General features: G+C 38.3%; 3 protein-coding genes and 1 long non-coding RNA gene across 4 annotated transcripts; 2 read left to right on the plus strand and 2 right to left on the minus strand.

Annotated features, from left to right (window-relative positions):
- Nucleotides 1–33,083: 33,083 nt before the first annotated feature.
- Nucleotides 33,084–37,027, minus strand: LOC121952806 (cornifelin homolog B-like). The gene is made up of 4 exons (XM_042499644.1): nucleotides 36,969–37,027; nucleotides 35,059–35,169; nucleotides 34,127–34,284; nucleotides 33,084–33,533 (listed from the first exon to the last, which is right to left on the minus strand). The coding sequence occupies exons 2-4, from the start codon at nucleotides 35,159–35,161 to the stop codon at nucleotides 33,411–33,413; spliced, it is 384 nt and encodes a 127-aa protein (XP_042355578.1). The 5' UTR covers nucleotides 35,162–35,169; nucleotides 36,969–37,027; the 3' UTR covers nucleotides 33,084–33,410.
- A 6,536-nt stretch (nucleotides 37,028–43,563) lies between these two features.
- On the plus strand, nucleotides 43,564–46,086 carry LOC121953060. Its single transcript, XR_006106476.1, has 3 exons — nucleotides 43,564–43,628; nucleotides 43,988–44,112; nucleotides 45,152–46,086. It is a non-coding gene; the product is annotated as an uncharacterized LOC121953060 (long non-coding RNA).
- Nucleotides 46,087–47,473: 1,387 nt separating this feature from the next.
- LOC121952738 (15-hydroxyprostaglandin dehydrogenase [NAD(+)]-like) lies at nucleotides 47,474–51,655 on the plus strand. The gene is made up of 8 exons (XM_042499557.1): nucleotides 47,474–47,488; nucleotides 47,606–47,659; nucleotides 47,941–48,064; nucleotides 49,113–49,223; nucleotides 49,299–49,391; nucleotides 49,941–50,018; nucleotides 50,185–50,338; nucleotides 51,538–51,655. The coding sequence occupies exons 1-8, from the start codon at nucleotides 47,474–47,476 to the stop codon at nucleotides 51,653–51,655; spliced, it is 747 nt and encodes a 248-aa protein (XP_042355491.1).
- Nucleotides 51,656–53,522: 1,867 nt separating this feature from the next.
- zgc:56585 (uncharacterized protein LOC393297 homolog) lies at nucleotides 53,523–59,680 on the minus strand. Its single transcript, XM_042499071.1, has 7 exons — nucleotides 59,519–59,680; nucleotides 57,723–57,846; nucleotides 56,096–56,202; nucleotides 55,658–55,754; nucleotides 55,044–55,120; nucleotides 53,957–54,114; nucleotides 53,523–53,756 (listed from the first exon to the last, which is right to left on the minus strand). Exons 1-7 carry the CDS (start codon nucleotides 59,609–59,611, stop codon nucleotides 53,636–53,638), a joined length of 777 nt encoding a protein of 258 aa, XP_042355005.1. The 5' UTR covers nucleotides 59,612–59,680; the 3' UTR covers nucleotides 53,523–53,635.
- Nucleotides 59,681–64,527: the final 4,847 nt, after the last annotated feature.

Below are 64,527 nucleotides of genomic sequence, written 5' to 3' on the forward strand. Positions count from 1 at the left end.
GCTGCATCACTTAGTTTCTTTAAGACCTCTGACCATTTCATGAGACGGCCACTTGACAGAGGTTTGAGAGGGAATTCGGAGCTTGTGCTCTTCAGGTGAAACATTGAAAAACCTGTTGCAAATCCTGAGCTGATGGAGTCAACCCAAACACAACTGATCAGAACAGAACTTAACAGAGCTGAGTCTAGTAAAACCAAGTGTGGGGTTTAGGAGCTCGGCTCAGGCGTGATCACGTCGCTCTCTGCTCCATTTTCCCATTCCCCGGCTTTTCCACGTCTACTTCGCTCTGCAGCCGAGCTCCTGAGGAAAAACAGACGCCTCCTCTGCCACCGCCCTCCCCCTCCTACCCCGCTTCCTCCTCCTCTGCCGGCTTTCTTCTCTCCCCCCTTTGCCCCTTGGGCTTTTTTTATGGCAGGGCTTCTAACACATGACCTCTGCCATGCATTAGACTGCATGTACACGTCCATACACAACAAAATAAAACAAGAACAGTATGTGATAAAGTATGAGAATGAGCTTTTGAATGTGAATATTGTTACTCAGATCCATCTGTGAGGTGAGTCCAGCTCCCCAAATCCTCATCTCTGCCAGTTTTCGGCAGTGATAACAGCATTTTGATTTATCCCCTGCAAAACACATTTGTACCGTAATCCAATCAAAACGCAGCCTCAGAGAGTAAGAAATCATCTTTGCCTCGTGGAGATTTTCATTCAGCTCTTTTCTTATTCCACCCGTGCTGCCTTGTCTGGACAATCGCTCCTGTGAATCGTCCAGCTAGCCGCTGCGTTATGCAGGATGACAAGCTGTAATTTGGTGTACACATTTACCTCATTTGCATGCGAAGCATTTGTGTTGCCTGCCACTGAGTTGAACGAATTACGCCGGCGGTTATTCTCAATCTAAATAACGGAGGCTAAATTATGAGCAATGCTGGGAAGTGAGGGAGTTGCTTATTACGACAGAGCAGCTTTTTGTGAAGTTATGGCCTCTGCTGTCTCTCTGCCCATGACTTGCAGGTGAGCGACATGAGTGTTTTGCTGATGCTGCCATTTTGACTCCTAAATGGTCCTGTTAACATACCCACTGACCAGGTGACAAATGACTTTGAACCAGAAGAAGTTTCATTCAACTGAGAGAAAGACAGAAGTCCTGTGAGGAAGTCATGTTTCCCTTTGACCTCATACATCATCTGCAGAAAAACTCCCTTATTTGATCCTCAGGACAGAACTATGGCATCTTTAAAACTAAGAAACATAAAAGCAAATAAAATTAAAACTCAGCAAGCTTTTTTATTTCTGTGTATCTTCAAAACATCTCTTGAAGCTATAGATCGATGATTGATGCAGCTTGATGTTTTACTTCAAGATGGTCAAGTTGATTTTATTTATAAAGCGCAGCCCAAAATCACAAATTTGCAACAAATTAGGAAATTTGCCATTCCAGTCTGTACGACATATGAGGCTCTTTATCCTTAGCCCCTCAATTTAGAGAAGGAAACACACACAAAAAAGTCTTTAACGGAAATGACTAAAACCAGCAGACCTTAAGATTACAGTCCTGAAAAGATTAAAAAACAAACCAAAAAAAGTGTGGTGATAAAAATAAACTTTACTAAAGTTACATGTAATAAATTAGCAAAGATCATAGTTGATTTGATATTGGAATCAAGGACTTACTTTAGCATTATGCAACATGTAAAAAACAATAATACAGATCACTCAGTCATGGCCGTGGATGCTAAAAAGCATCATTATTTCATTAATGGCCTTATTTGTTTAGAATAAAGCAAATATTTTATTTGATTAATTATTTTTGGAAAGGACTGTCCCAGCTCTTTGCAGCAGCAATAGAGTCAGCTTACAAGATTCAAAGGCTGCATGTATCAAAAAAACATTAGTACAAAGTCAATTCTTTTTGGCAGATGATCTTTTGATTTATGTAGCAAACTAGCAAAAATCAGAACCACCTCTGCTTTTTTTCAGAATATCCAGCAGGTTAAATATGAAGGAAGAGCAACAGAGGAGGGGTCCCACTTCCAGGACAAACAGACATGCAATAGCTGTAACTGTGTCAGTGTGAAGAGATCTTTCCTGAAACAGAGTGTTTCTCTCAGCAGAGTTTACCTCTATAAGTAAAAAGATTTAAGATTTTATCCAAAAATAAAATAATGTATATAAATTTATAAACTTGTTGCTATTACATCCCATCTCTCTTAATCTTGTACAGTTAAAAGTTCCTCTTGGAAAGACAGAAGTCTGGCAAAAAATACTGTTAAAAAATGGAAACAGCTCTTGTTTTCAGCTTTGTCTGATACTAACAACTTCTCTGAGGCATAATTTTATTGTTTGAAATTATAACAACGGTCAGCTGTGTCTCCGGTCCATTTCTAACCAAATTTTGCACTTGAATTTCTCCAGACCTCCGTGAGCTTGAAAACAGAAAACTGCACGCAAGATTACATTTAGAAATCAAATCCTTCCTCCATCCTGAGATTATGGTTACAAGCAACTACACAACATATGACAGGTAGTTTATTTGGCACTCAGTGAAGTGTGTTTTTAATGGAGTAGCAGTTTGGGGCATATTTTACCATGAACTGAATGATGAGTCAAGTGGGTGTCAGTCATGGTGGCATTGAGACAACAAAATACAAAATATCCAGATGCCACTGATGGGATGTCTCTGGTAAATGAAGCAGATCTGGTCTGGTTTAAACACTGTTTTTATCCTCCTGAACATAGTTTTCACTTTCACTGAGTAAAAATGTGAGACAAAGCATCAGTAACACTGCAGTCCACTTCAATAATTCCATATTCTGTGTTGTCTGTACTTTAAAATTTAAAAAAACAACAACATATAATGCTCAGCTGCTTTTGGGTAGAAACCCTTCATCATCATCCAAACCATGGGACCTCCCGTGTCAGTGTAAAGACTTGTACAGATCTGTGATAATATCTTGTACCAGAGGGCACACACGAAACACAGCAATGTGATAAATGTTCAAGTCTCGACATTTTTGAACCTCAAACATGCGTGTGCCTGGTACACTTTAAAATACAAACTCAACTTTGCCCCTGTCAGTTCGTCTAGTTTAACTCTTTTGTAAATAAAAAACCATGGCTCGCCTCAGCCAGTCTCTCTACGGGCTTCTGTGACAAGAAGGTCTTTAAAAAGTAAAATGAATCCAGTCACAGGACACTAAACTTATAAGACTATGATGCTTGAAAATAAAACAAAAATAACAGGTATGAAATCTGATTGTGGGATATTTTCAAATGTGTTGTTATTTTTAAGTTGTAACAGTCATTAACCATCTATGCACTAACAATACCCATGTATTTATTTGCATAAAATGTCTGTGACTAAAAATGCTGTACAATCAAACAGTGTGGAGAAAACTTTGAAACCATAGGTAGTCCATAATGTAGCACAATAAAATGTATATACAATATAATCAAGTAGTTAAAAAAAAAAAAAAAAAAAACCTTGTTAGGGTTTATTTTGTTTTGTTTTTTGTTTTTTGTTTTTTTTGTTTGTTTTTTTGCTTGTTTGTTTTTTCAGAATATTTCACAGAATTTCTTAGCTGGGTGAAGTTCTGCTGGGGATGATTTGGGGATGATCACACAGTCGCCAGTTGTAAAAATAATGGTAGAATCTCTATAAAAAGTAATGTTGGTGGGAGATCTCATGTCACATTTGAGTGACCATTACTGCTCTTGTTGTCTTTGAGTTTTGTTTTCCAATTTGCCAAAAGGCTTCTGCATCAAGACTAACCTTTAATCAATTGAGATGTTGAAGACAGGTTTTTTAACTCCTTAAATGTAGAAGAAGTCTGGCGTTTTCATTGGGTTGTTTGGTTTAGGATTAAGGTTAAGTCACTGTTTCTTAAACATTCTTGTGGAGACATAACTGTGATCTGTGCATGACGTCTGCACGTGTGTTTCTCTTCTATCAGTCAGAAAGAAAGTTTTACCTTATTTCTTATGTTTATGAAGTTGAAATCAGCTTTTAGTGATTACTGGGAAATTTTCTTTCTGTGTTGAGCTTATCTAACTCTCCTTTTTCAGAGCAGTGATGAATCTATACACTCTCCCACCTTTTGATTTCTCCCACTCTTCCATGCTTTTAAATTTGATTAACTGTGATTCAGGATGCTGATGGATGTGAAAGCGGTAAGCTGCTCTGCTTCCTTACATCATGCTGTCAATATTTCTCCTCAATATCTCTCCTGTGTCTTATTTCACTCTGGATTATGATTTTTTTCTCAGATAACAAGTAGTGTTTTTTTACTGGCTCAGATTTAGAGCAGGGACCTCTTCTCTGGTCTCCTCTGCACTTTCTGAGGTATGTTCATACATGTGTGCAAATGTGAAAGTTTGCCTGCCTGCATGCAAAGGTGTCTCCTCCCTAAGCCCACTCGTGAGAGTTGTGCGTAATGTATCGTTTATTTGTGAGGAGGATTACAGCATTCTGGAACCTATAATCCATTCTCAGTTTTAAACACGTCTCCCCTCCAACTCAAATCTACAGCCTGTCGCTAAGACCCGAACTCTGAACCTGTGGACTATCCTTCGCCTATGAGAACTAACCAACAATCCACCCGCCCACCCCCCCCCAAACAACTTGACCCCCCCCGCCAGGCTGCGGTGGAGATGGGGTGCGTTGTTTTACGGCACAATCTGTCTTGTATGTCTCAGGCCAAATCCTATTTTTACAGCTTGCTTATACATTCCTGCTGCAAATGGTTTACATACCGAGGCAGGGAGCCGTCCTAAATCAGCTGGCAGCTCCGTGCAGCTGGGACAAGGTGGAAACCTTGTCATCAGCCCGCTTCACCGGCGATTAATGAACCCCAAATTAAGATAATAACATCTTGGTCTGACCCGGGCCAGCGGATTACATCACTTCCACGGAAATTCAATTTTGACTCTTGTCGCTCTCAGTTAACTGCTGGGACCAGCAGTATTTGCCCACCTTGTTTTCTCTCTCCGATTTATTTTCAGAGGGGACCTGTGCCCATTCATGAAATTGGTGGCGTGTTTTCTCATTCTCGTAGGGTCCTTCAGTGCTGTTCAAACACTGCTGAGTGAAGCTGGAGAGGCTGTATAATGAGCAGAGGAGTTAAAGGGTGATGACTCTGCCATTCAGAGCCCGGGCACAATCTGTACTAGTGTTTCAAGCAAAGGCCCTCACACAAATCCTCTGTTACCTACTCTGTTTTAAAACCTTGTTTCATTCATGTTAGCAGCTCATAAATGGCCGCCCACCGCCTCAGCAAAAACAAGCAGAGGCCCTTCAGTTTTATAGAATGCAATCTGCTGCGGGCCCTAATCACCCCTCTGGATTTTTTTAATAGTGGAGGCTTTGGTGTGATAAGAGGTGATACTGAGGGCAGGGATTTATTCATTTATTATCACAGCTTCAGGAGAAAACAGCAAAGACCTTCAACAAAAACAGTGGATTTTGCTAAATTTTTGCTACAACATGTCGTCCAGCAAGGTGCTGCGTTAGCCAGTCAATACATGCACATTCCAGTTGTTGGCCAATACTGATATTTGATTTTAAAGCCAATATCTGCTGATACTGATGATGTGCTGATATTATTGTGCATCTCTATTAAGATCCAGATACTATCTGGAGGCAAATAATCCATAGAGATCTGTTTCTATCCAAAACAACTGGACTGGTGATTTAAACAAGTAAAAAACAGTTTCATATTAACAAAAGTTAATAGTAACTAGTAGTAACTACTGTGGCTGCAAAAAAACAAGCAAACAAGTAAAATCTACACACTAGATAATGCTCCCATAAACATTTATTACCTCCACACTATTGTGGCTGACACAAAAATGCAAAATGCCCTGTCTGGAGCCAGTGTTTGATTTGTCCATTACAGGCTACTCTAGAAACATGGCGGTGCAACATGGCGGACTCCATGATGAGGACCCTTACCTATATACATATAAACATCTCATTCTACACTAACAAAACTACAAGGATTCTTGTTTTCAGGTGATCATACACTAAAGAAATCATACTTATTATATTATATTCCATTTTTGCCAATGGATCCCTCTACATCAGACCAGATTTTTAAGTTTTGGTTGTTTTTTTTTTTTTCAATTTTATAACACATTCTGAAAGGTAATCTATTATTTTGCAATTGTCCCACCGACTACAAAGATTAAAGCTGAAAAAAATCTCACATAAGAGTAAAAGGCACTGTAGATCATATTGTGCTGTTTATGTTGCTGTTAAAGTATTAGCCTGTTTTTTCATCCTCCCTCTCACTCCCAGAACTCCCCTCTGTAGCAGCTGCTTCAGCGACGTAACAAGAAAAATAAGACGAATTTTGCGTTTGCAGTAGTAGTTTTGTCCCCTCCCCTGCTCTTTCCCCTGTGCATCCTCGCCTTACTTCCAGAGGAATTGCTTTTTCTTGCATGTTGGTGAAAAAAAAGTTCTTAAAGTCTTATGAGAAAAAGGATGTTACCTCATTAAAGAAGAGGCCATAAATATGTCTCCCTCCTCAGCAGCACCACTCCACATCTGGCCGTTTGCTCCAGCCACTCACTGCTGCTCATTCTCGCTGAGCCCCAGATGGGATTTATGGTTCGTTCTGCTCGTGTCACATGTTGTTTAGTCCTGTTTCCCTATCAGAGATGTCATGCTGGTATCGTCCCGTCTGATCTTTGAGATCTTTGCCCGAGTGTAATGCTGTCTGCATTAAGTCACTTGTGAAATGTGCTTACGGTAGCTGAAGGTGTTAACTGCTGCTGTCTTGGATGGTTCTGCCATGGAGATAACCAGGAAGCAATTTGGATGAATGTTCAGATGATAAATAAAATTGATTCCTGGTGTCTTCTGAGGCCCTAACTTTAGGAAAACATGTATGTACATAAGACATACATTCAAAATACAACTGTGTGCATTTCACCCTAATAGCACATTGTGAGTGTTATTTATCAGCAACTCCAGCATTTACATTGCTTATTATGTTCATACATCATCATATATTTATTGTCAATATTTGTCCGAAGGTGTGTGCCCTTATCCCCGTTATACATAAATTGTGTCAAGAAAACAAAGTCATGCAAAAGACTTCTTGTAAAGAGATCAGGGAGGGATACAGCCAAAAGGGGTTTTTGATTTTTTTCACTCTGCCATTGGTGTGTTTTCAATAGGTATAAATGAGTATACAAATTTTAAGAGCCCTTTTTAATTGTAGTAGCACCTTGTACCCTAAATTCGTCACAAGTCCTACAAATTAGTGCCTCATGAATTATGTTATGTAACTAACATAAAGTTACTTAGGTTAAGTTTAGGAAAGGAAACATGCTGACAATCTTATCTTAACATCTTAAAATGACTCAAAGTCCATGGATCTAGTCTGCTGGTGAAAGTCCTGTGTTTTGTGACCAGTCCGCCACCAGTTTGTAATGTGGCTGGGCGGAACCTGTCATGGCTGTATGATATGCTGTTGGATGATTTCACATTGAAACACTGCAGGTAATGACAAAATATAAGGAGCTGGAAGTTCCCTATAGGGTGGACAGATCTAACCAGGTCTAACAAGCCTCTGACTTTGACCCATGAGACTGGTGTTGTGTGCGAGTCTCCTCCATGAAAGTAGAGCTAAACCATTATGTTTTTGTTTGCCTAATCCTAACCATGTGCTTTTGTTGACATCAGTGTTGTTTGACGGCATCCCGCAATGGCAAAAGCAAACACAGGTGGATACCTAGAGCGTAGGCTAATATGTAGATGCAAAGCCAACTGACAAAGCAGCGATATGTGATAACATGGGATGATAAGGTGTTGTGCCTTCTTACAGAAACCCACATATCTGCAGAAATGCAGATATGTGGGTTATACACAAATTACTGGCTCATGATTATGTGTATTCATTTTGGTGCATTACTTTTCATAGGAAAACATCCAATGTCCAAACGGTACATGATAACAGCCTAAATGGAGGGAGTTTCTGTATAGATGTATATATGTCTTATGATTTTCTGGACAACAATTCATCCGTTTAACATCACAGTTGGAGGGTGTTTTGCTGAGAAACCAAGGAAATGCAGTGTTGAGTGTGAGCTCTTGAAATCTATGGGACATATTTATTAGTAGTGCCTTACTACAATCAGAATAACACACTTTGTAGTGTATTCAAAGGGGACCCCTATTAACCATTACCAAAAAAAAGCAGACTCTCCATTGCTTACTACAATACTAACTGTCACACTGCTGAACAATATCAGCAATATCAGAGGCCAAGCATTTGTCCTGTTCCCATTAGGCACCATATCAAATGGGCACTGCCCTAGTTTCTCCAAGTGTGCAAAGATCTTGTTGTGAATTATGACTCTCCATTGGAAACAAAGGGAGGAAGAGGAAGACAAGTCCACAGATGGACAAGGTTGCGGAAGATAGTTTGGATAAATAAAATATTGGACTTTGTTATGGGAGACCACTGTTCATTTTCTGTTTCCAATCAGGATCATGATCTTTTCCATAGCCTATTAAAGTAGTATTTTTTTACCCATAGTCGGATGTGTTTCTTACCCTGAAGTGCTTATTTTAACCCAAACCATGATATTTTCCTAACCCTAACCAAACCTTTTTCCTGTCAAAGCTAACCAAACCATAGCATTATCACATCTTAAAACAGATTTATTATTATTATTAACAGTGATTTGTGACAGTTTAGTATGGCACAGACAAATGATGTCGCCCTGCCACTTGGGACTTCAAATCAGAAAAGTCTTGTTCTGGAAGGCAGGTACAAACAACGTACTTAATGTAATTTGGTGGACGTTTTTTTTTTTTGTCTTTCTGAGAAGCATTGTCATATGTGGTGTTAAGTAGAGTAGTAGTTATACAATCACATATGTAGATTTCAGTAAAAACTTCCCCCTTCAAATGCTATTGAAAATATTTTGTGTTCCTAAAAAAACTGTAAAGACTCTTTTTAAATCTTTTTACATCTTCTTTTCATATCTTCTCTGTTGCACAAATAATTAAATTTTATAAAACCACCACAAACACAGTGATTGTCTTCCTCCTGGTTTTGTTTGGCTCCTGAATCACCTCACGGTTACCCTTTTTCTCTCTCTCTCTTTTACTACTTCTTAACCAAATGTGGCTGAGCCTTCTGAGCAGACAGGCATCCACTCCCTTCTCCCACGGTCTCTCACAGCCAATAGATCAGTGTAAAAGCAAACCTGTGACGTCGGGTCATGATATACTGTGACTTGACTTTAAATGTGTGTACAGGTCGGAATCTCTCTGTACGTGTAGACAGAAGCACTGAGGTTGTAGGCTAACACACAATGCCAGACGCTTCCAATTACATCTCTGTATCTGTCAGGGGGCCTCCGAGCTTTGCCCTTTATGAAAACAATGAGCGGCACAAGAGCATGCGAGGCCGCTGTAGTCAGACCACAGATCCACTCGGCAGCTTTTCACACTCGTCCAAGGAGCTAATCACGTCTCTCTGTCTTAAATTATATTCAGAATTATTATGTAGCAGTGCAAGGAATCTTTGGAAATTTACTTTGTGATCTGGCCAGATGAGGATCAAGGTTGTCTGTTAGATATGATCTCATAGTTCCATGCTTTTCTTATTGTTGTCTGTGTTATCAAAAAACCATGTTCAAACAGGATAGTGCTCACATAATTAATGCATGCACACTAAGATTATTTTGAAAAGATTGGTGCTCAGGGCCACACCTAGTACTGAGGACGCAGAGGTCATGTCCTCAACGTTGTCTCTGGGGGGGTTTAATGACTGGGGAGCCTACTTTCTCTCTTCATCTTTTCGGCCAAACTTGCAATTGAAACTAAATTAAAAAATAAATCAATTAAAAGAACTACATTTTGTATGTCTACACCATATTCTTGGGGGAGTGTTTGAACATCAGTATCGTTAAAATCATAGCTGCAACCCTGGCTGTTCTTCTGACAAACCGAATAAAACATTTAACTAAAAGCTCCCCAACTCTGTAACCATCACTGATTTTACTTACTGCTGTTTGCAATATACAAGGAAAGAAAGAAAGAAAATTAGACAGTAATTTTTATTATCAGAAAATATACAACTGCTACTACCACTACAACTACTACTAATAATGATAATAATACTAATTATTATTATCATTGTCATTACTATTATTATTATTAGCAGTGGTAGTGTAGTAGTCTTGTTAAAAGCAGTGTGCTGTTGTCATTGTGTGTTTAAATTGTGATCTGCTCAGGGATCCCAGCTGAAAAATAGCTCTCAATTTACATAAAATTATTTATGTTAAATTTTGTCAGAAATAAATCTTATCAAATAAAAGTTACATTTGACATGACATTTGCTGAAGAGATTTTAAATTTAGCTGTTTGTGATTTTGGAAATGTATTAATAACCTACAGGGGGAGTTATAAGGCAGTAAGAAAAACAGCAATGATCCACAAGAGATACACATTTTACCTGTGGGAGAAGAAGAAGTAAATTCATCTGAAATTACAGAGATTGTTTTGTATGGTATATATGATATTACACATTTTGGCCCCAGTTTCCTGCCTTTTTCCATTTCAAACATGTTTATTTTTTCATCTGATTCACACAACTCACCATTGCTTCTGTTTTGTAAGAAAAACATACATATTTTTTATCATATATGTACATCCCTAAATGACGTTTTCTGTGAAGGCAATTAACATCTTTGGTGTTTTTCCTTTTTTATGTGTTCCCAAAACATCAGGGTAAGCTCCATAAGCAGCTGCCGACAGGTTTAAACTATTGCAGCTTTGACACATTTTAGCTGAAATATGAGTCACTTTGCAAGTTAGGAAGGTTTATAAAATGCTTTTACTCTTCGTCCTAAATGAAGAACCAACCTTTTGCCACAACCTTTGTCCAGTTCACACTGATTTCCTCCTCTGATGTTTTGATGAGTTAAGGCTCTAGTCAGGTGTGTGTGTCTTTATCAAACAGACTGATTCGTTAGGCTCATTCAAGACCAGCTTTTCACAATAAGGGACACCTTAATGAAATAAACCTATGAGAGTTGACAGAATGAATACACAAAATCATAACTGCACTTTCTTTACTGAATGATTTGAACCACTTCTGTGACAGAATTCTCTGACACATCTTTAACTTTTTTAGGTTAAGCATACATTCAGGTGGTTGCTCCACATTTGCCAGTATTTACAAAAAGTTTAAGGTTACTTCCAGTAACTTCCAGACAAAAAGACAAGTTCTCTTCCAACTAAAGTATCTGGATTGTTTATGAAGAGGAGACTCACACACAAGTTAGAGTTAAAAAAAAATGCACTTCATACTGAAATAACCAAACGTGTTTCACAACTTTTGTCCAGTTTGAACTCACATCCAAGCTCTGATCAGGTCTGATTGTTTTCATGAATAGTTTGTTACACTCATTCAAGTCAGGCTTTTCACAATAAAAGATGCCTTTGGGGGTGTGAGAAGGAAAATACAACACATACAAATAAGACTTGAACTCACAACATTCAGAATATGGAGCAGATACTCTTTTACCACCTGCACCTCATCCCCTCTTCAGTCTAGTTTGTATTTAAGCCCAAGTTTTCAGTTCAGTGTCCGCTGGATCCTTGTTTTGGTCATGTGGTTTTCTGTTTGCTGTTTCCATGCTTCGACCTGGAATCAAGACTTATCAGATTCAAGTCATTTGCCTTCTCCTACATTTAGTGTCCACCTGCTCCAAATCTCATAACACAATGAATGCATTCTTGTCAAACTCAGTTGTAATTTGTAGTTGTAAACTGCACAAATGTTCTTCCATGGCTGATGCTACATCATATCACCAAGTTTTATGAAAATCACGGCAGTAGTTCTTTCCATAATCTTGCTGAGAAATAATTAACCAAATGAACCGAAAACAGCTTCCTTGGTGGAGGTTAATATGCTAAAAATGCCAACGCACTAACATGCATTAAAAAAACAAAAGTTTAATCAGAGATGTGCTAAAATGGCCTCCCAACTAAGTAACTATAGTTTCTTCTAGCCGCACATTTTGGACAAACATATCTTTTTTTTTGCCCTATGAGTGTTAAAAATCTAACATTGGCAAAGTTCTTAATTTTCTATACTTCCAACTTTTTTTTCAGCTGTGGCTGATATGTAACTATAGACTCAGGCTACTCTTGTTAGTAAATTAGCAAAATGTGCATGAACTCCGGCATTGGCCCTTAATCACCTGTAATAGAGCCTTTTACTTCAGTATGACAGAAGAATAAGCTCCGTACTACGATGTAGCTTTAATTACATCACACAGCGAGCAGCACCTCCAGTTCAAACAGGCCACACTCGTCCTGTCAGCTGCACGGCTCTGACATCAGCTGAGCCTCGGCTGCTGCGACACACCGCAGCTTCAAAGCTGCTGCTCGTCTGGCTCACGCCAAAACCAGTTACAGTGGTGCAGAACAGATCACCGCCACACAAAGGAAGCTTTGCTTTAATGTTATCAGAGACTGATCCACGTCTGTACTGAGCTGTAATGATGCTGTATTTCCCTGCCTGTCTGACAATGGCCTTATGGCTTTTATAAACGGACCCTAATACAACTATACACCATTAGAGAGCCACTTTTATTGCATTTCCAGGCCTAGAGAAGCCCATTCATCTTCAGCGAGATGGATTGCTCTTGTTTTTTTGTCATCATCAAGATGGATGAGTTTATGTTTCCCTCTGGCATTGAAGGGTTGGTAAACGGTGCCTGTGTAGAGATGAGCATCTCTGAGCAGAATCAGGAGGGCACAAAACATAGAATGCATTTATCTGTTTTGTTTAAATAGAACCAAAAACACCCATATCCAAAAAAGGGGATTGATTTTTATCTGTTTCTGTTACAATTATTTTTTCATGATGAATTTTTAAATTTAATTTTATTTTTTCATTTTTTTATTTATTTGCTGCTGTATCTGAGGACCTATTGTGAAAATTTTTCGGCTCAAACTATTAATTTCCTGCATTCTGGTGATTTTTTTTAATCAATTTATTTTTTTTTTTTGGCAACAATTTGTGCCTTTTCAGCATTATTGGTGTAAATGGTTTTGGTCGAAATTGCACAGCTTATATTTTTTTATGGTTGCATTATTGCATCAAATGGAAAGATGTTGATATCTTGTGTATTATTTTTGTAAACGTTCAAACCTAATTCAACTTGACATATTTGTTATCACTGAAGTTTTTTCCGCTGCATAATTTGGTGACCTTACAGATGAGATTTTTATTAATTTGAGTAAATAACTAATAAAGACAAGGACATAACATCCTCATCTTCAGTCCACGCTATGATAGTGAAAGTGTTTCCAGTCTGTGTAACGCTCCCTCAGACATCTGAGGACACACTGACAGTTATGGCATCCAGCTCTTTATCCGCAGCAGTAAGCAGCAGCTCCGACCATAAACCTGTTATCAGGACCAAAGCAGCCAGTTTGGACATTCTTCTTTTCAGTCTTTGTGTTGTTGACTGTGTTTTGTTTATTTGAAACTGAGTTGTAAAAGATGTTCTGAGCAAGGCTTCACCATCATCACCATCATCATCACCATCACCATGATCATCTCCATCACCCCCACCACCACCCCCACCACCCCCACCACCCCTCATCCCTGCCCATGCACCCCCCAGCCACCCAAAACCCTAAATCTAAATGGGGGGCTTTGATGTGGCTGGATGGTGCCTGTTGTTATTGTTTGTATCAGGGCTTATCACTGCTGACCCCCCCACCTTACCCCCACCCTGATTCCTGACTACACACACATGCACACACACACCTCTTTGTGCATCATAAAGGCTGTTTAAGGTAGGGGTGTGACTTTAGCGCTTCTTTTGGTTGTTATTACATCTGCTAATAAAAATACAGACTTGTCTTTTCATTCTAAAGCTGATCTTTTCTTCTTTTTTTCTTCCCCTCTTCTCCTATACAGCCAGACTCTCCCTGATAAGGATGATGGATGGGGCAGAACTCTGGCTCCAGCCAAGCCCAGCAGCTTCCTGGGAGCTGAGAGATACTGAGGGGATAGCGGAGGAGAGGTGGAAAAAAAGAAGAAAAGATCAGCGGTGGAGTGATTGATGGAGGCGGTTGTTTGCCCCAAAAGACTGCCAAATAAAATAAGATAATAAAGGCTGTGTCACTCCACTTGTTGCAGATCATAGCTGTAGGTAAGGTGAAAGCAACTGGTGGGACTGACTGAATTTTCAGTGGGACAAACCAAACATGGCTTCAGTTTTTTTTTTTTTTTTACTATATCCTGGGGAGGGTTTAACCCTATGGAACCTGCAGCAACATCACTTTTCTTGTGCTGCTTTAAGATTCCTTTCACAAGTTTGTAAACCTTGGAAACCTGAGGGGAAAAAAGGCAATGAACAGAAAACAGACAATGAGCACTTTGGTAATAAGTGTTTCCCAATTGCAAGAAATCAGTAGATTTAGAAAATAACTAAAAGCTGGGGAAAATGTCTACGGAAAAAGGCAAAAAGCAGAGGAAAAACTATATAATCATCACAGTATCTCTTTCTAGTTTGTGTCTCTTTTTGGTTATTTTTTCCATTTCTGTTGTTATTTTTGTTGCCTTTGCAGCTCCTTCACATCTCTCTGTGGTGTTTTTGTGTCTTTGTTTGGTCACTTGGTTGGCATTGCTGAGTGGCATTTTGTAGGTAAAAGCCAAGGGGCATGTCTCGCACTTCGGGCCCCTGAAAGGAAACTAAAGCAGTCATGTGTGAATCAAAAAAAACAAAACAAAAATGGCTGACACTTAGGAATCAGCTCTCCTATAGGCGACATGCTCTCAGTCATACATGTATGCCTGATGGAAGTCTCTGACTTAAATAATGTATATATTTATACTTACTGCTGGTTTGAACACTATGACAGAGAATTAGAGCCACTGTGAGGGGAAAAAATGAAATTTTGACAAAAGAGTTCAAATGTTTGGGGACAAACATTTGAACTAGTTTTATTTCAGCATCCTAAAATCTCAGCTAGTGAAACTGTATTAACATATTATGAGACAATGGGCCCCTGGGCACAGAAATGCAGAAGGACACACAGACTTTGTTGTGGTTTGCCCTGTTTTTATTATTGTATAATTTATCTTTAGATAGATATTTATTTGTCCTTTTGAAATTCGTTGTGTGCTGTACAGCAATCATCAGATAGACAACTTTCATAACACTAACAACAACACCAAAAGAAAAAAAACATCTGCACATTAAAGAGTTTTGCGTTCTTTATGCATATTTTCTGGTTTTGTCTCTTTTTAAAACCATTTTGTGTCTGTTTGTCTTTTTGTAGTCATGTTATCACAATTCCCGTGAGTAATTCTGAGTCTCTCTTGAGTCTCTTTGTGGTCAGTATGTGTCATTTTGAGTGACATTTTGCAGGTGACGGTCAGTGGGGCCCCTGACGCTTTGGGCCCCTAGGTTTGTGCCGGGTAAGGCCTGTTTGATAATCCAGACATGGTGAAACTTTTAACTTCAGTCCATCTACCTTTCTCATTTGATGCAAATGCTCTCACCTGTTTTGATAAAAACATAATAGAATATTATGACTTTTTGTCTGGTGCAGAAGTGTCTATTTGAGTGAATTTCTATCAGTTAACATTGCTCTTTCTTCACTAGTCAAATCATAAATCCACGCAGGCAACACATGAAAATAAAGTCTTAATGTACAGTCTCAAAAAGCCTCTTTTGCTCCCAGGACACAAAGGGCAGAGGTGATGGCTCCCCCTCTCTACTGCACGTCACTGCACCTCATTAAAAACACAATTTTAATGCTTTACATTCTCTAGAGCTGCTTATTCATCTGAATATTTCTTTAATCTAACTGAGACTTTCCCTATGGGTCATTAAGTCAGGCTTCAATATGTGAAAATAGATAAAAGATTCTTAAATTCAACATTATTTGTCTCATCAGCAGTGTCTTCCCTTTTTTTTGTGTATAAATGATGTTTTGTTTACTGTGACCTACAGAAGCACCATTAGGTCACAGCCCTTGTTTGTGGAAAATTCAGCTGTATCTCTTACTGTAACTGTGGCGTGTGACCTCCCTGCCACACAGCGCCTTCCTGCTGGAAAACTGCGATTACGTTAATGATTTGTTTGGGTTTCAGGAAGACAGAGGGGGAAAGTCAAGCAAATATATTGTTAAATGAAAAGCCTAATCCGTGTTTATATCCCTGGCAAAGACAGGCATTTGCTTTCATTATGAATCAGACAAGATAATGTTTCCCACAGACAGACTTTGTTAAAATGAATTTCAACCAATTTTCTTCAGCTTTATCTGTGCCGCCAGGATCAAGGGTGCAAAGTCTGTGAGTTTAAAGACGTGTTGACCTGCTGTTGTATCTTGGCATGATCAGAAACATCGCCGAGGATGGTGGCCAGGAGGCTGGCAACTGCAACCTTAAACAAAATCTGTTTTAAAGAGTGTGTCCTCTTTTGTATGACTTTAACCCTTTAAAACCTTAGCAAAGTGGCTTGATTTCTTTAAAAACATGGCAGGAAGGCAATGAGCATTGAAAGAAAAAATGACCCAAAAATGATCAAGAAATTAGTAAAAATTCCAAGAAAATTACCCCAAAATTGGTTTAAAAAAAAGATAAAATAAAAATATTAATAAATAAATAAAATGACTTGGAAAAAGCACTTTGAAAATCTAATTATTTGTAACATAATTTCAAATATGTCAATGATAATTATAAAGATAGGTTTTTTTTCCCTCGCTTTTTCTTCCCTAAACATTTTTCCCTAGCTTTTTAAAAAGTAATTTTCTAAATCTACAAATTTCTTGCAATTTGAGAAACATTTCTTGCCAAGTTGCCTTTTTTCCCATGTTGTTGAAAGAAATTGCAAGTGGCATTTGAAAGCAGCCAAAGAATAGTGATGTCGATCCAGATTTCAAAGAGTTAAATTCTTTCCATACAAACGTCTGCTCTGTCATACTTCTGATACACCCAGAGATACAGCCAAGGGACAACTTTTATTTCCCAGAATTCCTCCATTCCCCCATAAGGTGTGCGCTCACAGCTCACGGTGATGATTTAGGGGTGTTTATTCCCATTCGCTTAAACATTTACTTTTCAGCAGGTGAAGCTGAGAAGACAAATGTTTCTCTGCGGGGTTCAACCTCTGGAGGATTTAACACCACCTCTCCCCTCTCCACACAACTGACATTTACAAGATGAGCAACTTATGATGGCACCCGAGGAATCATGGGATACATATGAGTGGTCGGCTGGCTGTAAAGCGTCCGAGGGCATGCGTGTATGTTTTGTACTCACGGAAGTACACTGCGTTTCGGTGTGATTGCTACATCGCGTCTGGGAGGCGTCTCCATTTTTCATTGCAGCACATTGTTTTGATCCAGTTCCTCTTTTTAATGACCCATAATCTTTTACTGTAAAACGGTTGGAAGGAGATCCAAAGGCCCCTGCTGAGTGACTTATTATCAGTTTATGCATGAGGATGGAGAGTAAATAAATGAACATATCTCTGCACGCCCTGAGCTTTCACCTTCTAATGTTCTTTTTCAAAAATTCTTCACTCTCCTTCTTGGCTGTTTTATTGCTTCATTCGTCCCTATTTTAAATTGTTCCCCTTGTGTGTCTCTCCCCCCTTTCCTCTCGTTTTGTTCCACTCCACCTCCTGCGTTAAGCCTTGATAATACGCAACACCTTGAGCTTTTTAAGAGGCTGCAGTTTTGGAGAAACTATTCCAGAAACACTGCTGGATGTTAAGTACAGAGGTGTGTTTCTGGGTGAGGGGACACTCGCCTTTCTGCAACAAGTTAGGATGAGGACATGGGGGTTACTGGAGGGGACAGGGTCTTAAGTAGAGCCAGGTCAGGGTCAAAACTGTAATTGAGACTGAGTGATTGTTTTAAATCACTTGTAATATCTGAGGTTTTGGTTTAATGAAGTAAAAAGTAAAGTTGATATTTTCAGTTACAGAAATCTGAAATAATTTCCAGTTTTTAATTCATGTTGTGGGTGTAGGGTGTGTGTGTGTGTGTGTGTGTGTGTGTGTGTGTGTGTGTGTGTGTGTGTGTGTGTGTTTGGGGGTTGGGGTCCCTCTAATGGGAGGTTTAGCTGAGACACATTAAGACATGGAGGAAAAGGGTCGAGTATGATTAGTGACCACCTTAATGGTATAATGTCGCCTCTATTTCAGGTTTCCTGGAAACAGAGGGTTTGTGTGTGTGTGTGTGTGTGTGTGTGTGTGTGTGTGTGTGTGAGTGCATGCATATCCAGGGGGAATACATACATGGACAAGAAAATGTTTGCTTACCAACTCCTAGCTCCAAATCATACATACCTTTTAAAATTTCGTATGCTGTATGAAAATGAATGGCTCTTTTTTTTTTTTTTTTTGTAGCTGTGCAAATTTCTGTTTGGTGAAATAAGTTGCTTTTAAGGGTTATGGTTATTTAGGTAACTTTATGTTTGTTTCATGAAAAGAAAAAGAGGAAATCAATAGTATTCATGCCAGCAGCTCTATGAGACTGTCATGCTTATTGTGAGGAAAACAAAAATTTAAGATGGACAAACTTGTGACCCAAAGTTGGTAAAGTAAATGTAAAAACGATTCGTGTTGTGCACATTCACACTTCACAACAACTTACCCTATGTACACTAAACCTTCAATCAATGGTTGCATATGAGTATTTTCTTTAAAATATGCTCTTAAAGACATAAGACAGAAGAGCTGCCTGCTGACTCAGTTTCCCAGTTGGATATACTGGAGACACATCATTTTTACGGTTTGCAGATAATATGGTTAAGAGTGGTTTGGACAATCAGACTACAGTCCTTTCTAAGTGCATCTTGAGGGCATTTTCAGCCATACTGGTAAGATATATCTCATTACACTCCAATCAAAAGGTCAATATTGGACCCATAATTGACGAAGTGATGTATTACCCAACCCTTCCACCTTAACTATCAGTGCCACGTTTTCTGTGTGTGTGTGTGTGTGTGTGTGTGTGTGTGTGTGTGTGTGTGTGTGAACAGTGACAGACATGGCGTCCACTGACAGCCTGGCTCGGTCTTATCTGCACAGCAGGAGTGACGTTAGAGAACCAGGAGGGGGGTTGGTGGGAGGAGAGGGGAGAGATAGAGAGGAAGGGCTATGTGTGATTTTGCTTTCTCTCCAACACACACTTGTTATAGTAGGTTGGTTTCCATTAATCCTCAAATTGAAATTTGAAACACATCAATTTAGGGAAAAAAACTCCAGTTTTTACGCTCCTATGAGGTGGTATTTCAGGCAATTCAAAAAAGCCACATTACACAAAACTGCAGTGGAAACACTTTCGCTTTTGTAAGTCACATGATGCTATGGCTATGCACTTGTTCATAGAAACTGGCTCCATCAGGCATGATGCAGCAGGCGCTAAAAGACGTGTTATTGCATTGCATAACTCTTCAAAAGTTAAGTTTGGAATCCACTATTCCTCTGTGAAATCATGGACTATAACCTCCCAGAAATGCCTCAAAATTGGCTGCTCCCTCATTTGCCTTAGGTTGATCTTATAGAAACCATACATTTTCCACTTTGGTTAAAGGGTATTTATTATGCTTTCGCTCATTTTGGGTCAATGAGTTAGGTTAATGATGTTATAGTGTTGGATTTTTACATTAAACATGGCCTCAAAATATAAGGTATGTTAAAGCAAAAACCTAACGCTTTAGGACGTTTAGAATACTTTGGCGACATATCAGCTTGTTCAGGATTTCTTGAATGGTCATCTGCTCCAGGCAAACTTCTGCAAGTATTTGCATGCTAATGTCAGATAAACATGTTTTCTTGGTTGCCAAGATATTACCATCTACCCATTTCAGATCAGATTCCTGCTGGAACGGTCCGGTTGTGTAGTTTTGGTTTAGAAGCATTTATTGTACACAAGACTCCCACATGAAAGTGCAGGGTTATTTTGACCTACCCACTGCCTCTCCTAACCACCCTACAGATGCCCCCGGGCTCCTTGCTTGTGCATTGTCACAAACTTACACTAAAAGCACTGTCAAAGTGACAGTATTTTTCAAGTTTAGAATGACAACAGGCTGGACTGACTTCACTTCAAGTCCATCCACCACCCAAACTTCCACACCCTTATTTCTGTCTTTCTACATGCACACCACATCCCTCCAAGGTTACCTGGCTGTATGATTGTTCATGTCATGTAGTGTTGCTACACCTTTTGCTCCCAATTTTACTAACGTTCATTATCAAGCCAGTTGGACACAAACAACAGGAAAAAAAAGTCAACCACAAAAAAATTAAAAAAAAAACAAAACATGAAGGCCCTTGTCACCTGTTTACTTTTTGCCTTTTCATCAAATATGTCACTAATTAAAAAAGAAAAATGTTGTCCTCATGGTTACGAGGACAATAGTTAAAGTGAATACCAGGAGAGAGCAGAGATGATGGAGAGGCTGAATGGGATGAGGGTTAGAAGAGGTGATTTCGGACGGAGAGATGACAAGGGCTGAAGGGAGAAGGAGGGGCCAGAGTGAGGAGAGAGGATGAGGTAGGAAAGTCGTGGGAAAGAGATGAGAGAGTGACAGAGGAAAAGAGTGATGAGAGAGAGGGAGAAATTTCACTACTCTGTACATGTGTGACCTCTGTAAGTCTTTACATGTGACCGGGTAGAAGTACAACAACATGTCGTGCCCTTCCCTTCTGCACACTGTCGAACTACATACAATGGCTGAAATCAGAGGATAGGAAGCACAGGCCATGTATCACACTGTGTTCATTCATCAATTATTTCTGTGTTGAGATGCCTTTCACAAACATTTATACCTTAAAACCTCAGCAAATTGGTTTGCCTTCTTTCAAAAAGAATGTGAGCAACCTCACAAGAAATGTCCCACAAACTGCAAGAAGTTAGTAGATTTAGAGAATTAAAAAAGTATATTTCTAATGACAGCATTATTAGAATTTTTAAGCACTCTTTTTAGTTTTTTTTTTCTTGTTTTTCTGGTTTGTTTGGTTCTTTGGGTTTTGGGGGTTGTGTGTTTGGGGGTGGGTGTGGGGTGGGGGGGGGGGGGGTTGTTTGTTTGTCTTTTTTTTACTTTATCATTGTTTGTGTGTTTATTGGTTTATTTGTTTCAGGATGGTGGGTGGGTTTGGCTAATTTTCTGGTAATTTTCTGTTACTTTTAACTTGTTTCTTTGCTAATTTGGGGGGTAATTTCTTCTTAAGTTGCTCTTTGTCTTCTTCCCATGTTTTTGAAAGATATCAAGCCAATTCACCCAGGTTTCAAAAGGGTTAACTGTTTGTTTGGGCTTTGTCAGCTCCTTTCCTGCAGGTGTGTGTAATTGGTGGGCAGGCCATTCACTCAGGCTGACTGGCAGCACCTGGGCCCAGTGCTCCCAGGCACCACTTAAGTCACCACCTAAGTCCTTTATAGGGTGACTTTATACATGTGCTTTGTTTGACTCCTTTGCCATTTTTTTCACAACACCTGCACACCAAACTGCCCACACGTCTGTTCACTGATACTGCTGACTTTACTGAAGTCCACATTTCTTCCTTTTAATAATGTCAGTTTATTCAACTATACTTTTTTCTGTTTCCTCTTTCATTTGCCAGTGTTTTATTCAGTTTTGAACATTTACTGAGCTGTTTGCTGCACAATATATCATTGTCATGGACTGGATCCATGATGATACCGTGTTCTTGTTTAGAGGAAATCATTAGACATAAAGGAGTGAGATGTCAGGACCAAAAAGAGTTGTGAAAGAATAAGAAAAACAGTGAGTCAAGACAAGCTCAGAGAGAGATAAGTCAGAAGGAAAAAAACCTCTGCTGTCATGGCTCAGAGCCATTTTCCCAAAAAAAAGTCATTGGCAAAAAAAAAGACCAAATTAATGGATGTATTCATCTTTTTGGGAAAGCAAAAATCTGAATTGGGAAATCTCAGAAAGAGAGACAGACAATTACACCCCTGAACTTCTGAAAAACTGATTCATTAAGACAGATATCACAAAGGTAGAATGTAAAATAAATTCCTGATTAGATCTCATCCATGACACACAGTAGCCAAATTAATCAGAGCTCACATTTTCATGCCAAGCCAAGCTCATTAAAGTGTGCAGAGGAAGTCTGTTAATAGACTGAGTTGAACCCAAGTGCAAGCCGCAGAGAGCCGCAGCAGCCACTTGTTTCTGTTTATTTCAGCTTCGTGCTGTTAGTCTGATGGGACAGACATCAAAGAGGACATGGACATCTGAGAAAGATTGTTTTGGGTTTTTCTTTCATTTTTCTTTGTTTCTTTTTAGTTTTTTCTTCACTCTATCTCTGTGACTTGGGGAACATGGAAGCCGTGTGACCCTGGATGATTTATCAAGACATTTTTTTTCTCTCTCTCCTGTTAAAGTAAATGACCGGTATGTAGAGAGACTCTGGAGAGTCCACAGCCCCCGTTGTGGGCTATTAGGCCTCCCTCCGCCTCCCCCTGTGGAGAGAGGAAGATAAGGGAAAATTGAAAATGAAGAGTAAAGAGAGAGAGAGAGAGAGAGAGAGAGAGAGAGAGAGAGAGAGAGAGAGATCACTGCATCCACAGGCAGACCTCTTGTTCTCCTCCACTATCTCTCTCTCTCCCTCCCTCCTTTGAGCTTGATTAGCCGCCAAGCTTAAGAGGCTTGTTATCAACCTTGGAGACGATGGAAGTTCATCGGCCACAGGCCTTGACTGATGGAGACGGGGATGGAGGCTTTTTCTTAGCGTGTGTGTGTGTGTGTGTGTGTGTAGGAAGTGGCGTATATCTTTTTGACTGATGTGGAGTCACGGTAGAATGCGGTCAGTTCATTCGTATCCGGAGCCATGGGGACTCCAACATGTCTGCTGGCTGGTTCTCATTCGGTCCCATGACTCGTCTGAGTGCTGCACACGAGTCCGTTCTTTGCTCAGAATAATCTGTAAATACAGAATTTGAGACATCTTTAGCATGTGAGTCAGATATGGCAAAGAAAGTTCTCAACAAACAAACTTTCAACTTTCAGCCTACAAGAGCCCACTCATTGAATTTCCCCTTGGGGATCAATTAAGTGTTATTTTATCTTATCTCAACCATAGGAGGTCAGGTAAAGCCATCCATTCTAAAACAACAAGTCCTTAAACTACCGATTAGGTTATTTCAGTGCCTTCCACAACAATGTTTAAAATAAGTGTGTTTTGATCCAGCAACACAATAGTTTGCAAGGTTTTACACAACTAAAGCTAAATAACTAAAGGGAACTCCACTGATTCTGCACACTAAAGTCCATTTACTAGTCCTCTAGAGTACTGTACTGTATATATTTAGAAAGCTGTTTTAAAGCCTTTTTTGACTGCAGAGAGAGCTGCGCAAAATGAAATAATGACATCACTTGGGTCAGCAATGGTTTGGTCTGAAGACTATAACTTTGAAAATGCTGAATCTGAGGGTGTGAAGTTATGAAGTGAGTTTTTCAGACCTCTATAGCCTGCTCCTCATCTCTGTTTAAGACTTGCAGCTTGAGTCTGCAGTAGCCACAACTAGTATGACACACTCAAACTGAATTGTCGGTAATGCAGACAACAAGTTGTGAGAAGGAACAGGAATGTTGGAATACAAAAGCTGATATCTCCCTTGCCCGATATTGATATGGTGCCAAACCTGGCTTGTATACTGTGCAAATGAAGCTACACACAATTTAGTAACCACACCATTTGCACTGCCCATTAAAATACTAAACTAAAGTACCTGAGCAAGAAATGTTTTGACAGCAGGAAATAAAGCTCAGATAGACCCTGCTTCTTTTCATCTAGGGACTGTATACAAGTAAGATTCCAAAATTTCCATGTTTCAAAACATGAGGCACACTGCATTGCCTTGTCATGGTAAAGTCTAGGCAGCTCACACTTGCTCTGGCTCTGATTGAGGGTGACAGGCTGTTTCCAAAAAGCATGTTGGTCACAGGAACTAGAAAATAGTTGCAACAACAATTTCTTCAAGTGTCTCGCAGCTACCCCGGGGCAACATTGACATTAAGCTTGTTAGCTTCACACAAATCATGGATGCTACCACTTGTTGTCACAGAAAGCCTGCATTTCAATTTATCTGAATGGATAATAGAAAAAAAAAAGCCGGTGATGGTGGGAGATTTTCTGTTCTAAGTTGAAGTTTTAAGCAGAAATCCTCATCTTCTTTGCATCTGTCTCCTCTGCAGCATCAACAGTGGCCAGAGTTAATAAAGACAGCACAGCTCTGTCCAGCAACTCCACACAGAGCAAACCTTATTTTGTCCTGCTTCATGGGCATTATATGGCAAACTTTGCACTCAAACCTTGAAAGTTACCCAAAAACATTCCTCCTTACCTCAGATTTATTAAGAAACTGACACAGAAACAGTCTGATCATAAATGATCTGATCACTTTGATCATAAATGAAGTCTTCATGTTTTTTTACAGTTGCCATAAAGACAATTCCAAGCGCTTCCTTAGTCTTATCAGAAGCAGTATCAGTTGCAGTCCATGTCTTAATGAACATTGTCTCTCAGTGTTTCTCTGTCTGAGTCCTTGCCGGCTCTGGATGAGGCCTCAGAGGGCGACAGGACCATGTAAACATTCCCAGCCCTCAGAATCTGTCTGTCTGACGGGGGTGATGCATCTGTCCGGCCCATTTGTTTACCGGCCAAAGAATGTTAAGAATATAGGCCTCAGTCTATGTGTGTGTGTATGTATGTGTGTGTGTGTGTGTGTGTGTGTGTAATTTCATGTCCATGTGACCGTGCACTTAAAATAGAGAGTGTGAGGAGGCCAGGAGGACACATGGGCAGTGCGGGGTCACAAGTTTTGTTTCCTTTTGTATCGTCTTAATGTTTGTAATGATCCGATGGGATGTGGATCTGGTGAATATTGCATGGTGTTTAGTCTACCAATCACCACGGTGACAAAGAGTCTAGGTTTTGGGGGTGTGTAGGTGGTGGCAGGGGGTTGGGGTCAGAGTAGTTAGTGGTGTTGTGGGTCAGGGAGGACAGCACCAAAAATAAAAAATACAGCCAATAAGCTGCAGAGACCAGTTTTGCTTTGTTATCTGACTTTTTTTTTCAAATTTCAAATTGAAAAGAAACAAAACAAACTGTTTTCTGAAATAGCAGCAAATGAGAGCTGTATGTAGAGTGACCAGACTGGCTGGGCTGCACATGCGTGTGCCACGTGTAGTTTACCAGAAAGAGATTGGGAAATTTCTGAATACCGAAATTCTGATTTTTCTATCTAGGGCCGCCTATGTGTAACACAAGTCTTAACCTCTTAGATGGATCATTTAAAGTATTTGCTGCATATTTAAAACCAAGCTTGGGGAAATATGTCTGAAGTAATGCACAAAACATTGTTGTGAGGTCTCTTTTATGTTTTGCCTAATGTGGACTCATAAGGACTAAGAGACTCCCCATGGAGTTTTTCCGGTTGCAGTTACTTTATTTGCACCCATAAGTAGATTTGATTTGCAGTAGATGTGGCATCCATCTTATCACACATTTTAAAAACAACACAGACAACAGACAGACATGAAAAAAGCACTCAAGGCTCCAATAATAACTAAACAACTAAAAGAAATGAGTAAACTTTGCTGTATAGCACCTGTTCAGTGTTGCTTTTTGTTCTACACCTTAATACAATATACCTTTATAGAGAGGGAAGAAGATGAAATTCACTGTGCAAAGGGTGGGAGTCATCATTGTGGACCACTATTAATGCTACAGAGAAATGTTTTTTTTATGTATGGGTCCCCATTTTTATCACTACACACACAAAGATTCATGTTTCACACTGTTATTCATGTCACCCACTGATAAACAGGTGGTGGAAACATGTCAAGAAACACACTAATGCACCGAGAAAGGAAGAGAAGACGACTACTGCAAGCTAGTAAACATGGATGTAAACACTGTGGATTTAAAAAAAAAATCAGCTTAGCAAATGTTGGGTAAAAGACATTCATCATGTTTGTTTGACTTCACACAGTATGTGTTGGTGAGTAACACTGTGTAAACAGAATTTTTTTTTCTACAAAAAAAAAAAAAAAAAAACATCCACCGGGCAACTAGAGATCAGATTTGGTGAATCTGACTTTCAAGTCACAAAACTTTAGTCTGAAACCATTTATATGTGATTTCTCATGGACTTTAGCTGTTTGACTTAAAATAATTAGATTTTCCACCAAGACCCAAGAACGAATAGAAACTCAGATTTTCATGTGCAGAAACAAAAACTGGAGTTGTCATGTCAAGTGTTTTACCATCTACTTGAAAGTAATAAATATTTTACACACTGCAACTCTGTTTTAAATTTGGGAGGATATAGGACCTTGAATTTGGAACTTGGTGGTCTAGATTCTGGAATTGAGTCATGACCTCATAGCCAAGACTTGCGACTTACTTAAGGCTTGCAGATCAGTTAATCGTCTCTGTAAGAAGCAAATGTACAATATAAACGTAATACTGTCAACCGATGTTGTCAAACAAGGTTTCACATAACTCTTTCAAACTAATTAAGGGGGGATTTTATGGTTAAAATGGGTTTAAAATGTTAAAACATTTTTTAAAAAAAAAAGAAAAGAAATATGCCAGTAGCAACATTAAAAACAATGCTGAACCAAAGCATTACTGCACATTCTAAGGGAAGTAATTAAAAATAAATTTGGAACAGAAATACTTATGGACTCCAAAATACATAGTTTTTTAAGTGTGTGTTATGAAAGTGGAGAGCAGCTGTGAGACACACACACACACACACACACACGCCTCCATTACTGCCACAGCTAGTCTGGACAGTTTAAACTCCTGCTGACTGTGAAAGGTAGTTCCAACAGGCTGCACTCTTACCGTAACACACATTCATCCTCAGCTGTCTGCAAACGTTGGAGTCACTTTGGGATGTGACGTATCAATAGAATCCCATGCGATGGGAAACTTTGATTTGGATTGACCGACTTCTTATTCTTATTTGCATTCTGTTTATGTGCATCAAAAGTTTTGCGTCTCACAGAGCAAGGACAAAGAGGGCATCTGACAGTTGAAATGTCAAAATTACCATATGCTAAGATAAAGCTTTTGTAAAGTTATATCAACTAATCTGTAGACTATTAATTAATCACTGCACTATTAATAAATTAACTCTGACCTTTTTTCAAAACTCCTTATGCTTGGTTTAATCCTTTAAACCTGAGCATTTCAATTTATCCAGGAAGAATTTATAGTATTTTTCCCTATAAATATTTGTTTGTCAATGCAAAATTTTGATGCAAACTGGTCATTTTCAGTATTGTATTGACTGATATGGTATGAATATAAGGTTTTAGGATGTCAGGAATAAAAATATGTAAAAGTTAGATTTAAACATTTCCGAATCTGCAATAATCCCAGAAATGGCATGTGTTGTGTGGACTCTTCCTAAAAAATGTGCTGAAGTTAATTCAAATTTTTAAATAAAAATATAACAGAGGTCCTGAACTTTCTCTTGCATGTGCAGCGCAGCTAAATAGAGTTTGTTTAAATCACATTTTTAGTATCTTTAGGCCAAACAATGTTTTTATTTCTTAAACTAAACAAGTCTGTAAGGTCACCCTCCGACACAACAGAGGAACGATGACATCAACACAAGAGTTATAGATCTTATTCACCCTTTCAATGAACCTTGAGATGCACTTAGAGGGTTGTTTCCAGCAGCCGTATATCAAGGCGAACAACAGCCTGGATCTTCTTCACAGGAGCCTGGCATGAGTTTAACTCTCAGTACTGCCACCCAGTGGAAGAGGGGTGCATAATACAACTCCACCTAAAGTAGATGGGACATTTGTATATCCATTATATTCATTCATTATTCATTATATTCTTCTGTATGTATTACAACTACTGCAGCTATCAAAATGGCATTTAGTCAATAAAATGCTAGAAAAGAGAAAAAATGTCCATCATAAGCTCTGAGAGCCCAAAGTAATCTCTTCAGAGGTCTTGTTTTGTCAAACATACAGTCCAAAACCCACAGATGTTCAAATCACAATGATTTAAAAATCAGCAAATTCTCACATTTGGGATTCTGGAATTATAAATGCTGTACTTGTTAATGACTTAAACAAACAACTGATCATTAGCAGTGTTTGGAGTTGGTTTGTAATAAATTAGTTTGATAATTTTATATCAACATAAAACTTTTAATAGGACTGAAAAACGTAGCGAGATAACATGGTTTACAGAATGAGGGGGAAAACTAAAATATTAGACATCAAAGAGCTTTAAAGTTGTGATTGGATTCAAATCAGAAGGATTGCATGCAGTTTTTGGAGACTAATGAGACTGTGCCGCTGCTGTCCAGTGAGTTTGCCAAGTGTTCAAACCCTCTGCTATCTGACTGACAAGGTTCAGTAATCAAAGAATTTGTTGACCCTTCCTCCCCTTCACTGACCTCTCCCATCCCTCTCTTTCTCATTTGTCTGTATGTGTCACAGTACAACTACATATACACAAAATACCTACCCACAGAAATGAAGATAAGTGAAAATGTGTTTTATCTGTTTTTATCTTTATCTATTTTTACAATCCATTAAGATTAAACCAGAGTTTTTTAGTACCAGAAAATGCTCTCCACAGTTTGTCATGCAAACATTTTTGACAATGATGCCTGGAGGACAGCAGTATAATTTACATATTACATTTATTTCCAGGTATTTGCATTTAAGGTTTTGAATGTGACATCCAGAGTATTAATATAGTACTTAAATTTTTTTTTTTTTTTTTGGGGGGGGGGGGGGGGGGGGGGGGGGGGGGGGGGGGGGGGGGGTATATGAGTTTTTATATGTCTGTCTATTAGCTACTCCACTACATTTCCTAAATGAAATGTATACTTTTACTTTTCTAAATACATACTTTAGTAGATATCAGATACTTTAAGACATTTTTCTCAAGTAATATTCTAAAAGGGGACTTTAACTTCTACCAAGGTCATATTATAGTAAGAAATCGATATTTCTACTCAGGTGTGGCTTTCAGGTGCTTTATCCACTCCTGTTGCTATGTAACGATATAGCAACATAATGGCATCCAGAGAATGAAGGTTCGTTACCTCTCTGTGTGTAATCGGAGCTTCTGTGTGGTTTTTGATGTGGTTAGCAATCCAGACGTGCATGTATGTAAATGTACATGTGTATCTTGCCCACTCACTCCCAGCTCATCAAGTAGCACTGCTTTGTCAGTGCATCTCAGTGTCAGATACCAATATAATATAAAGAACGAGAAAGTTTGTATTGGGCAGGTAGGAGAGGAAATGGAAAGGTCAAACAAACTGAGGACTTTAACCCGGGAGGCAGCTCTTCTTTTCCTCTGTGAAACCAAAAGTCAGTGGAGTTATTTTAATAACAGCATAGTGTGCTCGTATGTGTAGTATCTCATCCTTTATGGAATTAGATTTTGCTGTTTTCATTTTTAAGTGTTAAAAGGCAAAGACAAAAAAATGTGTTTTTGTCATTCCAGTAAATTCACCCTTTAAATGCTTTTTTTTTACTGTTTTAACATATCAGTGCAGATGAGGAACTTGGATGGGACAATGTTAGTTTGGATGCCAAACTGTGAACAAGTAAAAGATGTCGCTGCTTGTGTGGATGTCAGCTCCCCCACAGGAATTTTTTAGAGCATTATGGGATGCCAAAAGTCTCCACTGAAGCCAGAGCTAAATTTATTATGGGGTTCTTTAGGACATAGTGACTCACAAGCAATCGCAACCTGAAGATTGTTATAGACACTGAAACACTAAGATCATTGAGGGATAAGATCATTCTTGCCCTGCATGCCCTTTTGCCCCTGCCCTCTGCCTCCCCTACACACGCACATGCTGCAACATCACCAACCTCTACCTATCCGTCTCTCACTATCAGCTGCTCCCTGCTGCCGTTGTTTTGAGAGGTCAGAGCTGTTTGTTTGCTCGGAGGCCCGTCGTCTGATAGTGTGTGTCGGACTACGCCTGGCCCTCCCGTCCCATCTTAACCTGAGCTGTTATCAGCGGACTCTCCGGCAACTCCAACCTTGTCTTTTAAAAGGAACACTTCCCCTGGAAATTATGGACAGATAGACGGTGTCTCTATCTGTCATGGTGGAGACCTCGGGACAGACAGGATGACACTCAAGCAGATTCCACGTGCTACAGGTTCAAATCCATCCTATGACCTCTGATTTAAATCTCAGGGTTCCCTCATTACCTATAGTTACAGCTCAACTTTGTTTTATTCACTATTACTAAAAAAACAGATTTTTTCTTTTAAGGAGCAGATTTACATTCCCACACATCTTATAGTTGTCATGTTTCCTAAAGGATACAATGTAGTTTCAAAAAATAAATAAATAATTCCTTAAACGTGTGTAGGATTTAGGCAAACATATTGGCAAAGTGGGATGTAATATGAGTATGTTTTTACTTAGTGTATAATAACCTAAAGAGTCTTTGTGTTTTTATTAACTTAGTCGTTTATATAGGGAGTGGGTCCTCATCCACTGAGTCCACCAGTTGCATGTTTCCCCAGTAGCCCAGACTGGACAAACCAAACACTCGCTCTAAACAGGCTTTCACATTAGCCACCATAGATTTCAGCCCCCTCAGGGCAAACCAAACAGCATTCAGTGTTTTTACCAGGTTAAATGTTTATTTTGGAGAGGGGAGAAAGCTCTGTTGAAATTCAGCTCCATTTAAAAACTAGACCATGAACAATGAAGGGATACTAACCGGGAGCTCACACTTGGCACATGGTAGAAGTTTCAGCTGGTTGCAGTCTGCCACTACATACTAAATCCTACACACTGCTCCCTTAAAAGAAAACTAAGAAACAGATCCAGAGAAAACATGAATTAACCACACAATATGGGACTGATCCACTGTAATTAATTTTCCTCCACTGTAATTAAACAACTCATGCTGGCATCTCTGTGAGGGTGTGCTTAGCTTACCTTGCGCAGCATCTGGATTATCACAATATCACAAAATCACTTAGAAATTGCAGGATCATGAAAATCACATGAAAATCCATCATATCAGGCCTTAAATAATGTATTTGTGCCAACACCACCAGTGGTTTGCACCAGTCAGCATGCTATGAGGAGCCACTGGCAGCTATGGGCGTGGTTTCATTGTGTACAACAATACCTGGAGATGACTGTTCGTTCAAAACAACAACGACTCTTGAAGAGGTTAGGGTAAAATCCGCAATCGCATTAGTTATATCAGAACTAGAAAGTATTTCTTATTGAAAGGGGATGAAAGAATGTCAATGATGGCTTTTTGTGATGGAAAAGATGTTTTTGCTCTCTTCTTCACTGGCTCATTATGATGCTGATGGACAGATGATTCATCCAATCACCTGCCAAGTTTTTTTTTTTAAAGTGCTTTTACCAAACCGTTTCTAAAGACGACTTCTGTGTATCAAACCTACGATAATTTTGTATAAAAGAAACAATAAAAACTTATGCGCTCATTTAGTCAATGTATCCAAGCAATAAAAAATAACACAAATCCCGTTTGGGTTTTCAGAAACATCCCTCACCTCAGCACAGAGTCATCTGGCTGGAAGTGCAACCGTCCGTGTGACCACAAGAGAAAGAAAAAGAAACTGATAAAATTACTCCCCCAACACTGGATCAAACCCAGCAGGGAGGGAAGTGCCAACCACCTGATTAAGCAACGTGGAGGAAATGAGGGAAGCAAAGGGGTCCATTTTCTTCAGGAGTGGGAAGGAAAAACCCAGAAGAAAGAATGGGAGGGGATGAAAGAGGGGGGCTGTAGGTGGGATAAGCTGTGTACATATGTGTGTGTGTGTTTGGGGGGGTGTTGGAGGGTGTGCGGGGTTAAAGTCACAGATTTTAAATCAGTTCTTTGGCCTTTAACGGGCGCAACAGAAGCCCAGTATGAGAAAGCAGAACAAAGAGGGCAGCAGTGGCCTCGACCAATTAACATTCCTGCAGCCTTTATGAGCCGCCTGGACCCGCCCCTTCACTCACACCTCGTAAAAGTCACAAACATCAATTCTTGCAAACCATAACTGTCATTATAATCCCATTAAAAACAACCCACTGAGCAATTTACAGTGAACACCAGGGCCAAGTGTGCCAGCAGAAGGGAGGGATCGACTCCCCTGGAACGCAAACCGGACTAAACTAATGGGAAAGTTTATTGTGAGTAATTTGAGAAACATGACATGATAGAGACTCCATAAGTTCATCGTGCAAACTGAACAACAGAAAAAAGAGGTTAAATCTCTTCTTCCCCATCCTTTTTTTAAATTTATTGGATCTTGGCAAACATCTAGGTGACCAAATAGTACAGATGGTGTCATTTAAAGACACGTTTTTTTCTGCCACTAGAGGGCAGAAAAACACCAAATGACACCACAGCAAATGCTTAGCCACCACGTCTACTGTTGTTATGCCTGATTTGGTCTCCTTTTTGGTCTCCACCAACTCCTCAATATCTGGCTCTTTAGCTGCCAAATGCCGCACTTTTTTCCACCAGCTAGTTGATAACGAAAGCATTCTGTGTTGTAATGTGTAGAAAAGGTTTGTTTAATATAGTAGTTCTGATCCACTGTGACCCTACATGGCCTCAACCTCCGTAAAACATATCTCCTCATTTTGAGGAGTGTGGCTCCCTCTAGCTTTTGTGCCAGGTTTTACATTAATATTTAAAGTGAACTTAAGTTATATGGGGAGTTTTTTGTGCAGTTTGCCCTTTCTGTGTTATACATTTGTTAACTGATTTTTATATGTATGCTTCTTTACATTCTCCTTACAGTGTGCCATATGAATATACAAAGAAATAACACCATACTGTAGTCATCTAACTGATTTAATTGGCCATGACTCAATAATTTATAAAAGTAAACTTAGCAAATATTACATTAGCAGACATGAAATAAAATATAAAAATACTTAAAGTAAATGTGCATATTTACAGCAAATAAAAATAGAACTCTCAGTGGTTGCACAACAAAATTTAAGCAAAACAACAAAACAAGTTTTCTTGCTGAAGAAGAAGAAGAAGAAGAAGAATCCATTAATGAAGCAGGTTGGCAAATAATAAACTAAAAATTAAACATGGTACACGGAAATTACATCTTAAACTATGAAATACACTGATAAACTGAATTCCAGGTTGGGGGAATTCATGGTTAATAAATGCTCATGAAGAACAACCTATACACCAGTGAAAAGTTGCTGCTGCATATGACCAGTGGTAACTTTGTTGACGTTTTTCAGTCTTTCAGTGATGTGTTTTTTAATCAATCAGTCCGTGTGGAAGTAGCAGGTGAAGCAGATTGTGTCTTACAAACGTGACAGCCGTGGTGCTGGTGATGAGTGAGGCGAGGGCAGTCATGTGTTCTTGGCGCTGACTAGAACGACTTGAATGTCTCTTCTCTTCAGCTCTCTGGACATTTGACACCAGCTGCAGGACGTACAGAAGGTTGCAAACGCACAGTCCCTACACATGGTGTCCTGCAGGTAAAACACAGTGATAATAAAGTCAACAACAGGTGAATTATCAGATCTACAGGCTGGATCTTGCACAGCCTTGGTATGTGTAAAGGAGGAAATTTGTAATGAACCATTGATTTTAATTATTAATTAATTAAATAATTTACGTTCTAGCCCTAAGAGTACTATGACTGTCCTCCCAGGAAAAATGACACATCAGTCTGACCGTGACTGAGTAGTTCATTTAACCATGATAATAGAGAGGTTATCTTATATTTCTTAAACCCAACTATGATCTTTTCCCAACTTTAACCAATTAAAGAATTCATTGCATTTGTTCAAAATCTTTCTGCCATCTTGACCACGATTCAAATGCTTTAATAAATACTAACTCTCACATCTGATATAATATTAATGACTGCAAATGATTTATTTTGGTTCAGTGAGGGTTTTTTTAGTTTGTTGAGTGAATTATCTCCGTTGGTCTTCATAAAATTACACTTTTAGTAAATAAAGGTCAAGAATAACAGATTAGGATTTTAAAGCAACCAAGAGAAACTTTTTTTTTTGTTTTTTTTGCCAGCTGACATCATCAACAAGAATTGTGGCCTTACTTTGATGCCATAACGCTGCCGCATGGAGACCCGCATGGACATGGTGATGGGAGGGATGCAGCCGCCAAAGATCTCCAGCAGGGGGAGACAAAGACACTGGCCGTACTTCTTGGTAGTTATACAGGCAAAGCAGGGACAGCACCAGAAAGCAAAACAACCTTAACCAGGAAAAAATAAAGTAAAACACACCGAAGAGCAACAGATAATCTGTTTCTGATTAACGACACACCTACAAACACTCTGAGACAAAGACACACCTACAAACACTCTGAGACAAAGACACACGACACACTCTTACACAAGATGATTTAAGATGCAAATAAAAATGGGGAAATAAGTAAATAAATAAATCACAAGTTCCTTCTCATTCACAGTCTTAGGTGCAGTATGAAACTTTTCTCTTACATCAGATTTGTTGGTATTATTGAAAAACTGATGTAATTTCATATAATATGGATTGAAGTTTTTATCAATATCATTTTGTTCAATATTTTACAGCTGTGTTGGTGTTCTATGAACAAATGAGATTAGTAATTTTGGTAAGTTTATTGGGAGTTACAGACTGAATCAGTAAGGAAACAACTAAATGACATTGTGCTGTAATCCTCTAAATTTCTATGAAGCTGGTATTGACAAAATATGTTTTTAGCGTATTGGAAAACTGCAGCGAATTGAGGAACAAAGACTTGCTATTTAAGTGAGCAAACAAGGTTCCTTTGTCCCAGAGGCAGAACATGACTTTCCGTGCACAGAGATAAAATTCAAGTCTGAACTGATTAAACTAGCTTTTAACTTCAGTCTTAAAAAGTAACACGATAAATATGTGATGTCAGATTTTAAAAGGCTTGATTTTATAAACATATTTATAAGTTTATCATTCAGCATTTGCAGTGGTGTGAATGTGAATCGTGCACTGAAGCTCACACACTTACACTCTGGCACATCGTCACAGCAATCACATATCCCAGATCCCCACTCATCAGATTCTCGGATCATCACAGGCTGAGGCTGCCTGATGACCATCTTGGAAGACATGATTTCGTCTAGAGAAAGAAGTTAGGATGTACAGTCCACGTTACACATTTTTACCAATGTCACTTGTATAAGATACGAGTATATACAATGTGCCAAAAAAAACTCTGGCAGCTGGTGAAACCCTTGCTACAACATTGAAACAAAATAAACAATCGAAAGGAATATTTAATATCATACTTGACTTCCTTGAAATGTGTCAGCATGAGAAATAAGATGTTAACCTGAGATATTTTTTGTGTTTTTGTCATGCTAATATGTTAATGTCATGCATTTGGTAAAAAAAAAATGGTCAAGCATGTGGGGCAACTTTGCAAGCTTTCAAGCTACATTGTGAGGAGCATGTAGATTGAAACATTATGTGTATGCGTATGAATGGAGGCAGTTGTGGGTGGTTTTGGGTAAAATGTATGTAAAGGTGGATGGATGAACACAAAGACACGGCACCAAATTTGGGTCAGGAGCTAATAATGAAGAATATGGTAGAAACCAATAAACACATACATTACATACAATTTCAAGCCCAAATCTACTTCTTTTGTTGTTGTTTGTTTGTTTGCTTTGTTGTTGTTTTGTTTTTTGCTTTTGTTTTTTGTTCTCTGAAATTTGTACATGCTGTTCCTGTGATCTTAAAGGATCCAGGAATATTGATGAGAATTTGGGGGCTGTATAGGATCAGGGAAATGGAGTGCTGAACTCCAGATTTAGGTTTGATGGGGTTAGGTTTGTTTTAGGTCACACTCTCTTTCTCCTCTTTTTTACTGTTTTCTGCCTCGTTTTTAAGGATATATCTAACAACAATTTAAGTGTAACAGCAAAAGTACAAAGTTTGATGGAAAGTATTATGCAGGTTTACATATATGTTTGTATAACTCAGTTTGTTATGCCCATACAAAAATCTCAAAAATCACTAAATAAGTGATGTTAAAAAATATTCATGGGATCATAATCTAGTGAGCGGACTTTTTTTTTTCTTCTCTAAGCACCTTGCATGGTACGATGGTTTGCTAACTTTAACCCAGTAGCTATTTACATAAGTAAACAGCCATGGTGACAAAGGTCCCCTCACCTTAATGAAGAAGTCATTTTAACCAAATCTATGATTGTTCCCTGACTCTAACCAAGTCCTTTTGTGCCTAATCTAAACCTTAAACATTGCACCGTCGGATCAAACAAACACTTTAACTTTTGGTTTTGGAAGGCACTGACTAATAATGCTGTCCAGCCAACAGTTCAGAAAAGACTATATGTCTCTTTCAAAGTTTTTCAGATTATGACAAACAAAACCCTTTCACTCATTTAAGAAAATCTACTTGAGTTGCTGTGGTCATTTGAAAAATAAAACGCCTCAGAGTTAACCATTGTTTGTACTTTAAGAAAGAGCCAAAGAAATAACAAAAATGGCCCAGATCAAACATCTTCTCTTCTCTCTGCATACACTTCATGAGTCTTAAGCTCAACATTTAGAAACATTTCTTAAGTATAACTCTAATTTTAGGTCCTCAAATCATCAGTTATTCGATTTATCATGTTCATCAAATTTATGAAATAAATAGGCTTTAATGATATACATTTAACTGAACACAATGCATGGTTTATGGTGATACAAATTTAATTAAATATTTTTTAAAACTAATAAATATCATAGCAAATTGCTTTTAAGTAGAGTTTGTGAAGTGTTTTCCAAACATTAAAAAAACAATAAATCATTACATGAGAGAAAAATAAAATGACATAAATACTAAATATAGACAGGTAAAGAATAACAAGAGCAAATCTTTAATTTAATTTAATTTGAATAATGTCTCACCTGTGTATTTGTGTGATAAGAGAGCTCTGAGTCGGACGTCTGTTCACAGCAGATGTCTGCACTGAGAAACTGTCATTTCTCAGTCTGTTCAGAATACCTGCACACAACAGAACAAACTGGATAAACCAGTCCATCCTGCACTCCTTGAGCATCACCTTGCTATTATTTATTGTAACGAGCAGAGAATTAAAACGAGGGTGAGGCCATGACATGACCAATGCCACACACAGGTCATGATATTAATCACCTGAAACACAAAGCTCTGGATGTAAACTTTGTGTTTATTTCTTTAAATGGATGACAACAGTCAACATCAATATGGTTTCAGTAGTTACAAATCATGGTTCGTAGAACTGTGATTGACATATCAGCATTGTATGGCAGCTTTTACCATGAGCCATGAGAAAAACACTTTCATGTTTCACAGTGTTCAGTCATCACTGCAAAATTTTCACAACAGAAAGAATAACAATAACAATGAAATAAGCTTATAAACAGCATCCAAGTCCAAGTGTCTCAAAGGCCCCATTTACCTCTGGTATTATCATGGGATGGGTTTTGTAATAATATCAAATATTGATAAGCATCTTTGTTGCAAGACCTGTTTGGATTTTGTAAACGGTTATGTAGGGCTGGAAAACTTTGTAAAAGACACTTGCGAGCAATTGCTTCTACTTGTAGCTTTTGACTGGCAGCTAAGAAGAAGCCAAAGAAGCAGTGAGAGATGACCTCTTAGCATGCTAGGTGGATTTTTTGTCTTGATAATGTGACCACAGTACATGGATTATATCATCTTGGCTGATATCCAATCACAATGCAAGACAGACGTCCAGATGTGGTTTAGCCAATCTAATGGTATTCTGATCACAGTGTGCTTGCATTTCTACCAGACGTACAGATGCAATATATAGATACAAATGAAATATTAAAATCAGGTGTAAAACATGGGGTCAAAGTGTTTTACTATTTCTTGCATAGTCATCCATCCTCTCTCACTATATGATTGTTAGTACAAAATGGCAGCTCAAGAAATTTGTCCCAAGGAACTGGCATGGATATTATATGGGATCTTTTTTTGGTGATGGAGGAAAAGGTTTTTTCCTTTCTTTCCTTTATATTTGGTCACAAGAATTGACAGGTTATGAAACAGTGGTATTGTGTCTCTTTGTCATCATTATGCATCTTTTTGTGGTTTTGGCTTCCTGTTGTTGTACTGCTTTTTATGTATCCCATTTCTGCTTTTGCTTTGTTTGTCAAAGCACTTTGTAAGCTTTGTTTTTAAGGGTACTATTATGTATTTATTTATTTTAAATTAAAGTTCAGACAACTAAAACTGCTTGGTTACTGGCCATGGCCTTGGGAAAGACAGTCATTATTTGCATGACAACAAGAGGTTTCTAGGTCAAAAAAGTATGACCAAATAAGCAGTGGCTTGGTTTTTCTGGTAGGAAGGGTTTCTAAAACTCTGAGCTCTTTGGTGAAAAATGTTCATGAAATGTTGGATTGAGGAAGCACCTACATTTCTCTTTTGTCGTGTACAGTGAGCAATAATAGCTGGGATCAAACCTGTGAAATTCAGGCCTCACAACCAACAAGTCATCCTTTTTGCTCACAAAGTATTTGAATGTAGAAGTTATGTAACAGGTGGTTTTGGGACAAAAAGGCCACCTGTCTGTAGTCTTTTAGAAAATCTGGGCAGAAATCGTGACCAAATAAAGCTCCCCCAACCTTTAACAATCACTGTTGACAAACCTTTTTAATGAGACACAACAGCAACTGCAAGCCACAAACCACAGTAAAGGCTGTGAATGAAGGAGAACAAAATCTCTGAGAAGATACTGGCTGTAAATAAAGCAACATAAAGATTTCAAAAATAACGGAAGCAAATTTCAATGAAATGAGAAGAAAAAGGGGGGTTTATAAAAACAGAAACTAATTTCCTTAGTAACCGAGCAGCTGCCCTGCCCCGCATTCCTGCTTACAAAGAGAGCTGAATGCCACAGTGATGACCTGCTGTACATCATCATATCAAACACAGTGACAGCTTTAGTAACTGTTACTAACTTGAGCATTTCCTGGAAATACTGTGTCATTCAGTGAAGCATTATGACGGTATGGGCACGTCACTGAAGCTAGCAGATTTATCATCTGTGTGTCTTCAGCTGTCACAGGTTTCTTGCTGATGTATGAATGAGCCACTATTTATATTCAGGTGCACAGGTGTACCTCCTCCACCACAAACACCTCCTCCTCATATGCTGTAGCCTTTATATCATCCACGTCACCAAGATATGTATGCATGTTACAGCTATCTGTGAATTTATATAATAAGTATTACAATAATTATTTAAAAAACTGAAACTACTTTTTAATAATCCCATTTTCAGTATGTTCACTTCTTAACCATTCCACAGCTGTCCTAATCACTAATTGATCTTGCTTACTGTAAATCATGTTTGTCACCTTAGTCTTGCAGGAGGACATAAAACTTTGGGTGTGTGGAGACATAACACCCCACCCCCCACCCCCACCCCTAATGGTGTGTTCTTTTTCAAAAAAAAATGTTTTGTTTTGGGATTTTTTTTTTTCAAAAAAGATATCCCTGCATGTAAAAAAAAAAGTTTGCCAATTGAAAATTTTCTACCATAAACACAACTTGCCTCTATTTGAATGCTAACACGTGATTCAGCAGACTTGTCTCTCCTGAAAGCTCATCTTCAACGGTCTCTCTTACTCATTCATATCTATAAAAGCATCAATGAAGAGTGATTTTATCAGAAACAGTATTAAAACTCTTTGCTTTCCTCTGAACATTTAAAAACCTTTTGAAGGGCTGAAAGTTCTTGAAAGAAAGAGGCTGAAGTAGCTCAGGGAGAAATTATTTTCCAACTTCAGCTTGCCCATAGGCAAAAAATAAGTAGCTGACAGAAGTTTAATTTCCCCTGCTGACATGTTTTAAAGTATGTTTAAAAATGCTGTTTACAGTAACATGGTTTTCCTAAAGAAAAAAAACTCAGTAAAGGGTCTGGAAGCAAATCTACTCTTTCTCCCTTGTTGTCAAATTCTGGCATCTGCCCCAACCACCACAGCTGCTTGTGCTTAGTTCTGCTTTCTAACACTGGTATAGCACAAAAACAAAGTTTGGACAAGGCTCTGGCTATGGGGACTATAGTGCACTAATTTTAGTAATTGTAAAACACAGAATAAATCTGCTATGAAGTCCACATTCTCACATGTTATCACATAATTATCTATTAGAGGTCCAATCAAAGTTTGCATAAAGATATATTTTTTAAGTCCACTCTATGCAGGAGGTTTCAGGTTTCTTCCTCGAGTATATTTGAACCCAAGTTTTTGAGGAAGCACTCAGACATTTCCTCCTTCAGTAAAGGAATGCAACAACACAGCTCTGGTGACAAACTTCCCCTACATACAAGTTAGTATACTATAGTCAAGGTCTGATATTTTAGGGGATATAAACATAAAAAACCTTTTTTTTTTAATGTGGAGAGGATCTTTTAGATTGCAGAAAATGTGTAGGAAATGTTGCAATAGTGACATTGCTCAGGACAAGGATTGCATTGCATGTTTCACCTAAGGGTGACCTAGATATGCAGACCCAAATTCAATGTAACAAAGCAACATTTCACCCTGTGCAACTGTGTAGCTTGTTTTTTGTCAATAAGAGTGTGTATTCAGCAGCCTTCCCAATACTTTTGACCCAGATATGAGGCAGCACAAACTGAGTGAACTGCTGTAAGACCCAGCTCTCACTCTCCCTCTGGGAACATATATCCAGAGAGTTCTATGAATGGAGGGGGGAAAGCTCAACATGTGAACAGCAGATTTTGAAGGCCAACAACCACATGATTATGGAAATCTTTACATATTTGAAATAGTCGCAAGTAGTTAAAATTGAAACCTCGTGTTTTTGACTTGCATCTTAATACTCAGTCATGCACGTGCAACAGCTGCAAACATGTGAACAGAGCCAGTACAAAGCAGTGGATGAAAGTTAATAAAACATTGGAGTTGTATTTTGGAAAAAGAAACCCCTTACTTCCAAGGATGACATACCAGTTACACACACTGAGTCAACAAAGGAATTGATCAATATCTGATATGCTGAAAATAAACCAAATGCCCAAATGTGTAACTTCAAATTAGATATATGTTCATGTTCTTTCCTGTGTTACATCTGGCCTACATGACTGCAAAAACTTGAAACTTGAAAACCACCTTTTCAGGAGTGCACATTCCTGAGTAAATTGCCATAGGGCTACCTATAGGTGAGTTTCAATTCACAAAAATGGCACCCAAGAGTAAAAAGAAAGGGTTTAGAGCTTGAAGTCCTGCAGTTGAAAATCAGAAAATGAAACATAACAAATGTAGCAGGGTTAGTAGTCATAGTTGGAGACCCAAAACAATTTGAAAATGTTTTTAACTGCGAGCACTGTTTAAGTAGACAGAGAGAATCATTTAACAGGGAGTGAGATTCCAAGTAAAAAAACTTCTTGCTAAAAAAGAAAGTGGTACATGACTAAAGTGGGAGAATACGTATCTGTACATGACTTGAATAACAGACCTGGACCACTCATGGAAAACTGGTGTATTTGCCAGATGTTTTCAGATCACGTGTAGTTAAAAGAGAATCTGTTTGTTCAGGGGTTATTGTATGAAGTCCAATGTGTATATATTCCTGAACCCTGCTACTTTGTGCAAGAACTGGTTGTTAAATATGTGGTCATTTAACACACACACACACACACGCAGGCACACACACACACACACACACACGCGCACGTGCACACACACACACACACACACACACACACACACACAATAAACCTAGGTGTTCTGCGTTGTCTACAGCAGATAGACCTTCTGAACTGAAGACCATGGACCAAATGCCTGATCAAAGCAAACAGACAGCAGAGCGGCAGCCCTGCAGACTGAGGTTACAGTCCGTCCACAGTCAACACAATCCAGACCTTTTGTACAAAATCTAATACAGAGGTGGATAAGTTGAACAACAAGCCAAATGAGTGCAGAGAAAAAAAAATGATTACAAGATTAATTTTACCGAAATTACGTATTTAGCAGCTAGAGCAACTCTGTCACCTGAATATTCTGCTTATGAATTAATAGAATAATAAATACCTAGTTATGCTAACCAGAGCATAATTTTCATTTCTTATGTTTCAGTTTCGGCAAATCATAGGGCTTGGTTAAAGTAAAAAAAAAAAGGTCTTAACTGAATTCCGAAAATTTCAACTCTGATTTAAATCAAAAGGAAGTAAAGATTTACATTTCCAGTATGGTGGCTTAAATCTGCATATATTGGGGTTTTTTTGGCCACTTGGGGGCAGTACAGCATGTAATTTTTTTTTTTTTTTTTTTGCAGTTCACCAACACTTTGGCTTCATTTAAGACATAACCCATACAAGCAATTTAGGGAGAAGATGTGCCACATTATGTATCTTACGGGCATTTATGATACATATCATTGTCCTTTGGTCATGTCTCGCTTGAACTGTTGGCTAGTCTTTCTAGTCATACTGCTTTGTTTCATTAGTTTTCAAAAATGAGCCCACAAATATGGACAACATGAGCATTAAGTACAGATAGAAGGCTCCATCCATGTCCAAATTCATATGTAATGTTAAGCATAAATGAGCCTTTATGCACTTATCTCACACCTATCAGAGGGGAAGTGTAGTTGCAACAGCTGCTCTGTAGACTGTCCACATCTGTTACATCTTCAAGCATTCTCATTTTGGATTTAGGCTTAACGAGGTTTACCCACAGACAAATTGTTGCCTAAAAGTTGTTGTGTCTACAGTGGTATCAAGTAGAGCAACGTTATTCATTTAGAGTTTCATTCTGTGCCATGAATGTAATGCAAATGTTTAAGTCTCTAATGAAATTTCTCTTTTTGGCTCTGCTTTGGTCTACACCAACTTCTGACTATTTACCTGCTGAATGTTTTACTACGTTCACCAGTTAGTTGCTAGCCACACTGACTGAGTTGCAGGTGGTTTACAGTTGATTTATCAGAGCTTTTCTACTTAAATTGACCTCCTATTGGGCGGCAAAAGGCCATTCTCAGGCTGGAAGAGAAAAGATTCTACTACTTACATGTGAACAGATACATCTTCATGAAAACTGAGCAAACTCCATCTGCAGATGAATACGGTGATAAGTGATTTAAAGCACATAAAAAGCAAGTACGATGAGTTGGGGTTACTTTTTTCAGATTTTTTTCTGTTGTTTTGGTGCTTCAATGTAAAATGCAAAATGTTTGTGACATATGCAGAAAAACAAGCATATACACACAAATTATGTATGTCACATTTTCTCTTCTTTTAATACATTTTACCAGCAATGTCGACAACATTAAGAGTTGCACTTTGTACTATGTATAGGGACATAGAGAAAGGGGGTGGGAGTTAGCGAAAGAGAGAGAGAGTGAAAAGAGAGAGGGGTCGGATAGTGGGAGCAGTGGTGACTCAGCTGGCGAGAAGTGAAGAGAAGAGAAGAGAAGAGAAGAGAAGAAGAGAAGAGAAGAGAAGAGAAGAGAAGGGAAGAGAAGAGAAAGAAAAGAGAAGAGAAGAGAAGAGAAGAGAGAGAAAAAAAATAAGGATTGCCCACTGAAATCTGGTACTACCTAAATCTCCAGTTTTGTGACAATTTTACTGTGAATATCTTTATATGTATACTGACACCCTGGAGCTGTTTTCATGATTGCTTCATGCTTTTGATAAATGTTTACACATGTGCCTAGATAAGATTGAGATGAAGAAACACCCCTGAAACTGCCAGGTGGTGTGAATCAAACTCAAGCCTTTTTGTTGTTGTTGTTGTTGTTGTTGTTGTTGTTGTTGTTGTTGTTGTTGTTGTATCACCCATGAAATGACAATGATTGATGTCCTGTGCATCAGTTTTCTAAATGTCTGGTGATAGATTGGGTATTTTTGGAAACACAACAAGAATTTAAATAATTTATTTTCTTCTTCCAGCAACTCTGTGCCAGCTGGCACACCCGGCACTTCCTCAGCCTGGACTGATTTACAAGGTGTCCTCACTCAGGAAAGAACACATTGCACTCCTCTCCAAACTTCTGTGACAACAACTTCAGCAGCCGGTATTTTTTTATAGCCTGCGTTGGTTCATTTGAACATTTAAACATTGCTAAACAGAGGAGAGGATCATCTCTCAAGTACCTGGTGCTTTGACTTTTACATTGTATTGTAATAGTGTAACAGTCTTTAACGGGACCTCTGCCTCTCTCTAGAGGAGATTTAGTGATTGGGATTGTTCCAACCGCAGCCACTTTAACCCTTTGACACCTGGATAGACATCATTTTTTTTTGCGCTGCGTTCAGATGCCTTTTGCAAGCTGTTTACCCTTTGAAACCTCAGCAGAACTGTTTTTATTAAATTTGAAAACATGGAGAGGAAAAGCAGCAGCTTGGCAATAAATGTCCAACAAATTCAAAGAAATGAGTAAAAGGTGACAAGAAAAATAACTAAAAAAAACTGTTTTTGGTTTTGTTTTTAATGGGGTTGTTTTAAAACAAAAAAATAGGAAAAATGCCCACAAAACTATATTAATAATTATTCTAAGTATATTTTTAAGATTATGTTAAATAAAAACAACACGTATACATATATTTTCCATTTTCAGCACTTTTGAAGACATTTTGTTGTTGTTTTTTTTACCCTTATTGTTATTTTCTTATTTTCATGTAATTTCTTGTAACTTTTTACTAATTTCTTGCTAATTGTCAGGCCATGTCTTGTTAAGTAGCTAATTTCCGTCTCCCTTTGTTTTTGCAGGAAATCAAACCAATTTGCTTGAGTTTCACCAATAATTTGGTCCAGTAATTGGTCCAGTTGCACCAATAGCACAGAGAATTATCACCAACTGCAGTTTCCAGCAACTCAACACAGTGTTTTAGGGTTGATTGGGTTAATTTTCAGACACAGTTGGCAACTAGCTGCTGGACATAGTGAAACATTTATCAGCTAAGTAGTATGATTGATATTTTTTTCATGCGTTGAAGATCAAAGCTGAGCTTCTGAACGTTTTAGGCTTGACCCCTTAAAATAAAGAAATGTGACCCTTTTGGGGGAGTTATTTTATTTAGTATCATGTCACATCTCTTTAATGTATTTTACAGGTGCTTTGGTGCCTCAAATCAGAAGACATCAGGGGATTGGAGGGCAGCAGTAAGGCAGAGACTTTGCCTCCTGGCCTGGGAAGGATGTCAGCCATGTCTGGGCCGCTATTCTTAGACCCCCTGGAGAAGCTGGACGGCCAGACAGAGTCTATCCTCACTGCAGCCCGGCTTGTCCGCGGAGGATGGGCAGAGGGAAAGAAGTGGCAATTTTCCAATTCTGAGTGCTTAGCAAGTCAACACTCTGTGTCCAGGTCAGATGGTACTCAGGGTCCAAAATATGCTGAGATCTGCCTGACGGGCCCCAGAGGCAGGCAGGTTCTCATTGTGAGCAGCAGGAAGACAGCTGAGGACAAAGAGACTGGCTCTGAAAAAAAGGCAGATGAAGCACAACAGACTGAGCATGCATCCTCAGAGAACAGACAAGCAGACAGCACGACAGGTCTCTGCATCCGTGTCCGGGCAACTGGATGTCGCACCACATACAGACAGTCCAGAGGGGTTAAGGCCCCAGTATTACCAGTAATTGCTGAGATATAAGTTAGCTGCCATTTATTCCAGAAAGAACAATGCATTGAAGGCAAAATAAAATACTTCATTACACTATTCTTGGCTATGATAAACGTATAAAAGCCAATGTAGACTTTAACCAAACTTTGTTTTAAACAGAGGACTCTGATGGCATGAAATCTCTTGCTGTGACTGTGTTTTTTTTTCATTTTCTGTTTTTTTTTCATTCAAATTTTCATTAAATGCAAATGTGTGCAAAATGTAACCATGTATTGTTGCTGTTTTTCTCTTATGGGTACAGTAGAATCAATATGGAAACTATACTTTCTGCCAATGTAATAACTAATGCTATGGAGTGTTAATAAAGAATACCCATCAACTGTGAAAATAATAGATGTAGCTACCATGACTTAAGAGCTGGGCATTTCAGCCATCACCATTTTGGTTTTACACATAAAGGTGTGTGATGAGTAGGTGGAGCTGTTTCATACACAGTGGTGATGATGCATCCCAGACAGCCTATCACTCAAAACCACCCTACCCTTAATTATGTGTGTTTAATCCTTCATAACATTGGACGAGTAAATTAATAAAATTTACCTCCCATACTGTTGTGCCTAACAGATAACTTGATGGAGTAATAAAAGACATAAAGAAGGTGAAAACTAACTGCATTTCACACAAAGCATTATTGATGACCTGAAAAAAGTGGGAAAAGGCACAACTACGGGCTTTGGAAGCTGAGATTTGCATGTCAAGAGAAGAACTCAATGGGTTTTATAACAAAACTAGATTTAGAACCAGTTGAGAAGGAATAACAAAGACCTACATGTTTTTTTTCTGAAACACTCAGTAAATTCTGCTCTCAAGCAATTTGCTGTATTTTTTTTTTTATATTATTGGTGCAGATTAGTCCAATATGTTAAGTATGGCTACCTTGTCAAAGAGGACATTTCTAAGACTTAATGTATCTAATTGTGGTTGATATTATCCTGCCCCAGTATCAGCCCTTACTTAAAACTCACTGTGAAACTTTGCCTTGGAAAATCTAAATTCCAGTTGCCATAAATCATTTCATGTGATTCTGAATCAGACCTGGGACAGGCCTTAGAAAATAACTTTATAGTAATGGCCAATCTTCCCACTGATGGTCTGGTTTACTCATGTTGGTTGTATACAGGTAGCAGTATTAAGTTTATGACTGTTTCAGTTTAAAACTCCTTGTAGTTGCTTTAACCAAGAGGGATCACAGGCAGAGGTTCATTCTGTAAAGCAAACGTAATGCAAAGACATCCTGACAAATGACAAGTGGAGGTGGACCAAGAGCAGGTCAGGTTGTAGAGCTGGCAGGGAAGGGGTTATCAGAGGGCAGGTAGGCATGGTTGGGTCTGAAATGACGAGACAGCTAGTGAAATAAAAAAAACAGGCGGAACAATATTTGAATACCGATCAGAGAGGGTTCAGGAAAATCTGTGCAATGACATTTAAACCTTGATTTCTGTAAAAGGTTAACTACAGCGCAACATTCAAAAACACGAGGCCAATCTTGGTCCAGAGTTCATACTTTTCTGTTTTGCATCGCATCATTACAGTGCGTGTTCGGCAGTGAACAATGGCTGGCTTAGTTAGAGTACATGTCTGCACTTCTTTTTGTGATATCCCTGAAGAAAAAAAAACTGCTTGTTTGACCAGCTCAAGATATGTTTTAACATCATTTTTGATGGTGTAGTTGGTCATACCAGCTTGTGATGGTCACTCTAGCTGGTTTATCCATTAAAGTTCCTGTAAATTTAGTATGAATCAATGTCTTCAAGTATGGAGAAATTTCATGTGGGAGAAGTGTCATGAGGGAGAAGCATGAAAAGCAAAGGACATAAATCAGTTAAGTCTACTGTCATGGGATATCCATAAAAATAAATGTGCTTAACTTGACGCTTGTCACACCAGCATGTCTGGCTGCTGGCCCACCCAGCTAAACCATCAAAGACCAGCAAGAACTGGGTCAGGACAATCTAAGGCTGTCTTCCACCAGCTGAAACCATCTTCAAACCAGCTACCACCATAAGCTGTTTTTTTAGCTGTTTTTTTTTCAGTAGGGATGTATAAAATCATTTAACTTAGGCCAACATAATTTCTGTAGCTTGAGTTTTTTCTGTGCCCACTGAAGCAAGGTCCAGCTATACAAGTAATTTCCTGTAGACTGATTAGTGCTGTATTTTGGAAGGAACCCATAACTGTGTATTAAGTGTAGGCCTATATCTGATGGTCCTTTGCGTGTACAGGTAGCTCTCCTGGATGTGAATGAAACTGCAGGGAAGAGTTTGAAGGCAACCCTTGACAAACATTATGGACAACACAGAACCCTGTTCCTTTACTGTGATGTTGAGTCAGAGGAGCAAATCAAAGGTAACATACGTGCGCGCGCACACACACACACACAGACTTTAATGAGAAAGCTGGAGTCTCATTTACCAACGAGATCACCAGTGACAAAGTTGTATTAGGTCCAGTGCTAATGGCCAATGTTTTCAAGGCAACTACAGTATGGCTAAGGTTATGGAAATTTGGTTAAGACGACTAAACTAAAGTTGAGGTTGAGGATTTGAAACACTTGGTTAGGAAGGTTTGGTAGAATTACAAGGATGAATGTCAATTGCTGATCTGTTAGAGAGCATAATCTGCAGTCATCACGTGTGCTATGCCATCATTCAGCATGTGTTATGCTATCACTGGTGCTATCATTGGTGTGTATTGCTGTGTATCAACCCCTTGAGGACAGACACTATGCATCTTTCTGACACCATATGGTAAATTCAAATACTTTGCACTAAAATATTAAGATATGGACCTAAATTAAATAGCTTATACCTATTTTTTTTTTTATCACACTTGTCATTACATTTAAAGGTAGCATATTTTGGCATTTTTAATACATTGTATCTCATCAATTTAATTGTATAAGTAGGCCTTTTATTAGCTGACTGATCACATTTGGTTTCATTTTACGCTTTGTACTGTTTGTCGTGCTAATTGATAGATTCTGAAGACGATCACCAGGATAGGATAACATACATTCATTATTTTGAATAAACCACATGCTCTCCACCAATAACACTAATGCGAACAATACAGTCTGCTGTCTTGATAAAACAGTAACTTTTTTTGATAACAACATTAGTATAGCTAACAAACATTACTAAACTCACAAGGTTAGTACAAGTTTATTGGTCTTATTTTCTACCTCATCTTATAAAGTGCACGTTACTTCCTATATCATTCACAGAACATTGGCACTGAAAATACATTTTCAGAATCAGACATAGATTTATTGCCAAGTAGGTTTGCAAATCATTATTTTGTCTTGGTAATTATTGCACATAGCAATGAACAGTGCAAAAGTCAGGGCTTCTGGAGTTTAGAAGTTAACAACTAACTTTTATCAACTGCTTTAAAGATTCCCTTCAGAAAACTGTAGAAACTTTTGGGGGAGTAGACATCCTGTGCAACAATGCTGGTATCTTGAATGAGGGAGAATGGGAGAAAACTTGCTCCATAAACCTTGTAAGTATTTATTACCTTAACTGGCATAGCGCCTCAGTCTTCACCCAGTGTGCACTTCAGTAACAGTTCTGTGATGTAGGTGGCGGCTGTCAGAGTAACTTACGTCTGCAGCACATGAACAAGTTGACTGGAGGTTGGGAAGGGGTCATCATCAATACTGCATCCATGGCAGGTATTGACATGAAATTCAGAGCCCCCACTCTCTTGTTTATGGTTATGTAAAGATATAGAAATATAATGAATAAAAATATATAAAAACTCATCATCAATCTCATTGTGTTTTATGAAAAATTGTTTTGGGTTAAAAAAAATGTTGTGTTTTCTGAAATTTTGTTATGTTTTGACCCTCAAGGCTACTGTCATAAAGGCAACTGTGGTAGAGTAATAAATCGAAGTCACAAATAAATTTAGAATAATTTGAATTCAAAGCTGTAAAGTTTTTTTTCTGGTGAGATCTTTTATGTTTGTTTCACATCATGTGTGATGTGCACAGACTTATAATAGAATTATATTATATATAATTTATATTATATCTGAAGCATTGTAGTTTCCTCTCATAATTGTTTTCCTTTTGCAAAAACAAATGTGAAAGATTTCATCTCACAGGCAGAGCACACAGATTGGAGATTTAACAAATACCATCAGGTCTTGACATTATTAGTCTATATTTAAAGGGAATAAGTGCATGAAAATAAGAAATGATGTAACCCCCATCCTATAGGTCTTGGTCCTTTTCCAAGCTGTCCTGTGTATACAGCCAGTAAGTATGGAGTGGTTGGCTTCACTCGAGCCATGGTGGTAAGGAGTTTTGTTTTTTTTTAACTATAAAATTGATGAAGAAAATCACAGTCTGAATTTCTTTTCCTTGTATTGATCATATTAGGAACTGTGCTTGTGAGCAGTTGAAGCCCAATTATGTGTGTGTGTGTGTGTGTGTGTGTGTGTGTGTGTGTATACGTCTCTTTCACTTGGCTGCCTCCACTGCTACGGTATATGTGTCATCGCTTTTTGTCCAGGTCTTGTCCAAACAGAGCTGGCTTCAAAAATTTGCAAAAGATTGGGACAATTTTCCCACCTGGTTGAAGAAACCCAAAAATTGATGGACAAAGGGATGATGAAGTAAGCTGAAATTTTCATGAAATCAAACCCAATTTTTGACAATGTTTATGGCTTTAGTGCTAGTAGCAGAGTCTGTCATTCTCTTGCTGAGGTCAGATTAACTTAAGTAAAAGTGATCCACAGGAAAGATATGTTCTCATCTGTAACCACCTGGCTTCACTGTCATTACAGTCTTTGAATTCATTAACTTAAAATAGTCCATTGTAAAATCTCAAATTAGTCAGTAACTTAAAAAAAATATATAACATTCCGCATGCCTTTCACATTAATGTCATGCAGATTAGGACAGAGGAACCAGCAACACTCATATTTTGTTACTGGTCATGATGGTTGGAGTAGTATCGACAGTCTGCTAGCTATTTGCCACTATGTCATGGATGACATAAGGAAGTGCTGCAAATTCAACAAAAAGTGATTATTCAGCCAAGATTTCATGGCATGACTGACATTGTTGCAAGGCAAAACATATGAAGCTCAATGTACTTAATGGTAAAAGTTTTTTAAACTAACAAACACAAAACCACCAAGAAAGCCTGTCAAGGGTCCAGGTTAAAAAAACATCAAACATTTCCTTTAAAAGCTGGAGCCAGACTCAGCTGGCAAAACACAGGGGACCTTTACTGTGAAGAAGCTACAAGAAACACAGTATATTCTTCCCAAGGTTAATGCTTACAGAGATGGTTGATTAAAAATGCATCCATATTTTGGCTGCACTGTAAACAGATGCTCCAGTTGCTCTTCTAATGTATTTCTGACAAAGTAGTTGCTCAACAAGTGTTTGCTGTTGAAGTAAACCACATTTGCTGTCATGGCTGTAACCACTGGTGTTGCCAAATCAACATCTGAATTCTGGCGAGTTAAAATTTAAACTCAGTTAAAAGATCAGTTCAAAATTCTTCAAGTCTAACTTAAGGAAAATGGCATACCCGCAAAATTGTATCCCCAATTCTGTTTTTCTTTGACAGAGATGCTTATTTTAGATGATTTTAACATACATGTTTCCTGTTTCTCTTGTTCCTATTTTACCCTGAGAAAGACTTATTTTGACCACATCATTACAAATAACAAATTTAGATGTGAAAGTCACAGACGCTCTTTGAAAAAAGTAAATAAAAAGATCAAATATATTACAAATATTAGCAGACTTATGTATAATGTTGTTTACATGCTTATTTTCTAAATTGTACCTTTTGTTTCAGAGCATCCGAGGTAGCCGAGTGCCTCCTTGAGTTAGTGACCAACGAAACAAACAATGGAGAGGCTTTCATGGTGAAATTCAACCTAAAGAAATATGTGACTTTTCCTGAATTATACTAGTAGCAACTGACAGTGACAGACCACAATGTCAATGTCATCTGACTGAATCCTCTCATGTTTTTCAGAGCTTTAATGTGCTAGACAGAAAAGATAAATTACCAAGTTACATTTGCAACATATTCCATATTTGTGGGTGAGGCAGCCCAGATCATCAGAACCTGTAAAATAGATAAAACATTGATTATTTTCATTATGAAAAATTTAAATCTATGAAACACTTGACTACACTGGTAATGTGGCTTTAATAGCTAATGACAATTAGCCCGATCTGATTCAATAGCTAATGTCAATAAACCAATTTTCTCCAAAGATCTCATGTCTTTGTTTTCAGTCATTTGCAGCTCCTCGGAAACCCCCAAAATTTAAAGATTTACCTGCTAAGGTTCTGTCATTTGATCCATCATCATGTTGTGTGACCTTTATTGGCACAAAACTTAATAATGTGATTTCAAAAGAGACAATGTCACACATTACTGCCGGTGGTTACCAGTCCATATGTCCAACCACGACTACTAACATCCTGTTAATGTGTGTTTGATTTCTGTTGGTACACAGATCCAAGAAACAGAAAACAAATAGTGTTTACAAAAAATAAAAAATATAATAGTTTAGCACATTTAAAAACATAAGCTTAAGAACGTAACGTTTTATGTCTCATAATGTGGTTTATCTTGTGTAAAATCCTACAGCTGTCTTTTAACTGTGGTGTAGCTGTTGTTTACAGTCCTGAAGAGCATTTTACTCAATAACTGTACTTAATAAGGTACTTATACTTCACTTACGTGTTTCCATTTCATGCTTTGTTAGATTTGTCCTGAATTATATTTCAGCTGCCGCTATTTTACTCTCTACTTTTTGCTAAACTATTTAACAGCTATAGTTTAGCTCCTTTTTACTTGAACATGTGTCCCTTGAGGAGAAACGTAAAGCCTGCACACTTAATCCATGTTAATAATGTCAATATTTTGGTCCAACTTAGATTTTCATCATTTTTGCCTCATGAAGTAGAATCTAAACGTTGTCTTCATTAAACTTGTGTGGCAGGCCTTTCTTTTTTTCTCAGTGTGTGTTGTTTTTGGTTTTCCATGCACCTACCTGATGTGTGTATAACAATTTTCCTTTAACTCTTAACCTTCATATGAGCAGTTTATGATGCATTATTAAACTACACAACAGTATATGAAGCATTTACAATTAGCACCGCCTAGACTGACGACCCTTTTAAAGTATCACTTAAGTATTCATACATCAGACAGAAATTATCCAGCAATATAGCATTGACAGGAGTCATTCAGCAGAAAAAGTACTTTAACCTTTGCTTCTTTTTGTCTCCAGTACTTTTATACATTCATATGAGTAAAATTTTGATTGCAGGACATTTACATGTAATGGAGTATTTTTGTAGTCTGGTACTGCTACTTAAACTTAAGTTAATGATTTGAGTACTTATTTAAACACTGGTTGTTGACTCCAGTGTTTTGAGAGCAGCTACAACATATATAGTGAGTTATTTTACCTGTTTACTGATTTGTTACACACTGAAGACAGAAACATTTAAGCAAACCACAGCATTATGTATGAATGTATTTATTATCTACTGCATTTGGTAAGGCTTGTTGTTTTTTAGCTAGGCAGATTTCCGGAAAACGTTCTACTATTGCTATTTCTGGTTGAACAGAGTGAGGAGTGAGCAGTCAGTTCTCTGGATTTGAAGTCATCTCACAGAAATCTTTGAAATGTCCAACTTTGACTTTGAGATCCAGTGATTGTTAAATTTTGACAGTTATTGTACGTAGTATCGTATATGGTATATTGACTACTCAGTAAAATATATAAGCTGAAATTCTTTATCTGCTGCACACAGAGACACTTGACACATTTTGATTTTATTTTTTTCAAATTCAAGCACTATAAAACATTGCAGTTTTGATTAAAGTATCCAATACAGTATGCAACGTTTTAGTGAGTCATTGCACAGCACTACTCGATGAATGTCGGAAAAGTTGCGTATTTCTTTCCCGTTGGTAACACCAGGAGGGCCTCTCCATTCTTAGTCTCATCTGTCACCAGCTCCAGGTAGTGTTCAGCTAACTCAGACACACTGAAAAGAAAAGACATGGTAACTTTTTCAGTTAAATTTTTGGATCCCTTTCACATGACATAGAAGGGTATTGTTGCAGCGACTGTAAGGTCACCCAGCTGCAGAACAAACAGTTAAAAGTATTTAATGGAGTGTTCAACAAAAATGTAGATTTATGTGAGGATTAGCGCTAACTTTAAATGACACAAGAAAAGACTCACGTCAATGTCCCAAGCTTTTCTACTAATTGTTGGGTTGCCTCAGCCAGGTGGGAGAATTGCCCCAGTTTGTTTGGAATAGAGGTAAAGAGCTCAGTATTAACAAAACCTGGGCAAAGGGCATTGAACCGTATACCATAGCCTGATAGGGAAGAGGCAATCTGGTAAAAGACACACATATAGACAGAATTAAGCATTAACTGTTCAAAGGCACAATGTACAATACAAGCACTCAATTGTGACTAATTGGCGAGTGTTGGAGATATCGACCATAGAGATGTCTGCCTTCTCTCAAATATAATAGAACAAATGGCACTCAGCTTGTGGTGCTCAAAGTGCCAAAAAATACATTTGAAAAACTGGACAACAATGTTTCTCCAGATATTATGACCTGGTTACTCATGACAATCCACAGACCTTGTTGTGAGCAGTTTTGTTTAGGAACTATTTCTTTCTACCGAACAATATGCACCAACTATATTACTGCGCAGAAGGAAGTGTGCATCTACTCATGGACAAGAGGCTTGTGTTTATAACAGTGAGAGATGTAAAAATTAATGCAAGTTTCCTTCTGCTTTGTAATACAGTTGGTGGGTGTAGTTTGGTAGGAAGAGTATCTTTTCTGATGTCCTCCTTTGCTGAGCTATAACATTAGCTCGCTCAGTATTGCTAGGTGAGATAACAGTAAATGCACACTTCCTTTAGGAAGTGATACACCACAAGCTGATCGTGCCATGTAGATCCATTATATGCATAGAAGACAAGCATCTTTATCTGATGTCTCAAACACTAGGCAACTCAAACCAAAGCAATATAGATTGATAAATTGCACCACAGGTAAAAGAAAGGATATACCAAAACAGTGGATAATTCAGCTTCTCAGCATTAGTTAGCTAGCCTGTGATCCAAAACATGTCAGAACCCAAAATCTTGTAAAGTCTATCATTACTATTTGCAATGATTCCAATGACTATGTGTGAAAGTGTAGAACTCATCTTTACATGCTTGGAAAACAATTTAACTTTGTGTAAATTTATGTACATTGTTTTTTCAATCTTCCTGAACTTTCTTCCGGAAAAACCTTCCTTACCGCCATGGCTCGAGTGAAGCCGATCACTCCGTGTTTGGTGGATGTATAGACAGGACAGCTTGGTAGAGGGCCGAGACCTGTAGGATGTGGGTTACATCAGTCAATGTTAGGGTTAAAATTTGGAGTTAGTGAACTCTAACTCTAAAAATCTATGTTGTCTCTTATTCATGATATGTTAAGACCTCGGCAAAGTTACTGCCAACATTCAAACACAGTCACAACCATTTCATTGCATTCTGAATGCTCTATAAACTTTATAAGCTTTATTCAATACCATCATTTACCCACTTGTTAGAAACTGTCTTTTTAAAGGAACACAAATCTTTTGGGTTTTTTTGTCATACAATAAAAAGTGAACATCTCTTAACCTGGTGTGCGAGCATCTAACCAAAAAGCCATTCAAAAAACCCTTTGACTTTGAGACATGGGAACCAGGAGTGCTAAAATATTATGTTATTTCTGTTTTTTTTTAACTCACTCCTGCAGCACTCTATAGAGACACAAAGTGGTGAATATAAAGCATTGTGAATTTAACTGCATTCCTCAGAAATGCAAAGAATGCTGTTTCCTCTTGGTAGAAATCAACCAAATATGCAGTGCAGTGTAGACTTTACCTGCCATGGATGCCGTGTTAATGATGACCCCTCCCCGCCCTCCACTCAACTTGCTCATGTGCTCCAGAGCCAGGTAAGTCCCCCTGATAACACCCACCTACAAAACACAACAGATGCTGTTAACTTTGGTGCTGACAGCAGATATGTCTTTGCTGTTTTCTGTGTGTATTAAATGTTGTGAAATGAAACAGGGGAAGCTGAATGTAATACCTGGTAAATTTAACGGTTTTGATGTTGGCAACTAATTTCCTCATACTACAACTGCTGGAAAGAAAATAATCTACATGTTTGTGTTGGTGGTGGTGCAAACAGTAATTCACGAAACACTGCAATTATATGTGTTGTGGTGTTATTTCCCTTGTGGGAGTGGTGCAACCGGCTACAAGTGATGGGCATAATTGCAACCAGAAGCAGTTTGGTACTCTAGCTACTTCTTACAAGGTTTATGGAGACAATTTTCTCCCACAGGGTCTCATTCAAGATGCCAGCATTGTTGCACAGGATGTCTATTCCACCGAAGGTCTCTACGATTTTCTGAAAAGCAGCTTGAGAGGAAAAAAAAGTTAGCAGTTAACATTTCAATACATGGTAGAGCACTTCCCCTTTTATGACATACATGAACCTTTTTTAGTGTGGGATCATTCAGCGTAGACTCGCAGCTATTACTCAGCTAGTTGATAGTTGATCATCAATAATTTTTATAATTCATTAAGAATCTAAAAAAGAATCCACTATTTGCAGCTTCTCAAACATGAATATTTTCAATATCCCCCTCTTCTGACAGTCAATTCTACAGTAAATTCAAGATTTTTGAGACCAGTAGTTCATGTTTTATGCAATTAATGACACCAGTTTTATCAGTCAGTTCATGTTTTTGTCATATGCACCAGTAAATTATAACAAAAAGCTTGTTCTCTGGCAAAATTGTGAACATGAAATATACAATCTACCAAAGAAAGTACAATAAATTAACATATGATATCTGCATACTTTAAAAAAGGTTCCGACACAAAATAAAAGTTCTTCTGAACTAGAGTGAAAAAGACAACAAACCTTGAACTTAACATCATTATATGTACATTAAAAAGTAATTCGCTGCATTAAAGATGGTCTTTTTTGAAACTAGTCTGTCTACGTAGATAGGGGCAAATACTTTTGAAATTGGCGCTATAAGAACAGAAAAAAAAAAAGAGAAATGTGGGTATGGCACGTTTTTAAACCGAACAGATCAAATCTGATAGTGAAATGAGTCTTTTTATGGTTTGACGCTAAAAATAATGTATTCACTAATTTACAGACATCTCTTTCTCACTGTAAGTCAATGGGAAAAAAATCTTGGACCCACTGGTATCACGTGATGGACTCAGGAGTTGTAACTGCACTTTTGGCCACAATGCAAATTGGCTTTAAGCTCCATTACACCTCCCTGGTGGACTGGCTTTGACACAGGAAACAATCTCGACTTACGGTTAAACGGTAAGCTAAAGAAATATGTTTCTGTCAGCTTTTTGGGGCGAGGAATAGGCAATTCATCAAGAGAATCGTGGTTTCGGCACTATCTAGTTTTACTACTTGGTCTAAGTCTGAGAGAGAGTGAGGAAGACAGCTTATCATAATTCATCTACACATACCCACATTGTTATGATAAAAAGTAAATTGAAATTCAACAAAGTGTCCCTTTAGGGCCTCTGGGTGCTTTTCTTCTTGCTGTTCTTGACATGACCATTCAAAATCTCATAAATATCTTTCTTAACTATAATTAATGTTACTGCATACCTCAAAGTTATCAGGGGTGTGGTTCTCCACCTGGAATTAAATGCCATCTGATAGGTATAAGTTAAGAAAAAATGTTTCCAGGTTTGTGAGCTTCCAAGTATCTGAAACATCTCTGTAATTGAAACAAAACAATCACAAAAAACACTACAAGGTCCTAAAGGGATTCTTTTTATTTTCGTGCATTTCTAGATGTGTTTATTTCAATAAATGAGCTGTTTGTCTTTTCAGTACCTCCCCCACATCCGTAGTTTGTTTATCAAGTGTGTGTGTGTGTGTGTGTGTGTTTTACCTTTTATCTGCTCCTCTGATTCAACATTACAGGTCAGGAACAAAGTTCTCTCCTGTCCATATTGTTTGTCAAGGGCTTCTTTAAAAGTCTTTCCTGCGGTTTCGTTCACATCCAGGAGGGCTACCTGTGTATTTGAGGTTATATTAGATACAGTTTATTAGATACACCCAGTTAAAGCTACTGAAGTCTCATACAACAGTCCTGGAATAAATCACAACTTCACAAAGTTTAAGATGATCCGTTTGTGTTGAAACTGTTGTGTCTTGTTTCAACTTTTTGGTCAATTTGGAGGCCGAAGTTTGTGCTGTTGTTATAATTTTAAGGTTTCCAATGCTCTTGTATTTCTGTTTTTATAGACTTTTATATACTTCTAATGATCTATTTTTGACTTCTCTCTGTCAGCTGTTGCAACATCTGAACATTTCATCATGGAATCAATAAAGGTTTATTGAAGTCCAAGGCGAGAAGAAGATTCCCATTTCCTCTTCTTCCAAAATGAAGTGCTAGAATGTAACAAAGTACATTTACTCAAGTACTGCACTAGGTATTGAGGTACTTGAACTTTATTTGATTATTTACAATTGCTGTTACTTTATACTTCTACTCCCCTACATCTCGGAAGGAAGTATTGTACTTTTTACTCCACTCCATGTATTTGCAAATTTTAGCTACTTAGATTATTACTACGAAATCTACATCAGCTAATAAATTATGATGTATTGTAATAAAAAATCTCCTCCCCTGAGTATCTGAGTAGGCTACTTTATCCACCCCTGCAGAAATGCTTCTTCCAAATCACTTGCTCATCCAGCTTGTACCGTAGGTTTTTGTTTAAATTGTAAGGGGAGGAACATGAAAAACAGAATGATTACACCTAGTACTGTAATTGGATAATTCAGCAGACTATGAGTAGGAGTCATAAGACTATTTCATAAATATAAGTCTTTTGATCATAGGTTTCACTTCCCACACTACCTCAATTGTAGTGGATAACTCCCTCTGGTCTTAAAAATATGCTATCGTAAAACTAAAATATTTTCAGATGGGGGTCTCTGAAGACAAAAAAAATTCAAACGAGGGTTTCTGACCAACTTTTTATCACTTTAAGAGTAACTAAAAAAAGGCTGAGAACTACTGGTCCAGGCCTGGATAAACTACCAAGTGTCAGTCATTTGCAGCATGAAGCTGATCTTAATGGCAATCAAGTAAACTGAGGTGGAGGCAGCTGTATAGCAGTTTAATCTGTAAGTTTGGGGACATTTCTGTCAATAACTGGTGCAGTGAGGACATTACAACCTACTTTTAATTCAAAACAGCTTGTTTAAAAATGTTGTAGAAGAAGGTGTATATGTCTAAGAACTGATTATGTATGAGAATATGTTAGGCTATTAAAACTTTATTTTAGAAAATAACCATTTCAAGATGAAAATGACTCCACCTGGGGCAGTTATTTAACTGAACAATAACATTTGAAGAAAGAGCTGGAAAATAAAATGGAGAACGGGCAAAGCATCGTGTAGGTCTACTAACTGCAGTTAAATAAAATGTAGTGTTGTATAAGGTGCAATGTGCCCCTCTACAAACTTTGTGGACTTTTGTGCATATGCTAAAACAGAAATTCTCAACAAGTACAGTTGCCTGCAAGTGCCTTAAAGACACATTTAATACTATTTGAGTAAATGCACTTTGATTTCCACCACTGAACACAGAGAGCCTACATTTAACATCTATCAATTTTTGCATTATTTTGTCATGCATTTTCTATACTGGTAACTTCAGCTGAGACAAAACTCTACCTTGGCATCGTTTTTCAGCAGAATCTCCGTCATTGCTCTTCCTATGCCCATCGCTGCTCCAGTCACCACTGCGATTTTACCGTTTAAGGCCATTGCAGCTGTTTATTGAAAAGAGATGAGACTCTCAGTTGTTGGATCCCTTCAGGATATTAAACAAGGATGAACAGAGAGAAGCGCTTTTAAATATACACCGCCCACCTTCAGGAGAACATACCCATCGTGTCGCAACATGATTGAAATATGCGGATAAGGAGTGCAAAAGAGCACGTCATAGGTCAACTTTTGAAGGAAATTAAATATGTTTGAAATCTTATTAAAAGATAACTTGGAACATTTGCAATTCAGTGTGTTTTGAAGTGAGTACGAACTGATTTCTTTTGATTAAAATTGTACGAAAACCTGACTTTAGTTTTAAAGTATTTACGCATTTGGTTACCAAGCAGGTCACCTACTATCTGTCTACTCTTGTCCGCCTATCACAGTGACATTTGGTCAACACTCGGAAACCGCTGTTTGAACATGTATGGGCGCTACACACGTGACTTAGAGGAGAAACGGAAGTTTTCAGTCCGACACGACACAGTGTCCGTTCAAAAACTTCGCAATTTCATACATTTTCCCTGCACACCAGATATAGGTGTGTGGTGTGTAAAAACAAGACACTTGTTCTGCTTTGTTGAGACACACTCTTCAATTCGGCATGTGTTTGTAGTCAAGTATTTCGACAGAAATGTAACTTTGATCACCAAATTCAACAAAAATCCCCGAGCGGACGCTATGGAGCAACGTTAACCAATGACAAAAAGTTCGACTGTTCAATCGGTAAGAGCTTGTTGGTGGATTGAATGTATGCCGAATTTAAGAGTATCCCCTTAAAACTTAGAAAGCACACGTAGTCACAATTGCAGTATCTTGTGCCTTTGATTATATGTAAGTAATCTTAAAACGGACAGCTTTTTAAATGAAGTTTGGTGACTGTGGCAATAGAACCTAACCTCATACGTTCTGTCTGTATGTGGCCACCAGATGGGGGCACAGTGCTACTTGACAGATAGACTATCTCGTCATCAATAGAATTATTGCTAATCAGTAAGGTGTTAAGGAATTCAGTTCCACTTGATTCTGCTGTTCGTTATTTTTTCCAAACCACAGCTTTTTTATGTTTGGGTGTGTAAGTCTACCTCTATGCAGTAGGCTAATACTGCACTGGTTATTAAGTGGTTTCTAGGCTATTTTTTTGGGGAGTGAGTGTAACTACTTGTAGCAGCACTATCAGTTGGTCTCAGGTTTGGCACACCCTGTCCTGAGAGCCAAGCCCACTAAGACTGGGAGAGACTGGCAATGCATTGGTGTTTACACTGCTTTTACTCAAATAATGTTGAGAATTGATTTTTAGTGACATGAAATGTGTGAATTAGATGAATCAAACTCTAGATGAGAGATGAATTATGGTAAATTAGAAATTGAGGGGGTGTAGGCTTTACAATATGAACACCTGATGTAGGCAAAGATAATATGAGATCATATTGGTATGCACTTCATAATAATTATCTTTTTCCCCTTCAAATACTTTGATAGTTTTGCCTTTGCAGTTGCTGAAGTCAGAGGGGAAAACCACTATTTAGTGGACGTTATTCTAGTTTGGACACTATTTAATTCATGAGAGGTCAAAAGACAACAATTCTTAATTCCATGGGGCCAAAACTGTTGTGAACCACAAGTATCTTCAGTGTACCTTTAAAGTATGACTAAAAGCCTTATGTGTCTTGGGTACAATAATGTAGCACTCCTGTGCTCTGTATCAGATATTTGACATATATGAGTTATTTTCATAAATAAGCACGACAAGTTCTCTTTGATCAAGTCCTTCAGGATCATCTGTCAATACACACACAGTTAATTATATTCAGTGTACATTCAGTGTATGAGTCACTACTGTTGTGAAAGGTTGACAGGTACAGTAGCCCCCTCCAGGTGTGTGTTTAGGACGCCTGTTGCTCAAAGGATTTTGATAGGCATACTTGGCAAGACTGTGCATGCTGCTGCAGCAATAGATTAGGGAATAGTGTGTGAGAGTCACAATCACGATTTATGTGTCAAAAACTGTTGCAACAAAAGAGGCAGAATAGCCGACAGACACTTTTAGTTCAGGGGTCAGACGGATATAATGTGGTTCTTTATATTGATATGATTTTATCTGATGTAACAACAACCACAATTGCCTTTGTTTCAGCGAACAGGGAGACCCAAGATAAAGAACATTTTTTTTTGGAAGTTGTTGCCTGGAACTTAAAAACACACCAATAATAATAGCAAATAATAATTATAGCAGAGACTCAGTTATTTTAATGGATACTAACAATGGAAAATTGCTGTTATTCTACTGTTACATTCACGAAAAAGACACTGGATATGTAAAAATGACTGTAACATTGCTTCTCTTGTGCTGTGGGGAGGTGTACAGACCTCTGTGTCTTAGTGTGCCAGTAGGTGGAGTGTGGAGATGCCCTGTGGGGACAAATTGCCTGTTTCACTGATGCCATTACATCATAGTATCTCAAATACAGAGAGCTCAAACACATGGGCGCAGAGAGAGAGAGTTCCTTTCTATCTTCTAACTTTTGAACTGAAGCCCTTATGTGTTTGATATTTTTAAATTTTGAAGACTTATTATGTGTGTGTGTGTGTGGTGTAAAAAGCAGCTAGAAACACAACAATTTGCAACAAAACACACCCACAAGGACACACTGGCTTCCTGTTTTACATTTGTGATGCTGTTGTACCCAGTGATGATGTCATCATGTAGTTTTTGGTCCACTACTCTTCTACATTTGTTTTTCATGAATTACTAATATACATCAGCAATGTGTTGCATAAATCATCCACTATTTTAACTAAATCTTGTCTTGTTTTTTAATTTTTTAAAACTTTTGTATTTCCTCCGTCCTGGAACGTAAGAAACAACTACAATCAAAAGGCCATATAACATAAAATAGACTCAATTAAATAGTATTGTTGGTATTATAGCGAAGTTGACAATGAAAGAAGTAGTTTGACACTGAAAACTGTGTCCTATCAGCAGTTTCCATCTTGTTCCAGTATACTGATAGATAATCTGGGCTTCCAAGTTAACACATGTCCAAATGTATTAATTGGCGTATCCTTTAAAAAAATACCTTTCTCCAATTAGAATTTTACATGTCAGAGATTGTAGATATCTTAAACCAAATTTGAAACGATGTGAAAATCCAGTTCCTCCACTCTGATGGTGAGATTAACTGTCTTAAAGGACAACATATATAAATCAAAGGCCTTCAATCTGATTGATATAAAATGAAACTCTGTGCACTCACACGCTGGGTCCACAAAGGCCCCCCCAGCTCGTCTTGCTTACGGGGCAAATCTGCCATTTAACGGCTTTCAACTGTGATTTGCTGACCAGCTGCTGACTTGTGTTTTCATCCCAGTGGCCCATTGCCATTTCACTGGTGATTACACTGCTAAAGAGCTCCAGAGAGCTGGACAATGCCCGAGAGCTTTACATGTCACCAGTGTCATCGGCCGCAAAGAATAGGACGCTGCCATTGAACCAAATATCAGCCTGTTTACAGTGAGGGGCCTCGATGGGTGGGCAGGGGTGGGGGAGATGAGTGTGTGTGAGGGCGTGTGTGTGTCAAGTCAAAACCTATACAGGAGACTGTGACTGTGAATGTAGAGGCTTTGGGTGTGTGTGTGTTTAGAGATTATGTGGTCTGAGGGTGTGTGACGGGTGCTACAAGCTAGACAGAGAGTTTGTTGGTGGTGTTACAGTCAGACGTGAAGTTTTATGGAGTTACTGGGAAAAAAAAAAACATTGGTTTGTTTGCAAAGATCGACACGTGAGTCAAGTATAAGGTGCACAACAGACATTGTATGGTTTGTCATCAGACCAACAGTGCTATTTTCCTATTCAGAGTGCATCTACCACAGACACAAAGAACTGAGATAAAATGTTTCCTGGGTTTCATTTTAGAGGATCCACCATAAAAATGACAACTTTAATGCAATAAACAACCAAATTTATATCAGTCTTTTCAGAACTTTATTAGTAGTCATCTAGCTTATGAATGCATTGTTGTTCGGGCGGCTGACTCTCAAACCTCAGATGTCTCCAGAGCCATATCAAAATAGTCCCTGATCCCATCTGCATCCATGTGCCCAGGACGTAACTTTGTGATGAGCATCACATATTGTTCCCCAAACAAAAAACATTTCACCAAGTTGCTTTGCAACTCAGAAGCCATGTTACTATGGTATTTCTATATGACTGGTGTTAACAAATTCAACGAACTGATCAAAACATATTCAGTTTCTCAGCTTTTCAGCCTTGTTTACCATTTTACTGTTTTTTCAAAGCTGGGGTGGGAATCTAACATTTCCCCAATATTGTGTCCAAATTTAAGTCAAGCACTTCTGCATTGTTTCCAACATCCAGTTTTTTGTTTTGCTTAAGGAAAAATGTAACACTGCCTGAAAGTCCTATTTATGCCAACCTGTAGCACTTTAACTCATTGCCTTGCTGCTGTGAAGCTACTCCAGGACTCAATGGCATCACTGTTGGGTGTGGTGACATGCGCCGCAAAGCACATTCATTTCAACACCCAGCCACACCTTTCCAGGTATGGTCAGAGGTGAAAAAGACCTCTGGCAAAAAAAAAAGTGAATATGATTTTTTTTTTCTCTTTTCCAGTTAAAGAATTAAAAAAACGTAACCATAAAGACAGAAATCTACTTGTCTGGCACTGATTTCCACACCCAAACTTGGTAGGCCTATTTAGCAGGATCTTAACATTAAACAATTTGCTTTTCTCACTGGAGGCCTGAATGGTTGACAGTCATGTACAATAACAAAGCCAGAGGCTTTACAGCAGCCAGAAGAGGGTGGACGGCCCAGTCTTGTCCACCACTCCAAGCCAGTTGGGGGATTTTGGTTCTTAACTGTGGATTTTTCAAAGGGGTTTTGTATTGTA

Source organism: Plectropomus leopardus, chromosome 13 (assembly GCF_008729295.1).
Source record: "Plectropomus leopardus isolate mb chromosome 13, YSFRI_Pleo_2.0, whole genome shotgun sequence".
In the NCBI taxonomy this organism is placed as follows: Eukaryota; Metazoa; Chordata; class Actinopteri; order Perciformes; family Serranidae; genus Plectropomus; species Plectropomus leopardus.

What these genes read in the sequence shown, in the direction of transcription:
- LOC121952806 (XM_042499644.1), bottom strand. Translation starts at nt 35,161, where the DNA reads ATGTCTTCCAAGATGGTCATCAGGCAGCCTCAGCCTGTGATGATCCGA. An exon ending in CTGTGACGATGTGCCAGAGT is followed by an intron (nt 34,285 to 35,058) that starts GTAAGTGTGTGA and finishes TTCCTGGTTAAG; the next exon opens with GTTGTTTTGCTTTCTGGTGC. An exon ending in GGCAGCGTTATGGCATCAAA is followed by an intron (nt 33,534 to 34,126) that starts GTAAGGCCACAA and finishes TTTTACCTGCAG; the next exon opens with GACACCATGTGTAGGGACTG.
- LOC121952738 (XM_042499557.1), top strand. An exon ending in CAAAGACCAGCAAGAACTGG is followed by an intron (nt 47,660 to 47,940) that starts GTCAGGACAATC and finishes TTGCGTGTACAG; the next exon opens with GTAGCTCTCCTGGATGTGAA. An exon ending in GTCAGAGGAGCAAATCAAAG is followed by an intron (nt 48,065 to 49,112) that starts GTAACATACGTG and finishes ACTGCTTTAAAG; the next exon opens with ATTCCCTTCAGAAAACTGTA.
- zgc:56585 (XM_042499071.1), bottom strand. Translation starts at nt 59,611, where the DNA reads ATGGCCTTAAACGGTAAAATCGCAGTGGTGACTGGAGCAGCGATGGGC. An exon ending in ATCAGAGGAGCAGATAAAAG is followed by an intron (nt 56,203 to 57,722) that starts GTAAAACACACA and finishes TTTCCTCTCAAG; the next exon opens with CTGCTTTTCAGAAAATCGTA. An exon ending in GAAAAGCTTGGGACATTGAC is followed by an intron (nt 53,757 to 53,956) that starts GTGAGTCTTTTC and finishes TTTTCTTTTCAG; the next exon opens with TGTGTCTGAGTTAGCTGAAC.